The sequence below is a fragment of the Cydia splendana genome, chromosome 24 (assembly GCF_910591565.1).
Source record: "Cydia splendana chromosome 24, ilCydSple1.2, whole genome shotgun sequence".
Taxonomy (NCBI): Eukaryota; Metazoa; Arthropoda; class Insecta; order Lepidoptera; family Tortricidae; genus Cydia; species Cydia splendana.
The window spans coordinates 2,700,992-2,761,939 of record NC_085983.1 but is presented as its reverse complement, the minus strand read 5'-3'; the positions used below and the strand labels follow the sequence as shown (position 1 = coordinate 2,761,939).

The window sequence follows — 60,948 nt, the reverse complement described above, 5'->3', positions numbered from 1 at the left end:
ATGGGAAAATATGCGAATGGAAAAATCATATTAGGAATTAATGCGTCTGGTGTAAATTAAGAATAGGAAAAAATGCGAATAGAAATTATGCTACAGGTAAATTATGATTTTGGGGAAAATTATCTAACCAGTCTTTGACTACTAGTCAAATCAGTTTCTTTATTCGTACTGTCAAAACGATTTTGCGACTATGGAATTTATATCAAAAAGAATAGATAGTATAGAGGGGTCCTGTCATTGTAAATTTTGTAGTCACTGTAAATTTACTGCCATCTATCGACACACGACTAAAACTCAAAATTAAAACGTATAAAGTTATCAAAAAATGTATATATATGGATAATATGGATAAATGATTTTATTATTTTTATATCATTTTGATCCATGTTCATTCACTGATATCTATGTGTTAAAATTGTTAAATATGAAACGGTTTCGTCACGCCATCTAGCCGAGAATAGGCTAAAGGTGTGTGCGGCATCTATTCGAGAATGACTTTTACTTGAATTCCGAGGCACGTTTTTCCTTAAACTTTATTCGTCTTATACGAAGTTAGATATGTCTTTGATTTATATAAAACACTAGCTTGTGACGTCACGATCAAATTACCGATGTATCACCGACCGGAAAGTCTAATGCTCAACAACATAAGACTTTCCGGTCGGTGCTACATCTATTGTCACTTGACAGTACTACTACTACTGCTACTTAGCAGTACTGATATTTCCGCTACTCGATGCTAGATGTCGACTATGAAATTATTAGTCTTTTTGGTAACCAAAACTGATGTATGGAGTGAGCAATCTATGTATTTTTTCTCTATGGCTAGGCCCAGGTAGGTACAATAAAACACATACGTCTGCAAACACTGTATTTTCGCTCCAAGATGGTACAACAAAACATACACCTGCGAAAACTGTATTTTCAAAACAAAATATACGCCTGCAAGCACTGTATTATCGTTTCCTTATCCTCCGTATGTTGAGATGCACGCCCTGCACGTGCTGTTTCAGGTTCGACGTGTCCGTGAACGCCTTCTCGCAGATATGGCATTTGTGCCGACGGACGCCTAGGTGTGTCTGAAAAATAAGTTTTTTTTATTTTTTTTTGATACAAGATTTTATCGCTGACTGTACTTTTCTTTCAACAGGCAACTAATACTCGTCGAGACAATTCTAACAAACCAAAATAGGTTGTAGCAAGACACGTACCAGTTTGTGTCTAAAGTATGCCAGTTACCAGCTTGTGTCTAAAGTAGAGTAGGCCACTTACCAGCTTGTGTCTAAAGTAGAGTAGGCCACTTACCAGCTTGTGTCTAGAGTAGGCCACTTACCAGCTTGTGTTTAAAGTAGAGTAGTCCACTTACCAGCTTGTGTCTAAAGTAGAGTAGGCCACTTACCAGCTTGTGTCTAGAGTAGGCCACTTACCAGCTTGTGTTTAAAGTAGAGTAGTCCACTTACCAGCTTGTGTCTAAAGTAGAGTAGGCCACTTACCAGCTTGTGTCTAAAGTAGAGTAGGCCACTTACCAGCTTGTGTCTAGAGTAGGCCACTTACCAGCTTGTGTTTAAAGTAGAGTAGTCCACTTACCAGCTTGTGTCTAAAGTAGAGTAGGCCACTTACCAGCTTGTGTTTAAAGTAGAGTAAGCCACTTACCAGCTTGTGTTTAAAGTAGAGTAAGCCACTTACCAGATTGTGTTTAAAGTAGAGCAGGCCACTTACCAGCTTGTGTCTAAAGTAGAGTAGGTCACTTACCAGCTTGTGTCTAAAGTAGAGTAGGCCACTTACCAGCTTGTGTTTAAAGTAGAGTAAGCCACTTACCAGATTGTGTTTAAAGTAGAGCAGGCCACTTACCAGCTTGTGTCTAAAGTAGAGTAGGCCACTTACCAGCTTGTGTCTAAAGTAAAGTAGGTCACTTACCAGCTTGTGTCTAAAGTAGAGTAGGCCACTTACCAGCTTGTGTCTAAAGTAAAGTATGACACGTACCAGCTTGTGTCTAAAGAGCCCACTCAGCTTGCTGTACGTCTTCCCGCACAGGCGGCACGAGTTGCGGCCCGGGGGCTTCTTCGCGGCCGGGGGGCGCAGCCCGAGGTGGATGAGGCCGTGTTGCTGGAGCAAGCCCGGCGACTAGAAAATGAACCATTTGAGAGAAAATAAAATAATTTAATAAACATACGTCGCACTCCAGCGAGCATTTTGCGGGCGTGTCATTGGTAAGCTTCACAAATAAATTTTCGAGTTGTCAGAATAAAGTATTAGGTATCTAATTTTTTATATCCATTCAATTTTAAATAAAAATAAGGTTGAATAATATTTGATATAACAACTTAAGCATATTGTGCGAATATATTATTAATATTTTTCCCAAATTTTAGCAGTTATGGTTCTTCGTCATGTCAGCTATTTATTAGATTTTTTAAGTGGCCACTTAAATTGGCCTATCACTTCCAAGAGTATTTACACATTTAAGATTGATACATGATAACGGGTATGTTACTAATACCAAAAAGAATAGATAGTGTAGAGGGGTCCTGTCATTGTAAATTTTGTAGTCACTGTAAATTTACTGCCATCTATCGACACACGACTAAAACTCAAAATGAAAACGTATAAAGTTATCAAAAAATGTATATATATGGATAAATGATTTTATTATTTTTATATCATTTTGATCCATGTTCATTCACTGATATCTATGTGTTAAAATTGTTAAATATGAAACGGTGTCGTCACGCCATCTAGCCGAGGATAGGCTAAAGGTGTGTGCGGCATCTATTCGAGAATGACTTTTACTTGATTTCCGAGGCACGTTTTTTCCTTAGACTTTATTCGTCTTATACGAAGTTACATATGTCTTTGCAAATACTAAGTAGCTACATATACTCGTAAGTTAAGATGTTTTTAGGGTTCCGTACCCAAAGGGTAAAACGGGACCCTATTACTAAGACTTCGCTGTCCGTCCGTCCGTCCGTCCGTCCGTCTGTCACCAGGCTGTATCTCACGAACCGTGATAGCTAGACAGTTGAAATTTTCACAGATGATGTATTTCTGTTGCCGCTATAACAACAAATACTAAAAACAAAATAAAATAAAGATTTAAATGGGGCTCCCATACAACAAACGTGATTTTTGACCAAAGTTAAGCAACGTCGGGAGTGGTCAGTACTTGGATGGGTGACCGTTTTTTTTTTCTTTTATTTCGTTTTTTTTTTGTAAACCTTACCAAATGACATGCCCCCAAAATGCCCGCTGGAATGCGACGTATGTTAATAAATTAACATGGGCATCGGCAGGGGGAGACAGCTGTTGCTGCTGGTACATGACTTGACAAACATACACCTGCGAACACTGTAAACACTCACCTTGAAAGTCTTGCCGCACTGCTCGCACAAATAGTGCCGTCTCACCGCGAACCGGTACGGCGTGTCGGGGTGTTCGCGAAGATAGTGCTGGTATACGCCGTTCGGATGCGAAAACACTTCTGAACACTGAAAACAAAATTAATGTGCAATTAAGGGGTCATCCATTAATTACGTCACACGAATTTCTAGGTTTTTTGACCCCCCCTTGTCACATTTGGTCACATTTGGCAAACCCCTCCCCCCTAGTGTGACGTCACATTTTTTCTACGAAATCGCCAAATCGAATTAAGTAAGTACCTAAGTATTATTAATATTTTATCAAAATATTTTTGACGATATAAATATTAGTAATTTTATAACCCAAAACTGCTTAGGAAAGAAAATTAAAAGAATAAAAACGATTATCGTTTTAAAAACTTGTTATTTAAATGTACAGCGAATAAAATAATTAAAAAAAAATTTTCGGTTACTGATGAAGTTAAAGTGACGTCACAAAGTTTGTGTCTCCCCCCCACCCCATGTCACAATATGTCACATTTTCTTGACCCCCTCCCTCCCCCTAAACGTGTGACGCAATTAATGGATGACCCCTAATAATAGAGTTAGTTAGAACCTAGTTCTATCTAGTTATTAAATTAATATAGTATTTTATACAATCGTGATATAATGGAGAGCTTTTCAGTCGAGTACCGTCGTATACAGCTAAGATACGCCTATAAAATAAAACTAAATTAAAACAAAAAAAAATATTAAATAAAAATACATCTAAGAAATTAGGCCCCTTTGGCATGGTGCCGAGGACGCTGGCAGCATTTCCCCGCTGTATTGCGATGCTAATACTTTGTGCGAGAAAGCTGCCAGCTCTTCGGTCACCGGTGAAGTCGATCCATCATTTTGATATCTCTTTAAAAAGTTGTAGAGCATTAGAATTAGAACCCCACGGGCCAAGGGTCTCAACCCCAAATGGCATAAAAATATACTCGGGGCCGACACCTGAATATTTATAAGATCGAATTTAAGTGAAAAAACGAAATGGCCTATATTACAAGTCCGATGAAGATCTGCCATCCGATATCGGATCGGACAATGTGGAAGCGCTCTCAGACTGACCTCGTCACACTTGATGGTCCGCCTCGGCGCGTCTTTCCGAACATACTTCCTCTCCTTATAGTGCGTGTGTCTTTCCATCGCCTCCGCACTTTCGAACTGCTCGCCGCACTTTCTGCACCCCAATCTACAAAGAAAAACAAAACTAAAATACATATTTAATTACACAAACGGGTCCACCGCGATATAATTTCATTGTTTTTACCCCCAATTCCGACGCTTCAGCTGAGTTGCACCAGCTGTGGTCACGGAAAGACATATATCGTGTTGTGGTTATAACCACGATATATCGCGGTGGACCCGTTTGTGTAATTAAATATGTGTACAAAAAGCGAGAGTTTAAAGTGTTATAACTAAAATACATTTTGTGATCAATAAATTAAACCATAATTAATATCTTTATTTATAATTAGCGACCCGCCCCGGCTTCGCACGGGTTACACAAAACCTTAACAAATTATACACATAAACCTCAAGAATCACTCTGTTGATAGGTGAAAACCGCATGAAAATCCGTTTAGTAGTTTTTGAGTTCACGCAAAACTAAAACAACTTTGTTTCATTTAATAATGATTCAAATTTCATTGGAGGTCATTTGTATTAGGACTTTGCGGAAATGGCGCTGGATAGGACATGTTTTACGAAGGCCAAACAACCACCTATCCAAGCAAGGGCTAACTTATAAATTCCCGGAAAAAGGGGGCAAGGTCGCCCACGCACCACCTGGCTCCAATTTCACCACGGTGACAGGTGCGACAATTGTAAAACATCACTGTTGCTGACGTCACAGGCATCCATGGGCTACGGTTACCGCTTACCATCGGGCGGGCCGTATTCCTGTTTGCCACCATCATTGTTTTATTAAAAAAAACTTTATAATATCGGAAAAAAACAGATATTTCTCTTGCTAAGTTTATGACAATTGTCACAAGAAACACTACAATTGTCACGAAATTCCGACATATAACTCATTACCTGTCAAGAATTACCTACAATTCTTCTAAATCTTGACAATTGTCAGAAACTTCGCAAAAGAAATATCTGTTTTTTTCCGATATAATAAAGTTTTTTTAAATAATACAATGATGGTGGCAAACAGGAATACGGCCCGTCCGATGGTAAGTGGTAACCGTAGCCCATGGATGCCTGTGACGTCGGCAACAGTGATTTTACAATTGTCGCACCTGTCACCGTGGTGAAATTGGGGCCTGGAGGCGCACAGTGGAATGACATCGGTTACACGCTAATTCTGGCGTCAGTTCAGTCCATCAGTCCATTCGAGTTTTGACTGATGCCAGAATGATGGAAAATGGACACGGTTAGACGATCAATCCAGACTGACAACAGACTGATAAAATTACGACACAGTCGCCGTTTGGACACAGAACGCAACACATTTGATTTAGTCTTGTCTAATATGGTGACTGACGCGAGAATGACACAAACAGATTACACGATCAGTCTCCTATCAGTTTTCTGTCATTCAAAATGGACTGACGAATATTATCTAAAAATTTAAATTTTCATCAGTCCATCAGTCCGCGTGTTACACGATAATTCTCCCGTCAGTCTGACCAGACTGATGGACTGAACTGACGCCAGAATTAGCGTGTGACCGATGCCTTTAGGAGGCGACACCAGTTGGCCTCGGCTGGGCGGAGTTGGAGGGGGCCGCGCTGGACCGCGACAAATGGAAATCCCTTCTGAGAGCCCTATGTCCCTGATGAGGGATAACAGGACACCATCGTCATCGTCATTAGGACTTTGAACTCCAAGAGGTTATGAAAGTGTAACACTCTTACGGTAGATGTCGCTAGGCGCCTCCCGCGCATATAGTAGAAATATTCGCTGTCCTCGGGTGTGTCTCGGTAGCTCAGTTGGCAGAGCATGGGCTAGTGATCCAGTGTCGCGAGTTCGCGTCTCGCAAATGGTTAAGCAGTAAAGCGCATTGTATTGTACTTACATATCTTTAGACATTTCCTTGTGTCTGTCAGTGATGAGTAAATGTCTGACATACATCTGTCGCGACACGAACGTCATGTCACACTCCTCACAGCGCGCGCTGTCGTTTTCTAACTTATTTAAAATTCTGTATAATTAGCAGGAAGATCATTACTTACATATCCTTAGACATTTCCTTGTGTCTGTCAGTGATGAGTAAATGTCTGACATACATCTGTCGCGACACGAACGTCACGTCACACTCCTCACAGCGCGCGCTGTCGTTTTCTAACTTATTTAATATTCTGTATAATTAGCAGTAAGATCATTACTTACATATCTTTAGACATTTCCTTGTGTCTGTCAGTGATGAGTAAATGTCTGACATACATCTGTCGCGACACGAACGTCATGTCACACTCCTCACAGCGCGCGCTGTTGTTTTCTAACTTATTTAATATTCTGTATAATTAGCAGGAAGATCATTACTTACATATCCTTAGACATTTCCTTGTGTCTGTCCGTGATGAGTAAATGTCTGACATACATCTGTCGCGACACGAACGTCACGTCACACTCCTCACAGCGCGTGCTGTCGTTTTCTAACTTATTTAATATTCTGTATAATTAGCAGGAAGATCATTACTTACATATCCTTAGACATTTCCTTGTGTCTGTCAGTGATGAGTAAATGTCTGACATACATCTGTCGCGACACGAACGTCACGTCACTCCTCACAGCGCGCGCTGTCGTTTTCTAACTTATTTAATACTCTGTATAATTAGCAGGAAGATCATTACTTACATATCCTTAGACATTTCCTTGTGTCTGTCTGTGATGAGTAAGTGTCTGACATACATCTGTCGCGACACGAACGTCACGTCACACTCCTCACAGCGCGTGCTGTCGTTTTCTAACTTATTTAATATTCTGTATAATTAGCAGTAAGATCATTACTTACATATCTTTAGACATTTCCTTGTGTCTGTCCGTGATGAGTAAATGTCTGACATACATCTGTCGCGACACGAACGTCATGTCACACTCCTCACAGCGCGCGCTGTCGTTTTCTAACTTATTTAATATTCTGTATAATTAGCAGGAAGATCATTACTTACATATCCTTAGACATTTCCTTGTGTCTGTCAGTGATGAGTAAATGTCTGACATACATCTGTCGCGACACGAACGTCACGTCACTCCTCACAGCGCGTGCTGTCGTTTTCTAACTTATGTAATATTCTGTATAATTAGCAGTAAGATTACTTACATATCCTTAGACATTTCCTTGTGTCTGTCAGTGATGGGTAAATGTCTGACATACATCTGTCGCGACACGAACGTCACATCACTCCTCACAGCGCGCGCTGTCGTTTTCTAACTTATTTAATATTCTGTATAATTAGCAGTAAGATCATTACTTACATATCTTTAGACATTTCCTTGTGTCTGTCAGTGATGAGTAAGTGTCTGACATACATCTGTCGCGACACGAACGTCTCGTCACACTCCTCACAGCGCGCGCTGTCGTTTTCTAACTTATTTAATATTCTGTATAATTAGCAGTAAGATCATTACTTACATATCTTTAGACATTTCCTTGTCTCTGTCAGTGATGAGTAAGTGTCTGACATACATCTGTCGCGACACGAACGTCACGTCACACTCCTCACAGCGCGTGCTGTCGTTTTCTAACTTATTTAATATTCTGTATAATTAGCAGTAAGATCATTACTTACATATCTTTAGACATTTCCTTGTGTCTGTCCGTGATGAGTAAATGTCTGACATACATCTGTCGCGACACGAACGTCACGTCACTCCTCACAGCGCGTGCTGTCGTTTTCTAACTTATTTAATATTCTGTATAATTAGCAGTAAGATCATTACTTACATATCTTTAGACATTTCCTTGTGTCTGTCAGTGATGAGCAAGTGTCTGACATACATCTGTCGCGACACGAACGTCACGTCACACTCCTCACAGCGCGTGCTGTCGTTTTCTAACTTATTTATGTCCTGTAACAACAACACTAGTGTAATAATACGGAATAATCTGGGTCATTTTATTAAATGTTGTACGTGTTACTGTTTTTTTATTACACACTTTTATTTAGCTTCACTGCTTATATACCTATCTATCTTTCTATAGTGCTTAAAATCTTGTAACTATTCAATTTTTCAATTGTAATTTGGAGTACTTCTGTAATTCCGGTGACAATGTAATTATATGCTAACATGGAGATGATCTGATGATACAGTTGGAAGATAACCAAAAAAAATTCTCAATGGAAAAATTAAACACATCGACTTTAGAGTCATTAGAAAGGTCTCGAGAAGTATTTGATAGACATGCAAATGAGAAGAAGTACAGTCACCAATAAAACTTAAAAGTGTGTGTCACAAAAAACTTTTTTGATAGTAACTTGTTTCATTTATTTTACTATATAATATATATTCAGTCCGTACGCGTTGACGCTGCGCCGCAGGCCCATAATATGCGTTGTATTATGTCAGTTGAGCGTTTCTTTTTTGACATTTTTGTATATTGTGACCTTTTTTGCCACTTTTGTGTTATTTATTTATTTATTCAATTACAATTATAAGCTTACAGTAATACCAAAGCATACACTCGAAAGCTCTAATCAAAGGATTCAACAGCAGAACTGCTAAGGAGCTTTTAGGACTCAAAAGGCACAAAACCTGCGCGGTGACCAGAATACTGACTGGACACTGTAAGTTGAATAAACATATGTTTCAAATTGGGAAGAAACAAGATGCGACATGCAGGTTCTGTCAGGAGTCAGAGGAGACTGCAATGCACATTCTCTGCTCTTGTGGACCACTAATGTCAAAAAGAAGTACCTACCTAGGGCGACACGTAGTGCAACCCTATGAGGTACAGAACATTACGGCCCAAAGAATCTGGAACTTTCTGGATGCAACGGGCATTAGTAATGAACTTTAAAGGGCCGTCACAATAGATCAATGCTGGTCGATGCGACACTCAAAGGCCCACAACACCACAATAATAAATACCAAAGCGGCTATAATGCTAACAACAGTATTTAACAATACATTTAATGTAACATTAGATCTAATGCATATTTAAATTTTAAATGAATTCATTACATAATGAGTGTATTTTACTAATCAAAGTGTGCCAGCCATCGGCGAACACGTCGGCATCCTGGCTTGGCACGAGTTGGTTGAGCAGCGCCGGCGCACTCGGCGCGTGCGAGCCCCGTCGGCGGCGCCACGGACAGCGGCCGGCGGCGCGCGGCGGCGTCCCGCGACTCCGTATTGCTCGGGCACAAAGAGACGGATACCTTCCAACGCCACAGGGTTGTCTATTTTCCCTCTTATCAGAAGGCTGTAGTGAACGGCAAGATGCAGCTTGCGTCTAAAACTGAGGGTCTCGAGGCCGACCATACCTCCTAAAAAAGTGACGGATATGGGAAAGGATAATATCCGTCCTGCCTTTTGTAGAGATGTCGAGCAAATTTTTTCTGAACCCGTTCAAGTAGGAGCTTATAATTCAGTTCAACAGGGTCCCATATTATAGAACTGAATTCGAGCTTACTACGTACGTAGGCATTGTACAAAAGTATTGGTACGGTCGTGCTAGGAAACTGCGGTGCCGTACGCATTACAAATCCCAGCATTTTATTTGCACTGTTTACCACTGAATTTATATGGCCGTGAAAATCTAGCCTAGTATCCAGCTCAAGGCCTAGGTCACGGATGGTTTGGACGCGGACAATATCCCCTCCACCAAGCTGGTAGTTGTAAGCCAGTGCGGATTTGCTTCTATTAAAAGTGATTGTCTTACACTTCTTACCATTAAAAAGCAAGTGGTTTGCTTGGCTCCACTCCATAACCGCGTCAATGTCACGCTGCAAAGTCTCGCAATCAGAGACGGAGCTAATCACATGGAACAATTTCAGGTTATTTCTACTCAGAATCACGAGCTCTTTCGATCCTAATGGGATAAAAAAATGTCCCAGAGTTTTATCCTATTGTGTTACCATTTCCCCATATACTTTGTATGGAGGTAACAAAAAGGAGTTTTAAAAATGTATGGAAATTTTAGGACACTTTTTTCCTACTATAAGGATGAAAAGGGCTCGCGATCCTGACTAGAAATAACACAAGAGTGACAAAAAAGGTCACAATATAAAAAAATGCCAAAAAATAAAAGAAACGCTCAGTTGTGTGTTACCTTATGGACGGCCTTGATGTGTAAGTTGAGTCCGTACGCGCTGACGAAGCTGCGAGCGCAGACGCCGCATATATGAGCAGATGGATGCGCGCGTCGGAGGTGGCCCATGTACGTCGTGTGCTTACTGAAATATTAAAGAAATCATAATTTTGAAAGAAAGAACTTAGCAAAACATAATTTTTAAAATAATAAATAAAATAAAATAAAAATGATTTATTCAGTAACTTAATAGCTTAACATGTGCAGGTTGGTATCTCTTTTTAAGTATACAAGATACCTGTGTCAAGAGACACCGCTCTTCCTTACTGGTTTGCTAAGTGACAAAACAAAACAATCAGTTAAAAGAAACAAAAATATAACTAAAATTAAAATATTCAAATTAAAATTAACAATACATAAGTTAACCTAACAGGAACCATAAATTTAGTATATTATGAGTAACAGAAAAGTACTAAATATCTAACTATAGACCACTTGTGTGTGTGTGTGTGTGTGTGTGTGTGTGTGTGTGTGTGTGTGTGTGTGTGTGTGTGTGTATGTGTGTGTGTATTACATTATTGTAACTAATAAATCTTCTATTTCTGTGTAGTTTTTAGTTTTTAGCCAGTTTAATATTTTACTTTTACATTCTTTCGAGTCAAAAAAAGTATGTATCAAAAAGGGATAAGATGGGATTGTTTGTACATGTTCGTGCTACCAGCTGACGGTCTTTCCAACGCGATACGACCGCCTGATGATTTTATTATATTCACGATAACATCTAAACTGTTTGTTTTAGGAGACCCTTATTCGTTTTAACGACCTATCCAACGATACCCCACTATATTGGTACAACAAAAAAATAAATAAAAAAAAACTTTTTGTACGGGAGGTACCCTAAAAAAATTTTTTCTTATACTATTTAATTTACCGTTCTGTCGCAATGCATGATTTATGTATCGATGCCAAATTGCAGCTTTCTAGCACTAACGATCACGGAGCAAAGCCTCGGACAGACAGACAGACATGGCGAAACTATAAGGGTTTCTATTAGGTGACTACGAAACCCTAAAAATAATAAAATAGAGATACATACACACATATGAAGATACAATTAAACAAAAAGTATACAAAGGCGCATTTATAAGGGATCTCTTCCAGTCAACCTTAGAGCAAATTTGGTAGTAAATTGGTCAATCTATCATTTCAGTATCTGTGATAAAGAATGTATAATTTTGCCAGCCTCACCGGAAGGTGGCGCCGCAGTGCTGGCAGGTGTGCTCGACGCCCTCGTGCCACCCGTGGTGTTTTAGCGCCTGCGCCCTGGAAACAAACCATAGATATAGGATTTGCTGTAGATGGGCCTCGTCAGGGACAGAAAATACGCAATGCGACGAAATTAAAAACACATTTTAACATCTGAGTGGGTTACTGGTACTTATAGGTACTTGTGAAAAATGTTACAGCTTCGGGATTCGACACCATTACAGATTTCGCATAAGTAGGAGTTGTCGACTCAGGATCCTACAGTCACATGAGCAATGGGGAGACACTTCTGACTTCGGGCAAACTCGGCTCCGTTCGGCTCAGCATTGCTCCGAGCAATTATTAGGGTTGGCACAACTTGACGAATGACGTCCTTTTGCGTGCACGACCACAGATAAGATAATGACTTGAATTTTGACAACTCTAAATAGCCGAAAGGGATAGTGCGATAAATTAGAAAGAGACAGCCTGATTCGTCCCTGAATCGCTGTCAAACTTCGGTGTTGTAGGAAGCGTCCTTTCTTTACGGTAGTGCTATTATTTATTCTGTGACATGAGTTTACTCATTTTGTGTAGACATTGTCAGTCTTCTTCTTTTATTCGTCCATGGTTATACTCATGTGAGTGTCTGACCCGGAGTCGAAAACTCCTATTCGTGCGATATCTGTAACGGTTTTATTCGTTGATTCAATGGGCTTCTAAAGTAACTACTTACTATAAGTGAAGAATTGGCATCGCCTACATAAGTAGCGGGTCGTGTGGTTGGAGTCACACATCTCTAGTGGAAACGCAGCCTTATACTCATGCGAGTGTTTGACCCGGAGTCGAAAACTCCTACTCATGCGATATCTGTAACGGTTTTATTCGTACAATCTCAAAGGGCTGTTATAGGAACTGTACTAACTTGCTATAAGTGAAGAATTGACATCGCCTGCACGAGTAGCGGGTGGTGTGGTTGGAGTCGCGGTGCGTGCGATACAGCTTCGGGGTTCGACACCGGATGTGGCAAATTGTGCATACGTAGGACCCGGCGGACGGCTGACAATAGAAGTTTAGTGATATTTCCAACGTTACGAAATAGTAGTAGTTATCAATAAATAGGGTATGTGACTGTATTTAAAATAAATTATTTTACAACATGCATGAAATAAAGCACCGGAAGATTAATAGCGAAACGTAGACAGCAGTTATTTTTTGTGACACAATTTATATTTTTAACTATAAACATTTGATCGTGACGTCACATGCTAGTGTTTCATTTAAATTCCATAGTAGCAAAATCGTTTTGACAGTTCTAAAAAAGAAACTGATTTGACTAGTAGTCAAATACCCTATCATAAAGATAGTATAATAGTAGCAGCACAGATGTAAGGCATAATTATTTTCCATCGTATTTTCACGGAAACGCACGAACGTGTCTCGCTATTTCAGTCTCGGTACAAAAAGTACTGAGGTTGACTGAAGTAGTGTGACAAATACGAACGTTTCCGAGAAAATACGAAGGAAAACAATTATGCACTATAGTTCGTTTTTTTAGCATTAGAAATAAGGTAAACAATCTTGACGTGTCTTTTAATTGAAAAACACATTTTAAAAATAAGTTACGGCATATATGTAACAATTATGAATTTTTAAAACGCGTTTTTCAATTAAAAGACGTCAAGATCGCTTACCTTCTTTCAAGTTCTTTCTAATGCTAAAAAAAACGAACTATACATATGTAAGTAATCTATTTATATAGACTTATTCAGTAAATAGCTTTTGCCCGCGACTTCGTCTGCGTGGAATCAGTAACAGCAGCTAGTGTAAGCATAGCGCCTGAATAAAGTGTAATAGCAATCATTCAATTTGAGCCTAAAGTCTCAATCAGTGATCAGGCAATTCATTAACTCTCTCAATTCCATCCCCCCTTTTCACTCTCTTTAGGGATGATAGGGATATGTCCTTCCCCGTGACTCAAAATACTTCTATGCCAAATTTCAACTAAATCGGTTCAGCGGTTTAAGCGTGAAGAGGTAACAGACAGACAGACAGACACACCTTCGCATTTATATTAAGTATGGATTTATTATGTAAGGAACTTATCTTGCGATGCAAACTGTGGTCCCCGCACTAGGCAAGCCTGTATCGCGGAGGCCAATACTCGGTGTGGTACAGATAAGGTAAGGTCGACACAACAGTCGTGTGAAATAACTAGTATTTTGGAAAATATGTACAAGAAAAACAAAAATTATAATACAAAATAATATATCACAAGTTACCGGCGTTTAATAATACCATGTTAAGACAAGGATAATAGTGATAGTAAAGGATGAAGGATAGTAGTGTTTCTACTTGATAAAAACAAATTAAAATATTTTCTGAAAAATAATTTAATTTGTTCAAATACTTCATAGTATTGATTGGCAGCCCCATCTCTCTCGCTAGCTCGGTATCATCATGAGAATGATCCAGATAGAAGGTTCGAACCATACTGTTCTACCTTAGAGATGGCTAGGGGGCGCCACAAGCCTTCAGTAGGAAGTGCATATACTTGGAAAATTTGACTAATGTCGCTGTGGCCCGGTGGCCGAGTGGTTCAGGCACCTGCCGCGATAGCAGAGGACGCTGGTTCGATTCCAGCCTGGGGCACTGGAGGCCTTGGTCACTTTTTCTTAGTATATGACATTTATTTCAGTTTATAATTTATATAGTAGTGTTTCTACTTGATAAAAACAAATTAAAATATTTTCTGAAAAATAATTTAATTTGTTCAAATACTTCATAGTATTGATTGGCAGCGCCATCTCTCTCGCTAGCTCGGTATCATCATGAGAATGATCCAGATAGAAGGTTCGAACCATACTGTTCTACCTTAGAGATGGCTAGGGGGCGCCACAAGCCTTCAGTAGGAAGTGCATATACTTGGAAAATTTGACTAATGTCGCTGTGGCCCGGTGGCCGAGTGGTTCAGGCACCTGCCGCGATAGCAGAGGACGCTGGTTCGATTCCAGCCTGGGGCACTGGAGGCCTTGGTCACTTTTTCTTAGTATATGACATTTATTTCAGTTTATAATTTATATAGTAGTGTTTCTACTTGATAAAAACAAATTAAAATATTTTCTGAAAAATAATTTAATTTGTTCAAATACTTCATAGTATTGATTGGCAGCGCCATCTCTCTCGCTAGCTCGGTATCATCATGAGAATGATCCAGATAGAAGGTTCGAACCATACTGTTCTACCTTAGAGATGGCTAGGGGGCGCCACAAGCCTTCAGTAGGAAGTGCATATACTTGGAAAATTTGACTAATGTCGCTGTGGCCCGGTGGCCGAGTGGTTCAGGCACCTGCCGCGATAGCAGAGGACGCTGGTTCGATTCCAGCCTGGGGCACTGGAGGCCTTGGTCACTTTTTCTTAGTATATGACATTTATTTCAGTTTATAATTTATATAGTAGTGTTTCTACTTGATAAAAACAAATTAAAATATTTTCTGAAAAATAATTTAATTTGTTCAAATACTTCATAGTATTGATTGGCAGCGCCATCTCTCTCGCTAGCTCGGTATCATCATGAGAATGATCCAGATAGAAGGTTCGAACCATACTGTTCTACCTTAGAGATGGCTAGGGGGCGCCACAAGCCTTCAGTAGGAAGTGCATATACTTGGAAAATTTGACTAATGTCGCTGTGGCCCGGTGGCCGAGTGGTTCAGGCACCTGCCGCGATAGCAGAGGACGCTGGTTCGATTCCAGCCTGGGGCACTGGAGGCCTTGGTCACTTTTTCTTAGTATATGACATTTATTTCAGTTTATAATTTATATAGTAGTGTTTCTACTTGATAAAAACAAATTAAAATATTTTCTGAAAAATAATTTAATTTGTTCAAATACTTCATAGACAAGGATAATGTTAAAAATAGAAACCTAAAAGCTTTTCTTACCGATAAAGCATACATGTAGTGCATGATTGTTTTCCATCGTATTTTCTCGGAAACGTTCGTATTTGTCATGCTACTTCAGTCAACCTCAGTACTTATTGTAACGAGACTGACTGAAATAGCAAGACACGTTCGTAAGTTTCCGTGGAAATACGATGGAAAATAATTATGCACGACATCTGTACTCTATAACAGAATTATTGACTGAATAGTAAATTAAAATGTATTGACAATGGATCCTGACCTGCTAGAATTGTGTCAATTTTTTTTAATGGAATTTTATGCCCTTGATGCCAGCCCTTTAAGCCAAATCTCATAGAAAAAGGGGCAAGCTATGATGGCGCCATCTATGCAAATCTTTCGACAGTTGCCAACCCCATAGGCACAACATAGTGATACTGAAATATTTATTTAACATCTTGTAACTTACCTAAGTTGAACAAATCGATCTTAATAACAAAAATTATAATCTAATACAAACAAAAATAATTAAATGTTAGCTGCGACAGTAACGATGACATTGCCACACTCTGCCCGATTCGAACTTTAAGATACGTCAATTAATCGATCAAGAAACGATATGGATTAGATGTGTCAGTGTCAAAAGTGACGTTTTTGTTTGAAGAAACGTCACATTTGACATTGACATATCTAATCGATATCGTTTCTAGATCTAACCCGAGGTTTTCATCGATTTGACAAGTTTAGAATCGTATCTCCTTTTTTTGCACTAGAGATAGAATTATAAGACAAACGTTTATCGGTTCTTCTATCTTTTATGTCCGTTTTTGTCTACCGGATTTTGAAAGAAATTAATACTTATTTTTTTATGAATTTTTTAAACATTGTCTATAAAATCACTTTTTTCGTATCTAGTTTGCTGTGAGTGATCTTACATGTACGAAATCTACATATTTGGGTTCATGTTTGACCTCTCGCAAAACGAGTCTAGGGTTTTAATTTTAAACTAAGTAATTAACACAAAAGTTATGGCCAGAAAACCAGTTTTATAGCCTAAAATTGTTCAACTTTGATGCCAAATATCGCGAAGACAATGAACTTTGAATTAAATATATACTATATTGCTTAAAGGCGTTCCTGTTAATATGATAAGCTACAAAAAACATTAGAAAACTAAGGGATTCAGATCGAAGGTCATTGCCGTGGGTTAGCCCCTTAATTGACGTATCTCATTGTTCGAATACGGCTGTATGTCATTACAAAAGCCGTGCAGAGTTATCTTGGTCCGAGTGTAGTCTTCAAACCTCATGTTTCTGCTTGTGCGCCTCCATCCACTTCTGCTCCTTGAAGCTCTTGAGACACAGCTCACACTTGTACTTGCCCTCCAAGTAGCCGTCGCCCGTTTTCCTCTTTAGGAACTCTTGCATCTGGGGAAAAATATAGGGGAAAGTCGTTTATATCGTAGTTTAGTTTACAAATATAGGAACTAACTAAATAAATTATTTAACGAGCAGAATCGTCTGCGAACGATAGAATAAATTTTAAAGTGGAAAAATTACTGCCTTTGGTGAGACTTGAACATACGGACTCTGGATCGATACTCCAGCGCTCTGCCATCTGACTTGAGCCACCAATACCTCATACATAGCCAGCGAATCTTTCCACCATATGGGTTTAGGAGACCCTAGCGACATCTACCGTAAACTTTTTTGGGGGTCAAAAATCGTCAAAAATAGATGACGTAATTTATGAACAGCCCCTTATCTGAGTCAGCCTTAAACTTAAGTAAACTACGAGCGACTACCGTTAGCGCCATCTAAAACACAAGCAGAGACATCTAGTGACAAATTGCACACCTAAATCTCTTAAATTGCCTACCTGTTCCTCCTCGGTGTGGAACTGCGTGACGGTGAAGTGCTCCTCCAACTCCTGGTTGGACTGGTTCCGTCTCGCGCGTTTTTGGAGCTGTTGACTTTTTTTTGACACTCGACAATCCTCTGAAAACGAAGTTTCATGACAATTTTTGTTTTCATTATGGGATAAGATTACAATTCAGATGTCTTTTTATAACACTTTCAAGTTTTATAGACCGTAGTATTCTAATGCCGGCTGTACACACTCGTCGAGAGCCTCTCGCAGAGGCTTGACGTAAAATTGACCAATTCGGAGAAGGGGCGAGCGAGACGAGTAAGAGTGAGTGTAAATAAATAAATATATGTAAATAAAATATTATAGGACAATTTTACACAGGTCGACCTAGTCCCACAGTAAACTCAATAGGCATGTGTTGTGAGTACTAGACCACAGATTAATAAATAGTTACTACGTAACAGATACCTCATTCCCAAACAAAAGCAAAAATACCTACGCTATAATAGCCTACAGAACCTTAATAATAATACCTGCTGCTCAGGACAAGAAGAAATGTACCATAATTACGCGCGCAAAGAGTCGAGACTGTGTTGCCCGCCGTTCGAGTCACGTGCCAACGCGTCATCGTAAGAATGCGCTAGGGTTGTAGCTACCTTACCTATGATGATTATTGTAATAAAACGAATGTTGCGAATCAAATATGTTTTAGTTTTAATATAATTATTTATAATTTTTTCACTTCTCGGAATTCTCTGTTATTAAAATGTTATAAGAAGTTGAAAATATTATCCTAAATCGCGTAAATAATTTTAATAAATATTCTGGAGCAAAGCAACGGACAATCAACGGTTTTTAAAAGTTGTAATACGTTGCTACCAGGCCGATTAATTATTACGTCGTCAAAATTATTTAAAAATACTTTTTCTAACCCTTCAATATAATTATTAAACTTTCAGGTGGGACCTTTAGCCCGCCATAAAAAGATGAATTTTGATTATAGGCTTTTTCCTTTGTTTTTTTTACTTTTTCACCCATCTACTGCACAATAATTACGTGGTTTCGGCATTTCGAAGCATAAGCGCGGGAAACGCGCGGTGCAATGCGGTGCGAGCGCTGAGGCGGGCGTTCGGCGGCCCTCTGTCGGTTGTATCGTCGACGATACGCCGAGCGGTAGGCATATAGCGCGTGGCCTTGAGCGTGTGACGGAGGCCTGACTAGACGACGATATAAATAATATGCAGTTATATATAAAATATTTATGTACATAGAAAACATCCATAACCCAGGAATAAATATTTGTGTTAAAGACACAAAATGCCAGGATTCGAAGCCTGGACCTCCTGCTCCGTAGGCAGGGTCAGTACCCACTAGGCTAAAGCCTACAAAATGAAACTCACACTCACCTTTCTCTTTCCCACGCCTCTTTCTCTTCTCTCCCTTTCCTGAATCATCTCGTTCCATCTCAGCCTTAATCTCCAGCAGCGTCAGGTTGTCCGGATCCAGGTCTGTTTCCAGTTTCATTTCTAGCTTTTCTTCGTTTTCGGCCTCGATGTGGCCTTCAGTGACGTCGTCGATCTGAAATTATACAGATCACAAAGTTTTTAGAATAAGGAGTATTACTGCAATGTTCTGCCGCCAGGGTGCAGCACTAATTTGTTTAGTAAACCATAAAGTAACTTATACATACTAAGGCCTTAAACAGTTTTTAGGGTTCCGTACCCAAAGGGTTTTTACGGGACTTACTAAGACTCCGTTGTCCGTCCGTCCGTCTGTCACCAGGCTGTATCTCATGAACCGTGATAGCTAGGCAGTTGAAATTTTCACAGATGATGTATTTCTGTTGCCGCTATAACAACAAATACTAAAAAGTACGTAACCCTCGGTGGGCGAGTCCGACTCGCACTTGTCCGGTTTTTTGTCAGACTGTACCTACCATATCATCCTCCATTTTGACATCAATCTCCTCTTCCTCAATCAGGCCCGGTTTACACAACATTGCAGCCACATTAGCCTCCTCCGGCAAAGTCACCGGATCTTCAACTGGTTCCATTATCATCGGTGCCTCTAACTCCGGTGCTTCAGGTTCCACTATCATTGGTGGTAGCACTGGTGGTTCTTCATAAGCTACTGGCTTCTCTATAAAAAAAAAACAACGGGCAACAAACTCCGGGAGTGCCGGCAGAAGTGAAAACTCAATGACATTGTAACTCAAATTATTAATAACAGCGCCATCTAGTGCAAAATGTTTGCAGCACTATGTATAATTGAGGTTATCTAGCGTTATTTCGTCGCATTACTTGAAACCCCTAAGCACATCACTTTAGAGTACTAGAGTTATATTATTACCAGTTTGAGGGAAACTCACTAGATGGCATTTAAATCAAAAAAGAATAACTCAATGACATTGTAACAGTGTCCGTCACACGTGACGTCACGTCTTACGTGTTACGCTCTTGCGAGTTTAACATTTTTTCCCCATCACAAAAAGTGCTCAGCTCCGCTAAGTTTTCACTTCAACAAAAATATGACGAACAAAAAATAGAATAGAATCAAAAAAATAGAATCAATAAAAAGTCAGTGTTTTTGTAAAACAGGTAAAACTGTTACAGTGGTGTCAAAAATTATAAATTTGGTATCACTATGTTTTGCCTTTTGGCGTACAAAAATAAGGCTTGTGTGGTGGGCACTAGACGACGATATACAGGGTGGCCAAAAAATAAGTGCATTTCCGTTGCCAGGGAGATTTTGGGATTATACTGAGCAACTTTTACTATGGGACCAACCCCGAAATCGCGAAAATAAAATTAGCTGTTTCATACATTTTGGCTGGTCCATTTTCTATGGGAGGGTAATTTTTTTTTTCGCGATATCGGGGTCCCATGGTAAAAGTTGCTCAGTATAATCACAAAACCTCCCTGGCAACGGGAATACCGCTATAACACCAAATACTAAAAACAGAATAAAATAAATATTTAAGTGGGGCTTCCATAAAACAAACGTGATTTTTTTGCCCGTTTTTTACGTAATGGTACGGAACACTTCGTGCGCGAGTCCGACTTGCTCTTGGCCAGTTTTATTTTATTCAATGGTGGTACAAACCTGGAATGTCCAAATCTTGTGCCTTATTAATGCTTGCAATGTAAGTAGCATTTGTTTTAGTAATGCTTGGAGTGTAAGTAGCATTTGTTTTAGTAATGCTTGGAGTGTAAGTAGCATTTGCTTTAGTAATGCTTGGAGTGTAAGTAGCATTTGCTTTAGTAATGCTTGGAGTGTAAGTAGCATTTGCTTTAGTAATGCTTGGAGTGTAAGTAGACTTTGCTTTAATAATGCTTGGAATGTAAATAGCATTTGCTTTAGGCCATGATTTGAATCCTAGTTCTTCTTCCAGATCGGAGGAGTCGTAGTAACGCTCGTTGAAGTCATATATTGGCTCTGGCACCACTGTTGGTACTTCGGCTGCTGAGTCCTTTGGCACTGTGGAGTTCAAAACAATTAAAAAATAAGTTTTTGGCAAAAAAAATTGGTTAAAGTTTTTATCGCTTACTGTACTTTTCTTACAGGCAACTAATACTCATCGTGACAATTCAAACAATTCCAAACATAATTAGGTTGCGTTGTTTCATCACAGAGTTCCTATGGCCACCTCCTGTCTCCATCAACAGATCAGCTCGATGGTACAGTCGCCATCAGATATATAGGAGCGGCCAAGGTGTTCACAATATCTGAACACGCGCTCTAACGCCCTGACAATAGAGGCGTGTTCCGATATTTGTGAGCACCTTGGCCGCTCCGATATATCTGATGGCGACTGTACCATAATATCTGCATTGTCACCCGACATACATACATATGTATGCAAATTTTCAGCTACATCGGAAATAGATTTGGACTAGCAAACAAATTAACATTACATTGCAATATCTGGGAGACCGAGCTTTGCTCGGAAAGCTTATAAAAACTCAAAAGTGCGCGTTTTCCCAGAGAAAAGACCTAGCTGGATCGAGTTTTAACCCCCTAAAACCCCCATATTGCTTCCATTGAAATTGTTAGTCGTTTCCGAGATCCCCGAAATATATAAATATACAACAATTACTTGTTTAAAGGTATAAGATTAGGCAGGGGTGCGAAACTCCTGACTTCGCGCCAACTCGGCTCCATGCGGCTCAGTATTGCTCTGAGCAATTATTAGGGCTAGCATAACTTGACGTTCCTTTGCGTGCACGACCACAGATAAGATAATGGCTTGAATTTTGACAACCCCAAATAGCCGAAAGGGATAGTGCCATATGTTACAAAGGGACAGCATGATTCGACCCTAAACCGCTGTCAAACTTCGGTTTTGTAGGAAGTTTCCTTTCTGTACGGTAGTACTATTATTTATTCTGTGGATTAGGTACAAACCTGTCAAATGTTTAATATAGAAAACCGGTTCCTCCACACTCTTCTTCTTCGACTTGTAAGCCTTTGGGTTGTGTACGTAGTCTATGGTGGGTATGCGGTAGGAGTGCCATGTGGCAAAGTCCGTTGGCTTGTGGTATAGGCTTGTGCCGCTCTGCTGAATGAATGGTTTGGTGATCTGTGAAGGGTTTTATTATTTTTAATAGAGAATAATAGGTGAGAGTAAATGGACAGCGGTTTGAAAAGAAATCTTTTAGTTAAGTTATTTGTTGCTAGGCAGTCATAGAGTTAGACCAAGAAAAGTCTGCAGCTATTTTGATAGCCCACGCAATGCAAGTGTTATTTTACACGTCAAACTTATATAAAATTATGACGTAAAATATTACACTTGCACTGCGTGGGCTATCAAAATCGCTGCAGACTTTTCTTGGTTTAACTCTAGCAGGTGGAGTAAAATGTTAATGGAATGGTGGCCACTTTCGGATGAAAGAAGCCCGTGGCGTCCGTTGGCTCGGTATCGTCTTGGGTCGTCCCATTCGTTTTTCGTCAAGTTCTTAAATTAGTCCTATTCTGCTTTCGTCACTCATTCTACATTGAAAGCCACCGACGATTGTGACGAATGTAGAGTGAGTGACGAAAGCAGAATAGGACTAATTTCAGAACTTGACGAAAAACGAGTGGGACGACTCAAGACGATACTGTTGGCTCATTGGGTGGACAACATCCGGAAGATTGCAGGTCACTTCTGGATGAGATTAGCTCAGGACCGGGACAAGTGGCATACTAAAAGAGAGGCTCAGCAGTGGGCGATAAAGGGTTGATATTATGATGATGATAAAATACAAAAATTTGATTGCAAAGGAATAAGCACGTAAATAAAAGTAACTTTAAAACAAAAATGTGTCATGATGTCATGAATTTTAACCCATAGCTTCCTCTTCAAAGAACACCAAGAAATAACATCAAAAGACAATCAAAATTCAATTCTAATTTTAATATCTTAGTTATTTTTTTTTATTTATTTAGGTAAACAAACAGCCACTACAAATAATACTTATTAAACTAATTACTATAATGTCTACAATATGTGTGGCCCACACCGCTTACCACTTATTACTATGAATAATGTTCATTCAGAGCCAAACTAAACACCGTTAGTCTTATTAACGTACTATTAAGGTACAACATTGTTGTTCTCACCTTTCTACCTGACTCTAAATGCTGCACCACAAACTTGTAGGACTTTCTGCACTTCCTCCGGAGTTTGTACACCTTCCTGATGAGGCAGGCGCATTCTGGGCAGAACTTTGTCATGTACGGCCACTCTACAAACTAAAAAACAAATAAGGTTTAGGGCAATTGCAACTATGGGACAAATGCAACTACTCTAAAAATTCGCAACTCGAGTCGAAGGGAGTGTTTTAATTTATCACCACTTGTTGCGAATTTTCTACTTTCCGTACTTGTATCGTAAATAACTATTTTATAATGTGCTTAATTTTACTTATATCTGTGGAGCCTTTTTTTTTATTATTATTACAGCTTTATTTATTTCAGCGAATATAATGTTTGTTTATATGTTGTTGTATTATTTGTTAATTCTTTTCACTGATCCCTATTGGGTAAAAGCCTCCTCGAGTCCCTTCCATTTTTCTCTATCTGTAGCTAATTTCATCCAATTTATTCCTGTTTTTCCAACTATTTGAACTATGTCGTCTGACCAGCGCTTCTGTGGCCTTCCTTGATGTCTTTTTCCAGGTGGTCCTGTCCATTCAGTCACAGTCTTAGTCCATCTTTTGTCTGTATATCTTGACACATGACCAGCCCATTGCCATTTTAGACGCAGTGTTTGTTTTAGGGCATCCACAAGTTTAGTTCTTTTCCTGATCTCTTCATTTCTGACTTTATGTATTCGTCTTAACTTCAACATACTCCTTTCCATGGCATGTTGACATGTGGAAATTTTATTTTTTATTGTATTTGTGTATGTCCATGTTTGACAACCATATGTCAGACAAGGTAGTATGCAAGTGTCCATTATTATCTTTTTTAACTTTGGATGGTAGTCGCCTTTAAGTACTTCTTTTTGTGACCAGTATTTTCTCCATGTGGAGCCTTTTATGCGTGAATATTAATCTTTCATATTTATAATATTCGGTATTGTCTTGGGTTGTTCCATTCGTTTTTCGTCAAGTTCTTAAATTAGTCCTATTCTGCTTTCGTCACTCATTCTACATTGAAAGCCACCGACGATTGTGACGAATGTAGAATGAATGACGAAAGCAGAATAGGACTAATTTAAGAACTTGACGAAAAACGAATGGGACGACCCAAGACGATACCTAATATTCTTATTAGAGTAATCATTTACTTAATTACAATTAAAGTAAAAGGAAAATATAGGCATTAAATAAACTAAGGATGCAAAATAAAGTTCGTGATTACAAAGATATTATTATGAAATACAAAAATGTTTTATCCTAATCCAGGTTAGGGTGTAGCAAAGGGGGGGGCTGGGACAAATTTTTTTTGCGAAGTGGTGTCATTATGACACCACTTTTAAATGATTGTAATGTGTAGATCACGTGAAAATAAGCATCTTTTATAAGAACAACTTTTCTATAAAATTAAAAATGGCCGAGTTAGACGCCTCCAAAGATTGGTGTTTTTAAAGGGAGCTGGGATTTGTAAAATTTTCATCGAGAGTGGTGTCATTATAACATATTTTAAATGATTGTAATGTGTAAAATACATCAAAATAAGCATCTTTTATTAGAAAACTTTTCTCTTAAATTAAAAATGGCCGAGTTAGACGCCTCCTAAGATTGATGTTTTAAAGGAAGCTGGGACTTGTAAAATTTTCGTCGAGAGTGGTGTCATTATAAGGCAGGTCGGTGTAGGTACGACGACGAGCGAAGCGAGGAGGAGTGTTAGGTAGAACTGCGACGTTACAGCGCGCGAGCCGAGCGAGCGAAGCGAGCGTGCCGCGGTAGCGGCCGGCGAAGCGCCAGAACCGACTTTGAGTGCTGAAAAATTAAGATCTTTGGAGCGCTCTATCTCCGCCATTTTCAATTTTAGAAAAAAGTTTTCCAAATAAAAGTTGCTTATTTTGACGTGTTATATACGTTACAATCATTTAAAATATATGTCATAATGACACCACTCTCGATGAAAATTTTACAAGTCCCAGCTTCCTTTAAAAACACCAATCTTTGGTCGCGTCTAACCCGGCCATTTTTAATTTTAGAGAAAAGTTTATTAAGAAAAAAGTGATTATTTCATCAAAATCTTGTAAATTATTCTAAGTCTTTTGCAACCCCTGTTTTTTTTATTTTCTCAAAAAAAAAATCTCAGTCCCAGAAACGCCCCCCCTGTCGTACACTCTGACCCTAATCCATTGGCTACCGGTTTTCATTTTATGATCATTTTTTTGTAATTGCTTTGTAGAATAAGTTATTGCTAGTTTGAACCTCATAATAAATGTGTTATCTTTGAAACTTACCGGACATCCACTGAATTCTTCATACGCTCTAATTAAATATATATTGTCCGTATAGTTTTTCAACTTTCCTTCGACGCTCCGGCAAATACGGCAAGCAACAAATGGCGGTGCCATTGTATACTAAATTAGTGTATTATGTTAGAATAATTATCTGAAAGGCTGTATTAAGTTATTTAAGTTTGAATATTAGTCTTAAAATCGGTAAATTCGTCGACCGATGTCGATCAACAACAATGAAAAATTGTTAAGGCGTTGTTTCAATTTATTTAAACAGAAGCATGCATGCGGAGGATATGCAACATGTCGAAATCGAGTTTTGAATTTAAACGTCGGTCGTTCCAAATATGTATGTCAGTCAGCCAGTCAGTCAGTCGGTTTATGTCTGGTCACCACGGAGGTTAAAAGCCACGTCAAGTAATATTGTTAAATTCTGAATAAAATGTTTCATATGTTCATGATAATTGTTCATAATTATAAAAATTGTTAAAAAAAAGGTTGAGCAATTGATGAAAAACGCTTCATAGTATTGACATTAGCCTGCATATTTATGAAGATAGATAAATTTAATTACAGAGACGCGAATGTAAACGTAAAAACTCTTACGTATAATAAATACCGAAATAAAAATTGTAAATGTTGTATCTTAACTTTTTTATTTAAGCTAAAATAATGGAAGAAATGTTTACTTCATCCTTTTAAATGATATTTTCCTTTTTTAATATACTAGTTTAAAATATTGTTACTACGTTCGTAAACATTTCTTTTGTCAGTTCTGACACTTCTGACAGCTGGAAGAAAACAATAATATAACCTTAAAAATTAGCATACATACACAGTCAACAAATCCAACCCAAATTCTTATTTAATTGCCAAGATCCAAGTATATAATCATTATTTAATAAAGCTAAGGTGAGTTCCTAATTTAGTCATTTACGCGGTATCCACCGAATGATGATAGTCACTAACCATATAAAAAGTAAACTTCTGCCCTTTTTTAAAAATGAGTCATATCGATATCGAGATGGTGTTGACAAGTTTTTAAGAACTTATGTTCAAAACCTAACCTAACACAAGCCTTCTTGAGCTTACCGTGCGGTGGGGCTTAGTCAATTTTGTGTAAAAATGTCCTATAATATTTATTTTATTTATTTATTTTAAGCCTTTACGATTTAGTATTCTGAAGTAAGATGTGTGAAGTATTTAATTAATAGTCCCCTAACTTGCTACTTTATTGTTTTAGATTAACAAAATGGCAGAATTAAAAATAAAGCTAGAATTCGGAGGAGGTGCCGAATTACTGTTTGACAAAATAAAGAAGCGGGAAGTAGAATTGCCGGCAGTTAAGAAGTACTTCCCAGACTGTGAGCGTGACACTTGGACAATAAAGGAATTGCTGGTGTGGCTGAAGGATAATTTGCTACGTGAAAGGCCAGAGTTGTTTCTACAGGTTAGTTTTAAATATAAATATCTGGGAGACCGAGCTTTGCTCAGAAAACATATAAAAACTTAGAAATGCGCGTTTTCCCAGAGATAAGACCTAGCTAGATCGATTTTTCGCCCCCGAAAAGAACATATAGCAAATTTCATCAAAATCGTTAGAGCCGTTTCCAAGATTCCCGAAATGTATATATATACATACAAGAATTGCTTGTTTAAAGGTATTAGATAGATAATAAAAATCAATATTACCAGTATATGTCATTAATCATTATTAGATTAATTGACTGAGCTCAGTAAACTCAATATTCAATGAGGCTTGTGTCGTGGATAGGTACTTGTATTTAAATACATACACAGAAAACACAATACATAATAATAACTCCACGGCCGATTCGGCCACGGCTATCAACTCGGTTGCTGTCTCTGGTGTGCTCGCAAGTGGCTAACGTAACCCATCTTGTTCCATCCATCCATCCATCCATTAAGCCCTTTTATTCTGAGTTAGAGTATGTCTCTAAGCTCAGTGTGCCGCTAGGCAAAGGCCTCCTTTAGCTCTTTCCATTGAGGTCTGTTGTGGGCCACTCTTCTCCAGTTCAGGCCTGCTCTGAGTTTGAGTTCATCCTCCCATCTTGTTCGAGGTCTCTGGCTCCGTGTGCAACCTCTTGGGTACAAATCCGTTACGATCTTGCTCCAATTTTCCTGCTTGTCTCACCCATCTTGTTACCAAAAGCTATGTTTTGGTAACATACAGTCGCCATCAGATATATCGGAGCGGCCAAGGTGTTCACAATATCTGAACACGCGCTCTAACGCCCTGACAATAGAGGCGTGTTCCGATATTTGTGAGCACCTTGGCCGCTCCGATATATCTGATGGCGACTGTACAATAATACTTTGTAGTTAGTGCCATATTCTATTAATTTGTTTTTGCCAAATTAAAAGTTTAGAAACTATACATGCTCACAAAAACAGTGTTGTAAAACCACTCGCAGTAAAGAATGCCTATACTAGATGGCGCTAGAGTAGAGTTACATCGCACTATCGTGCCATTAAGAGTAAGTAGGTAATGTATTGTATTCCTTCCAGCTCCTATAAGAAATAGTTCCAACACTGAAACATTAAAAACAAATAGAACTGAAAAGCAGAAGAAATAAGATCAAAAACAAAAGTAGAAGACGTAATTAAAAAAGTAAGAAAGATAAAATGACAATGGACAGGACATATAACACGGGATAGTAAGGAAAATAGAAAGGAATGGAAACAGCTGGGAGAGGCTTATGTGTCACAAGACACGCCAACCACTTATCCGGACAATCCGATGTGTTAGTTTTTAAGTAAACTTGAATATAAATATAATGTAATACCATTTTAGTTTCGGCAATAAAGACTTTTATGATTATGATGAGTGTATTGTATTTATTTACTTACAGGGTGATTCAGTTCGGCCCGGCATTCTGGTTCTCATCAACGACGCAGATTGGGAGCTGTACGGTGAACTCAACTACGAAATACAGCAGAATGATTCCATCATGTTCATATCAACGCTGCATGGGGGCTAGTAAATAAGATTTAAATGTTTATGATGTTTTATTTTTATCCAACTCTTCCCTCATTGACCGAGCGCGTGCGAAGCTTCTTAGTTTCAGCATAGGCAAAATCACCGTTGGAGCCGCACACGCACACATCACGCAAGCGGTGTGCCGTCTCTCATAAGGATCTGTATACTACAACGCGCACGTGCACGTCACGCACACGAAGCCGGTGTGCACAGGCCTTAAATAATTGTACTACCGTACAGAAAGGACACTTCCTACAAAACCGAAGTTTGACAGCGATTCAGGGACGAATCAAGCTGTCCCTCTGTAATGTATGGCACTATCCCTTTCGGCTATTTAGGGTTGTCAAAATTCAAATAATTATCTTATGTGGTCGTGCATGCATCAAAGGGACGTCAAGTTGTGCCAAGCCTAATAATTGCTCGGAGCAATGCTGAGCCGAACGGAGCCGAGAATGCCCGGAAGGAGGAGTGTCGCCCAACTGGCAAAATTAAATAGTTATTTACGATACAAGTGCGGAAAAGAGGAAATTCGAAACGAGTGGCGATAAATCGATTATAAAAACTCCCTTCGGTCGTGTTTTGAATCGACACGAGTTGCGAATTAGGGGCTATTCATAAATTACGTCATTTCAAATTAGGGGGGGGGGGGGGGTCTGGACATCGGATGATGGTAGCATGACGAAGGAGGAAACGGGGTCATTCGAAGCATGATTTTTGGATGATTTTAGGGGGGGGGGGGGGGTCAAAAACCGTCAAAAATCGAGGACGTAATTTATGAACAGCTCCTTACCTATTCGCACGTGTATCGTACAACGTTTTACAGTACATATGGCCCTTCAAACTTTTGACATACGCAAGAAAAGTGCTATTTTACGCACTAGTGCGGGAAAATAGGACCATATGTACTGTAAAATTACTTTCGTATTTCTGTCCAGTGTTTCTCCTCTCTTCTCTCTCGTGCAATATTGTGAGTAGGTATACTAGTAAGCAACAATAATTTGTCGTTTCACTTTGTTTTTATAAAAGGCAGTGTCATGGGTCCACAGAGCCAATTTTAGCGTTTTTTCGTTTGCATCCTAAATGAGTCCAAAAATGTCTATAGTTTGTCAAAGGACTACCTCATTTCAATCATAGACAGAGAGAATCATACCTACTATCTTTCTCTTACACTAGTACTAGCACCCAAAAGAAAAGGATGAGTATAGTTTTCCTGGTTCTTACTGACTGACAAATTGGTTTGACCAACTATAGTATAAAGAAGCAAAAATTTTAGCGTCGGTTGTCAGTATTTAAAACGCTTCTTGACCTTAAGAGGGTCAAAACTTCGCCCTCTCTAAAATATTTCAAATTCTCCTCCCAGCCCACTCAAGTATGATAATAGTCTAGTTATTATTCATAAAAAGCCAGCTGTGCGGATCCTACCAGTTTTTAAAAGGCCTCCTAATTAAATTCGTTGGAAAGCTGCGACCCTCCGTCAATCCCTATCAATATAAAGTAAACGTGGGGCTTAGTCAATTTGTGTAAAAAAAATGTCCTAAAAATGTCCTGTCCTATAAAGTGGGTGAAGCATACCAAAAGATCAACGTACTAGAATATCTACAGGGTGTCCCTAGCCATTGGACAAAGCCGAAATGTAGATATGCATTAGGGTATTTAGAACCAGTATACAAAGTATCATAACAATCGGTGTAGCGGTTACGAAGAAATTAACAAATTACGATTTTTTTTACTTTGGAGAAACCTGTATGTGTTAGTAGCTCCTGAGGTAATAAATAGTATGAAACCTTCTTCGACAGTCATCATTGCTGCACATTTTCAAACAAATTGTCAAAAGCATTGCCAATGATTAATAGTATGTTTCTTTTTGTTGTCGATTACCTATTGGAAATAACTTTTGTTTGATCATTTATTTTTTTATCTTTTGTTCTAATTAAAACCGTAATATTACCGTTAAAGCATTTCTGAGAAGTAACTCTACGTGGGATTTCAGGGATTGTCCAATGGCTAAGGTCACCCTGTATAGTCTCCTAAGGCCCATAGGTCCTACCTATAGTACATCTTCAGTTCGATGAAATTTAAATCCTATTCAATTGGAACAGAGTCGCTTTTGCTTTGTTTCGTTCAATTTTCCAACAACGAAAAGTCAACTCTATTTCCTACACTGTAGGTTCAAATTTCAGTGGAAAATTTTGGATCTTTCATTTGTATGGCTGGGCCTTTAGGAGGATAGAAGTCGGACTAGAGCTCAAAAACCGGACAAGTGCGAGTCGAACTCGCCCACCGAGGGTTCCATACTTTTTAGTATTTGTTGTTATAGCGACAACAAATAAATACATCAGTGAAAATTCACAATTCAATTATCACGGTTCATGAGATACAATGACAGACAGACGGACGGACAGTGGAGTCTTAGTAATAGGGCCCCGTTTTTACGTTTTGACGCCACGGGAATATTGTTCAGCGAGCGATTTAACTGCCTACAGCGTAAAAACGTCAAATATTGTGACGCGCAAGAGATTTGACATTTAGAAAATCAAACCTTGTCCTATCATTTTCTTCCTCGCGTTGTCCCGGCATTTTGCCACGGCTTATGGGAGCCTGGGGTCCGCTTGGCAACTAATCCCAGGAATTGGCGTAGGCACTAGCTTTTACGAAAGCGACTGCCGGACCTTCCAACCCAGAGGGTAAACTAGGCCTTATTGGGATTAGTCCGGTTTCCTCACGATGTTTTCCTTCACCGAAAAGCGACTGGTAAATATCAAATGATATTTCGTACATAAGTTCCGAAAAACTCATTGGTACGAGCCGGGGTTTGAACCCGCGACCTCCGGATTGCAAGTCGCACGCTCTTACCGCTAGCCCACCAGCGCTTACTTGACCTATCAGTACCACTATCGCAACTTTTTAGGGTTCCGTACCCAAAGGGTAAAACGGGACCCTATTACTAATACTCCGCTGTCCGTCCGAGTCGACGAATAGAATTTTCACAGATGATGTATTTCTGTTGCCGCTATAACAACAAATACTAAAAACAGAATAAAATAAAGATTTAAGTGGGGCTCCCATACAACAAACGTGATTTTTGACCGAAGTTAAGCAACGTCGGGCGGGGTCAGTACTTGGATGGGTGACCGTTTTTTTTGCCGTATTTTGCATTATGGTACGGAACCCTTCGTGCGCGAGTCCGACTCGCACTTGCCCGGTTTTTTAATAGTGGGACATTGTTGTAGAATCTCTATTCTACAGCCTATATTGTGCAGATAAATTTCTACTTAAATTCCCAGTGTTAAGGTTCAAATTGCTTCAAAATAAAGGCTTCTGTCCTGTCTAATTATATTATAGACCTTACGCCCAACTGAATAGGGCTTATGTTTGCATGGTTTGTATGAATAGTATGATCTGTATGGATAATATTTGCATGGCTGACAGTGAATGTAATCTAATTGTGGGGGGTGACCTTTTACATAAAGTGGGGTTGTTTTTTTGTTTATTACTCGATTACGGCAAAGCCAAAGGGGTTATGATTTTAGGGTTTGAACGTGGGTGGATGTTTTTTTTAATGATATAGGAGGCAAGGCAAATGAGCAGACCAATCTCGTGATGGCACAGAATAAATAATAGTACTACCGTACAGAAAGGACACTTCCTACAACCGAAGTTTTACAGCGATTCAGGGACTATCCCTTTCTAATGTATGGCACTATCCCTCTCGGCTAGATTTAGGGTTGTCAAAATTCAAGTGATTATCTTATCTATGGTCGTGCACGCAAAAGGATGTCAAGTGGTGCCAGCCCTAATAATTGCTCGGAGCAATGCTGAGCCGAACGGAGCCGAGTTCAACCGAAGGAAGGAGTGTCTCCCCATGAGCAATTACCGTCGCGCAACACCAGAGGGGTTGCAAGTGCTTTGCAGGCATTTAAGATGGGAGTACGAGTAGGTAAGAATTTATTGAAGGTTTTAGTTTAGGACTAGTACCTATCTTTACCACGAGTTTGACATTGACTTATTCGCTAACAAATGCGTAAATTAACTCACAATGCATCTCCCTTTCGACATTAGTGCAAGCGAGAGGCACTGCGTTTGAGTCGCTAAGCGTTTAAGGCCGCGTTAAACTCATGGTGAGGGTATAGATCGATCTGTTATTTGACTGTCCTCAAATAAAAAAAATGTTTTTCCTACCCCCTTTTCCCTAAAAAGTATCACTTAAGAGCCCATCAACGTGCACACTAGCGCCACTGCTAAATAATCGTGATATATTAAATTTAACGACAGATATTTAAAAAAGGGGGCCGTACTGTATTGTGTATTTTAGTACCTTTTGAATACATCAAACTAGTTTTTATATTGCTGGATTCGTCAATCTATGCGTCCAAAGTTAAAACGGCCGTTTTTGTTCCGAGTTCCTAGATTGACGAATCCAGCAACATAAAAACTAGTTTGATGTATTCAAAAGGTACTTAAGGGTAAAACAGATCAGTGTGTTATGTCTTTCCTGTAGACATACACAAGAGTTAAGGGCTATAAAGGTTAATTTTCTTATTTAACCCTTATCCACGTGAAAAGGTCCTCCTTTTATTTCGAGAACTATGATAAAATCATTGCTTACATGCCCACAAGCTGTTAACTATTGCCCACAGGAGAGAAAAATGTACTGTTCGCGATAACACACTAGTTTTCTCTCCTGTGGGCAATAGTTAACAGCTTGTGGGCATGTAAGTAATGATTTTATCATAGTTCTTTAAATAAAAGGAGGACCTTTTCACGTGGATAAGGGTTAAATAAGAAAATTAACCTTTATAGCCCTTAACTCTTGTGTATGTCTACAGGAAAGACATAACACACTGATCTGTTTGACCCTTAAATACAAAAATACACATCGTCGCTCTCACTAGCCAGTGAATCAGTCGCCGAGGCCGAAACCGGCTGGGACTCCTGTCCCAGCCGGTTTCGGCCTCGGCGACTGATGAATCTGATGATGATGATGATGATGAAATACACAACACAGTACGTTAGCGACCCCCTTTTTTTAGATACCTGTCGTTAAATTTAAATAATCACGATTATTTTCCAGTGGCGCTAGTGTGCACGTTGATGGGCTCTTAATTTTTGTATGAACCCTTATCTGAGGTTTAGATCACGTTGTGTTTCTGTGTCATATCATAGGTACTATAAAAGAAGCGACCCTAATTACTGAACCATTTTGTCCCCCCGTTGTTGCTCGCCCTTTTTAAACACCCTGTATTAAAAGCGTTTAATTATTGAGAGTTTAAAAGGGTTTATGACTAAGTTTTAATGCAGCATAATGGAAATATGTACAGTCAAGTGTAAAAATATGGGTGCATACAACTTACTCAAAAAACCTAATTACCTATCCTTTTTTCTCTCTTCTTCGCCCGCGGGTCCGCTTGATAACTAATCCCAAGAATTGACGTAGGCACTTAGTTTTTACGAAAGCGATTGAAATCTGGCGGACAGTCCGGTTTCCTCACGATGTTTTCCTTCACCGAAAAGCTAGTGGTAAATATCAAATGATATTTCGTACATAAGTTCCGAAAAACTCCAAGATACGAGCCGGGGTTTGTAGTCCTGTAGCGCTGGCTATATTTTGAGCCCTAACTTAAAGTAATATTAAAGTCAATTATTTTTTCGCTTACGAATACTGTTTTGAGATGTTAATCTTACATTTTGTTTTGTGTCACAGATATTATTTGCTTCTTAAGTAATTTAAGAATTTGTGGTAATTATTTTTATTTTGAATTATTTTGGAGAAAAGAATATTCGAGAGAAAACATGTAACTGTGTCGCATTTAGGATAGTTTTTTAAATGTGAAAACATAGTTTGTGTCAATTACGTCCATTGCAATCGGATACTATGTCATACTATTCAAAATGACTCAAAAAATAATTAAAGATAAAAAAAAATGCTGACGTGGCATTTAATCGTGTCAATATGTACATTACATGTTTTTGTGTCTTATTAAGGCATAGCTTCATAAGATTTGTGATAATTTTGTTCTAACAGGCTATTACCATAACAAAAGAATATTAAAGTTACTAGAGTTCACATCTCATTAATATAAAAGGCGGGATTAATAAGAAATATGAATTTGTGTCAGTTTCATCCATTGCATTAACAGATAATACAAAAATAATGTTTGCGTTCATACGACGCTAGCGGGCGGCTCTTAATGGGCAACGCGGGCCGTGCAGGGGGGGGCGGGCGCGGCGGGCACGGCGCGACCTTGGCGTGGCGGCGGCGGGTAAGGGCCCCTCGTATGCAACGCATGTTTACTTCGCCTGCGCGCCAAATTAACGCAACTTATGCAAAGTTATACTACTACAAAGAGAACTTATAGATATTGTACAATGTCACCATTTACCAAAAGAACTGTAAGTACATCTTATTGCGATAATTAAGGTCTGTTTATATCTATACACATTGAGAATGTGAAATTCCTCTTTGACGTTCGTTACGTAATGTTGAATGTTGATTAACAAATATGCGACAGATCCATCCTGAGCGCCTACCGCGAACATCGCAATTAGTCTTTCTCTGTCACTTTTATTACGTCTAATTGGAGTAAAAGAGAAAGAGTCCGCAATTTGCAAACTTCAGTGTTCACGGTCACGCATCATATATTTGTGACAGTGACAGGGAAATGGTACCACTTTAGTAAAATTTGGTTATTAAACTTATTAATACCGTGACTTGACTAATAAATTTTAATATAAACATATATTTTTTTTTCATTATAAATAGCATAAACCAGTCTTTCCTTACTTAACATAAATTATGCAAATTATTTTTTTAATGTTTTTTTTTTGCTCTTATATTTTTTTTTATAACAGGTATTATTAATTGTGTAATTAAAAATACATATAAAAAAATGCTACGAATAAAAAACATTAAGGTTATTTAATGCCTGTTTATTCTGACGTTTTGAATATATTTACCTTCATAGTTCAAGCTTCTTGGATAATAATTACCTTTGGGTTCAATTGGCGTAAAGGACATTTTGGCGAAAATTAGTTATATCTACTACCGTAGGCTCAAAGGGCTTAACTGACAAAACGCGATTTTTCAGGAGAGCCAAAAAACAGTTTTGTTTTGAGAAAAAAAATCAGACCTTTTTTGTTTGTTGGAAGTAACTGATGCCTGTATGTGGCTTATTCCTAACTTTTTGAGGTATTTTAAACTGATTTCTTGAACTTATAATACAATGCTTATTTACGAAAATAGCATGTCCGTTACGTCAAAAAATACGACTGTTTTAAGAAGGGCGTCCCTTACGCCTCTTCTTTATTGTTTATCTTATTAGAAAAAGGGCGTAATGTTCTAAAAATTAAACTGTTTTAGTACCATTTGGCGTAAATCCAACAATTTCGTTGCAATATTGGCAACTTGCATTAAGGGAACACTATACTTCTAAGTACTATAATTTACATTTTTTTTCCGAAAAATTATAGAGATGTATTCACTATTCACTGTTAAGTTTTTCCCCATTTTTGTTATTTTGGATACTTAAACGTGGAAAAGGTCGTTTTCTTAGCCACAAAAACAATGTTTTTTTTATTTGTTTATATTACTTCAACAGAATCTTTGCTGTCCTACCATTTATGTATATTGATATACAACAATTTGTAACAAATTAATTTTACTATAGAAAGTATTATGCGTTATTTCTGTTTGTAATGTTAATTGGATTATAAATTTTACTTTTACATTGAAAAGGTCTTGGCTTTCATAGGTGGAGACTAAGTGGACTGTAATAATAAAGATCTTGTAGGAAAATCTAGTTTATTTTAGAAACCACACAAAACATGCATTGTCATAGGAAAGAAATTGAAGAAGTGCCGCTATGGCAACGAAATAACAATATTCTTATTATTTTAAATATGGAACCTTTAGTTCGTTTTTCAATGTTGCTAACATTACTGCGCCACGAGATTAAATAAATTTAAATGCGTATGTTAACATGAGCAACATTTGACAGGATTCATTACAATAAATTATAATTATATTATTTATTTTTAAAGAAACAACTGATGATTAATCAACACAAATCTTAACAGAACAAAATAAAATATATGTAAGCTCTTTGTTTACACTTAAATACATACCTTTGTAATAGGTACTTTAGACACTTATTAAAAGCTAAAAATTAGGCTAAGTTAAATATCTATAGGCAGTACACATATTTTTAATAGACCTATTGTGAATATGACCGCTTTGCCAAGGGTTGCTCAACTGCGCGTAATATTCCGTCCTTCCCCGGAACAAGTTAATTACCCTCGCCATAGGCTACTCGAGAGGAGGTGAATTGTCACTACGTATTATTATAACTACGAATACCGAACTCGCACGAAGCAGTGAACCGTGGTGCAGGCATGAAACACATCAGGTGAGTTGTGGCAACGGCATTCAGTCTGAAACACATTAGACATTTATTTATAATCTTTTTTACAGTGATTAAACTTTCTATTATACAGTGCCTTTGTCATGAATAACATAAGATTACAGGTGAATGTTCTGAAAAGATACAACCTTCATTATGCAGGATTAATTGCCCATGCCCATCATGATATTTTGTGAAAAGAGTTTGATTCTGTGGCACATGCAACCTCTTTTCTAGATTGAGTGCCAAGTGAGAAGATTTTCCTAACTCAGAGTTGATTTGCTCTAAAGGGACCTTATTGGGCAGTGAGACCTCATATTTATTATCTGCTAGCTTTGTAGATTCCCTAAAAGGTTTTTCGCAATAGTCTTGCTCTGGTATTTTATCTAAGAAAATCTCAGGCACCTTTTCAGTTTCCCCAAAAGCACTTGACAGGTCGCTTGGATATACATTGCATTCCCTACAAAGCAAAGATATTACCTGTTTGGATTTTTTTCTTGCAGGTAGCTGCATTCGACCACCGATGATCACGCCAAATGATGTCTGCACTAGTGTAGGACCTTGTGGCGTAGCGGCGCATGCTATTGAAGTACTTGAAGCTGCAGCACTCGAGGTTGTAAAGCTCGGTACCGGAGTACTTGCACTGCCCGCAGTCACGATAGGCTGTTTGGTTGCTTGGTCTCCATTATTCTTCGTCTGCGTCAGAAGAATCTGAAAGAAGACACCAGCATCTAGCAGCAAATCCACATCACCACGCTTATTAAAATTCTCATCGGCTAATTTGCAGTTAGTAGGCAATGTTATGTGCGACTTGTTAATAGGAATCTGTGGCAACTTTGTTGTTATTTTATCAACAACCTTGCAATTGACATTTATTTTGAATGGATAAACAGCAGAATGCACATCAAGGTTTATACATTTGTCAATCGCATGCTTGGCATTATTGATACCAGTTATTTTAGAACTAGTATTTTGCATCGGTAATCCCAATTTGTCCACAATCCTCTGTGTAATGAACGATGCCTGTGAGCAACCATCTAACAATGCCTTGCAATATATTGCTAGCCCTGACTTAGTAATCAGCTTGACTCGAGCAGAAGGCAATATTATATTATGGGCTCTATTCCTAGTTGCAGACAAAGTTACAGAAGGAGTAGGCTTGTCTTGATGCAATAAGCTATTGTGCTGTAGCTTGCACACCTTACACCGAAAATGAAATTTGCATTTGCGCTTGTGTTGCGACAAACAAATCTTACACAAGTTGTTTGTTGAAGCAAACTCCATGCGTTTATGAATGGAAGCTAAATTAAAACTCGGGCAATTATATAATCTGTGTGCACACTTACAGTATAAACATTGCAGCTGAGGCTGATGCGCGGACGGCTTTGGTTGTGCAGCCACAGGATGGTTGACAAAGCTCTGCGAAGGCCCCTTCTGCACGTCAGTGTTTTCAAATGCTAGGGCACGTTTTTCCACGTAACCTAGGAATTCTTTTACCGTGGGCGACACATTGTTATCTCGCTCCAGTTGAAATGCTCTGTAGGTAGGCAGGTCAATCTTCTTAGATAGGATGCAAATTATTATGGCATCCCACTTATCTACCGGCTCACCCAGGTTTTGCAGAGCAGCAAGATGCTGTTTGACAACTGAAATGAAATTTCGTAAATTAGTGACATTAGATCGCGTGATTGTAGGCATATCTAGTAGTGCATTGACATGTTCTTGCGTAATTCGAACTTTATTATCGTATCGTTCCTTCAGTAAGCGCAGTGCTTCTGGGTAGCTGTTGTCTTCTAATGGCAGATTTTTTATTAAATCGAGCGGTTCATCACTTAAAAAACCTTTAAGATAATACAGCTTCTGCACCGCTGAAAAGGAAGTACACTTATCGATCATGGCTGTGAACATGTTTGTAAATTCGTAATATTCTGTGTATTTACCTGTGAATGTTTTTATGACGACTCGAGGCAGTTTGAGGTTCTCCGACTTGACACTTACGCCATTTTCGCTGCTGCTGGTAGCGCTCACTTGAGGAGGATTGTCCCGTAGGCGAATAACATTTATGATGCTATCTAACTGTGCTATCAACAAAATGTAGTTATCTTCCACCTCCTCGTCATCGGTGGCGAGAGTAGCTGGTGGGGAGGAAAAAAGCGAGGCAACCTTGCTAGTGAGGCGCTCATATTCGCGAAAGGCTTCTAGAAGCCTAGTTTTCTTTGCTTGCACTAACTCTATCGGCGAATTTATGAGCGCTTCTCGGTCAAAGCTGTTTTTTAAACGTGTGATTGAGCCTTTGGCGCGACCTCGCGCGGCTATTGCCTCTTTTTGTTCGGTGTCTGACATTTTTACAATTCTGTATAAAATGCTCTAAACAATCACTACACTTTACAATCACTAAACAATATTACACTACTAGAATACACTAATACACGAGTCACAAGTAATTTACTAATGCGGTAAATAAATTGAATTGTTCAAACACGAAACGAATTAATGGCGTCGTCGCGTTATCGCTGTGTGATGAATCGCAGTGTTGCGTTCTCTCGGCGTTGACGTACGGCGCTGCGATTGGTCGAGGAACTCGAGGATTGCGCAATGCTGCCGCCCGCACGAGCACGAAGGGATGCGTTCAGATTGCACGTTGACTACACGAGACGAATGTTTCTTGCACGCGCTGAGAGCGCTAGTTGGTGCATCATAGCGTTTCATTCACATGAATCTTGCGTTTTTCTTCGTATTGCGCCGCTCGGCTTTGCAAGACGGCGAAAGAAAAAACGATGATTTTACTCTTCTTTTATTGCGCCGTTGGCGAGAAGAATGAAATATATTGCATTCTTTATCATTTATAATGCGCCGCTCAGGACTTCAATAAGTCGGCGTGATAAAGAATGATTTCTGACCTTCAATGTAGTTTATTGCGTGATTCCATCTTCGGCACTGATTTTTTCCTTAGAAGGACCATATGTAAAGGTCTTGGCCTTCACAATGCCTTCACATGATGTTGGACTTTAAAATTGGCGAAAATAAAATATTAAAATGTAAAAATAGAAAACACGCTACATTGTCGTAGGAAAGAAATTAAAGAAGTGCCGCTATGGCAACGAAATAACAATATTCTTATTATTTTAAATATGGAACCTTTAGTTCGTTTTTCAATGTTGCTAACATACATACTAAAATACTATTAGGTACAATAGTAGTTTTAAGTATGTCTATTCAGTAAAACTTAATGAATATGATCGCATATTTATGACATTATATTAGAGTAGAAAAAAAAGGCATATGGCCTGGCTTACGTACTTCTATGGATTTAAATGCAAACGTTATACCTAGACAGTAACTTTCATAAGGTTGATCCTGTAAATTAGGGTTTAAACAAAAAAGTATTAATATTAGTTTTCCCAGTCACAAACAAAACTAATAGTTATCAGTCTAACCTTAATTAAACCTAGCCATAATTATCATTTGAATATAGTCATGTTTTATTATTTTCATAAAACTGATGAAAAAGTATCCACTAGTTCAGTTTAAATTGTCAAAATTTAGTAACCCTATAAATAAAGCAATGAGCACATGAGCAGGTAATGCAAATACCTACTTAATAAAAAAATTGACAAGGAAAGTATAACTAGGTCATCCCACTTAAACACAAAAAAGCAACAATTATAAACCCGAAACTATACATAGTATGGGGGCGTATCTCTTACATTGAATTATCTAACACTCTTATAAATATCCATTAGTTGTGGGCGTAACGTACATTTAGCACTCAAAAAGCTACTGCAAAGAGGCGTAACGGACAAAAAATTACCACATATTTAATAAAATTTCCGATGCAAAAGGGCGTATCGTACACAAAGTTGGGAGTTACGCCAAAATGTCTCACAACATTTTTTTGAATTGGCAGATACGGCCAAATGCGTTGGAAAATTTTGTTTAAGCATTGATTTTTCATAGGGCTTAACGGACATTTTTTTCAAGTTATCGAGACGTTAAATATACTATTCGATAGAGAAAAAATACTGAGTATAACTGCATTTTCGCAATTTTGTCCCTTACGCCCTTTGAGCCTACGGTAGTCGTTATATACAGTTTTATTCAGAATTCAAATTTCGATATCTCTTAAAAAGTTGCCTTTACGCCCCAATTTTTGCACTATGAGCTTGCAAAAACAGCTTATTTCAAGGGGCGTAAATGACCAGTTATAAATTAGATATTAATAGATATTATCGTAAAGGTTACCGCTAAATATAAATATTGTTGTAAATGACTTACATGTCTTTTGTCGTCCTTTAAGCCCTTCATTTGTCGTGATGATTTTCTCGTATGGTCAATATGGTCGTAATGGACATATTTTACTATTGATATTATTTTGCTTGCCCTTTATGACCCGCCTTAAAATGATTTTACCATAAGTATATGAAGCGAACAAGGTTGTAAAGGACTTTTCTAATATTTGTATCGTTTACTACCACGAATTAGTTTCTAAACTCTAAATTTAAAACAAATAACATGGACGTAGCGGTGTATAATAACAAATAAATAGTTTTCTGGGACATATATTACTACATTGTAATGTTTGCCCTTAAATTTGAAAGCATTTACGCTAAGAGTTTTTTCGGCAGTTATCTTTGTTCATGGGCGTAAAGGTCTAGAATGCCTAATATGTAAATAGTTGTATGGGTCCTTTATTACTAAAATGTAATGTTTGCTCTTCAAATTAAAAACCTCAGCTCGGTGTTTTTCAGCAACTATCATCGTTTTACTCGCAGTGGAATTTCTTATAGTATATTATTATACATATAATTTCTTATATTCTATAATATCGTTGTTTATCGACTAAGCCAATCTGTGTAAGAATGTCCTATAATATCATTCATTCATTCAATTGTTTCATAATCGTTCTAAGAGAAAATATTTTTAAGCGTTTGAAATTATAAATTATTGTTGCAGCTAAAGGTAACGTGGTCTAAATAACACAGAAATTACTACTTAAATAGGAATGAATAAATCGTATTTTAAAATAAGACCACTTGAAATATTGAACCAATTATTACCTATTATAACATACTGTATATAATTATAGTCTTTTTTTTATTAAGTAAACGTCCAAATGCTTGATATGCTCATTCTAATCATCGTTAGGCAATCTATTACTTCCCTTGTTATGATTAAAAGCTGTTATGTTATGATTGTTATAAGGCAGTGGAACATTTACTTTACCTTCATTCCCGTATATTAGCTACTTTTTGAGCATGTAATTATTTTGTATTATATAATTGGTTAAAAATATTGTGTTTTCTTCTTTATTTAATTTAGGTCTTAAGTTAGGGTTTTACAATGTGAGTATATAAGTACAATATAAAAACACTTACAAATCATTACAAAAAATATATAAACACATTATAAAAACCTAACCTAGGGTGCCGCCGGCAGCGGGGCAGGGCCCAAGCTGCCGGTGGTCAGGGCCGCAGAGTGAGGAACCGACGTACTATTTGTTTATTATTATTATTAATTTACACAACATATTCCACATTATCATACAGAGCTGGTTCCTACACTAGGGCTTGCCTGTGTCGTAGGTAACCAATACAAGAGAAAAAATTACACATAATGCGCGAAAATATAAATTAGCCTAAAAGGTTACATAATCGATAGAACAGAATAAAACTAAAAATTGAAGCTAAAAATAAGAATACAAAAATACAATTAATAAAACACTTATTTAACAATCTAACACTAATTATAATACAAGGAAAGCGAAGTGAATGTCCATGCAGGGTATATGTAAATGTGTGTATGCGTGTGTGTGTTGGTGTAATATATATATATGTGTGTGTGTGCGTGTAAGAGTTATGTGTTTTTATTGAGTTACACTCAGTAAGCTCTCAATATCCTCGTAATAAAGGGTTTTGAGCCAGGCTTGCAATTTAACTTTTGCTTCTCTACCCGAATATTCTTGCAGGGAAATTTTCTTACAGATTTGGTTGTATATGAAGGGGTGTAGAAAGGGGCCGAAACGTTTTGCGTATACTGTTTGAGTAGCGGGCACAGGAATTTTGAAGATACGTTTTTGTGAAAGGCTTACATAGTTAGGTGAGTTCAATACCCCAGAGTGCACCTTCGACACGATATGTAGAACAAAGAGTCCACGAACACTGAGTACGTCCATGTTCTTATATACTAGAACAGTTGGATACCGTGAATGTTCTCTAAGGATGACCTTTAGAACTGCCCGTTGTGCTCTCTCCAGCAGGAGCATATGTGATTTTGCTGCCCCTCCCCACACGGTTATACAATAAGTTATGACTGACTGACAAATAGATATGTAAACCATTCTGAGTAACCGTTTGTCCGCGGAGTTGCGCAGATTCTTAAATATATATATATAAGTTTGCGAACCCGATTTGCCATTACTTGGATATGTTTCTTAAAGTCGAGGTTTTCGTCGACCATAATGCCGAGGTACCTTACTGAGGAAGCTCTGTTAATTTTCGCACATGTACAAGTTGAAAATGTCGATTGCGATTGAGGAGTACAAGTGTGTAAGGCAATGTTCGATAAAGCAGTCGGCCCTGATGCCTTGGTTTTATAGAAACAAAGAAATTTGGTCTTAGTGATATTCAAGGTTAGTAAATTGTGTTTGAGCCATTTCGCCACTGTGCTCATACCGAGTTCTACTGTTTTTTCCAATTCGGCCCAAGAGTTGTCATGGAAAATGATAGCTGTATCGTCAGCGTAAGATATAATATCCGCTTTGGGGGGAACGATGCTCCAAATATCATTAATATACAAAATGAATAAGGTTGGCCCTAACACACTTCCCTGAGGGACACCAAACTCCACAGCCGCACAGTCACTGAAATTTTTCTCGAGTTTTAAACATTGCTTCCTATTAGATAAATAACTCCTGAACCAATCTAAGGCGATTCCTCTGATTCCCACAAGTTCCAACTTCCTGAGCAGAATCGGAATTGATACAGTATCGAAAGCCCTAGCAAGGTCGAGGAACACACCAATGCATGCCTTATTTCTATCGACGTAATTTGAAATTAGGTTAGTCGTGAGTTCTGCTGCGTCTCCAGTGGATTTGTTTTTACGGAAACCGAACTGGCAATCTGAGATGATATTATTGGTTTCTATGAAGCTTATTAAACTATTAACTAACTATACGCGCCGTGTCCAAAATTACTGCCTTCTGCATCTGACCCTTGATCCAACCACCCAGCGAGAGTGTCTCTAGGTGTTGGTCGAGACTCTACGCTATGAGACCATTCGCCGACACGACTATAGGAACAATCATCGTAGAATCAACATCCCACACGGCGGTTATCTCGTGAGCTAAGTCTAGGTACTTACTGGACTTGTCCTTTTCGGCCTTCACGAGATTCTCATCATGGGGGTTGGAGACGTCGACGAGCACGGCCCGGCGCTGCGATCGATCTATCAGCACGATTTCAGGCTTATTGGCTACAATAGTTCTGTCAGTGATGATAGATCGATCCCAATAGAGCGTGGCACGACCATTTTCGAGAACTGGCGCAGCTGAGAACTTCGCGGTCAGAGAAGGCAAGCTGCTGGTGAATAATTCTGGCTACGAGATTATGTCTGTGCAAGTACTCGCCGTTAGCAAGATGAAAACAACCGGAGATAATATGCCTGTGTTTTCTTTATTATTATACTATATTATCAGAAAATTATTAATTATAACTCTAATCGGGATATACCTGGCATAATCAACTACCGTTTGATACATTTTTAAGCTTCGTAACAGTAAATTATGCTGAGAAAAATTAACATGTGTACCGTGACTGGTAACTAATACACCCCGAATTTGGTATAAATTAGTCTGATAACGTCACTTACGACCCCCTAATAAACAAGATTCACTAAATTATCAAAAATTTCATGGGCGTAAAGGACATTCATAGTATTTTTGACCAATTTTAAAGGACATTAACTTCTTTCGTATTTAATTTATAGATATGATTGCTAATTCAGGTTAAAGAGACTAACATTTTGAGTACTTTTCCAATACACATCAAAAACATAGTTCGATAAACAACAAAAATATATTATAAACATTTAAAAAAAATGCAGTTTTTCGCGTCTACTGAAAAGTAGCATTTTGTCCTTTACGCCAATTGAACCAAAAGGTATCGTAATAATATATATTACTAAAATTAATAAAATCAGTCTTTATATTGTGTATCAACTAGGTACATATTATAGTTGCACATGCAAGTGCAAATATTTTCATTGCATTCAATTCATGCTATGTTGTGGGGGGCGTGGCTAACGATAATCGCAAGCCAAAATTTTTTCTCATGATTATACCAACCCGGTGGAGCCCGTAATATCACCAAAATAATTAAAACAATTACTATATTCTGCTCCTCAAACGAACATATTTTTTTTTCAATAACTTTTAAAATTTATGAAGTCTTGTATTCAATGTAATTGACGTTGCTTGCCACGCTTTATACATCACAAAATTAGCAATACATTGCGTCTCAAAATAATTTTAGAAAGTACGAACGTCACGAATGTTGGTCAGTATGAGGAGCCTACATTTTATTTTTAAATATACTTACAACATACCTACTCCCACACTATGAAGACTTAACGTAATTATGCCTCCGAATGAAATAAATACACTGTAATGGCTCCACTGCACGATGGGGCAACGCCGGCTACTCCAAGGCACGCATTTATGCGTTAGAGGGAGCAAGTGATATTGCTATTTCATTGAGTGGCCGGCGTTGGCCCATCGTGTAGAGGAGCCATAATGTTCATCTAACAAGCACCCTACCCGCGTAGGTAGCCTTCCCCGCGTACGCCGTTCATGCAAAGTTTTATTTTGCCAAATAGTAAAAAACCGTTGTTGAAAATGACCCAAATTATGAATGTTGTCTCGATGTGGCATTATAATAATGTACACGTAAACTTAATAACATGATTTTTTTTTTGTGGCAGATACATGATGTTCATAAGAAAAAAAAATATTAAAAATAAAAGCGGTGGATGAATTTGACACACATTTGTTTGAATAACATATTATAATATCCTGTGAAGTACAACACTTCACTTACCGACTATAATTTTATTTTAGGCATTTTAGGTTCACTATTAGGTATTTATTAAATGTCATTATACCCGTGGATGAAAATGACACAAAATGCGTGTGTACGTCGGAAGCCACTTTGCTTTTACAGGGAAACAAAGAATTTCGTCTAGAATATTTTTTTTATCGAATGCTGTTTAATAAAAGAAATACCTAAATTTCTACCTAAGCAAGTACCTAGGATGACACAAATTATTATTATTAGGTTTAGTGTGTGGTCTGGAAACTATATGTAAAAAATAAGCAACATTAATAATCTTATAACTTCAAAAGTTATTGCTACCGGACTATTGAACCCGCGACCTCCAGATTGAAAGTCGCACGCTCTTCCCGCTCGGCCAGCACCTAAAAACCTAATTAAGTACCTACTTGTATAGAAAAACAAACTTATCTGTTTTATCCTATTCATGATCTATAGGCCCCGTGCATGAACTATAGGGGGCAGCATTGTAGCCGTCAGATTTTTAGCGCGAGGCGTACAAGTGTCGTTTATGCTTCCAATGTAGGCCACAAGATGGCAGAACCTACTATGCACAAGGAAACGTACCGACGAGAACGGTAGATGGTAGCACTTGCTTTGGCAATGTACATGTGCACATATGTTTCCGATTCAGGCCACAAGATGGCAGACCCTCCAACGCGACGGTTCCTATTTGTATCACAAATTATGGCTTACCCCTTCTACCCCCACCCCCCTAATAGTATGCATTAGTTGCTCGCAGCGTGACGCCATGTTTCAATTTGCGTCCCAACACGACATAATCTAATCAGCGGGGAGATTAAAATGGAAAGTATTTTATCGGGGTTTGTTTTTTAATGTGAATAAAATATGACGCGCCTTCAGAAGTTTATTTAGGTTCTGCGTTAATGCTCTTATGCTGGTAGAAAATAAAAAAACATTTATTCATGAAATATAATTATGTAGCATAAAATGAACAAATCAACAAAAAAATTACATAAGACATAATTAACACAGGGTTATGTTAGAATATATTTAATTATGTCCTTGAAAGAAACATAACACTTACCTAATTTAATCAAATATTCTGGGCACTACGATATGGGCCAGAAAATTTGCGCGCAAATGGGGCTCCTGCACATTTCATTGGTGCGCATGATCGCTCGTCGTTATACAGGGTGGGACACGACGAGGGACCTTTCCGGAAATGGGAGCATTAGTACTTTATTCTGCCCATAGATACTATGCAAATATGTGTAACCATTTTCAAATTATAGCCGTTTAAACATTCATGCTAAAAGTTCTTTGCGCCAACCCCGAAACAGATGACAGGGTCAATAAACTTACTGCTATGTGCACATGCTAAGGGTTATCACTACAGTTAAATAGTAGACAATTTGGTATTTTTGTTTTTTATCAATTATCGATTCTTACCATTACAATTCTTCTCGGTATCACTCAAACGACCTAATACTTCCGGGAAGGACCTTCGTGTCCTTCCACCCTGTATGAACGGGCGTATCTTTACTTTTGAAATCTTTGTTGCAAGAGCGTTACTGATTTTTAAGATGGAAGTACAGTAGAATCCGCTTATAATTACACCGAAGGGAAGTGACAAATACGTCATACTAAGCGGATGTCATATAAAACATAGTTGTACAACTTCTTATTTTTGTTATGTTTTCCAAATTAATCTCAAATTCCTTTGTGAGAAATGAGTTTTATTAAACTTGTAACAAATATCAACTTTTCACTGAGAATCAAAACTAAAATACCTTACACGCCACGAACGCACCAAACGTCCTCGCAGGGAAAGACGTGGCGACGGCCACGAAAACCAGCGACAGTGTCAGTATAACCGGACATAATTTCATGGAAATAGGATTTTTAGGTCATAGTAAGCGATTTGTCACTATAAGCGAAGTCATCTTATCCGAATTAGTCACATAGCATCTTATATGAAAACCAAACTTCGCACAGTAATTACGTCATAGTAAGCGGTTGGTCAGTATAAGCGGAGTCATAATAAACGGATTCTACTGTACGCGCTTTTGAAGGTTAGAAGTTATGAATTTCATCTGAAATATGAAAACAGAGCTTAGTAAATAGAACAGTCACATATAATAACAGCAAGCAGCATTAACACAGACCATTAACGTATGTACATAGTCTCATTAAATTTAACAAACGCAATTTACTTAGTTTAAGTGGCGCTCGGGGATCGCTTATAAAAGTTAAGTATTCTATGAATAATTACGTACAAATGTATGCATCTAACAGATCACTTGTCTGTCAGATGGAACATATAGATGACTCCCGCTAGACCGGGCCGTGCCCGGGCCGAGGCGTCCGACATGTCATTTTCTATGACGGCTGATCGGTGATCACGTGGTGCTTTCCATAGAAAACGAAGTTCCGGAAGCTCCGGCTCGGTCTAGCGTATCATCCGTAACGGCCTGGCCACGACATTGGTCTAAGGCGACTGGCGGGGCGGCTGGCGGCGCGGCAAACGCGAGCGACCGCCAGGCATGCCACGTACTTTCAGTAGCGGCGGCAGCGACTAGGAGCGGCTGGGACGTTGACGTATTTAAAAACATGTTTTTTTTTTCAAAAGAGGCACTTCAGTATCTAGAATATATGTAATTGTTTGTCAATGGGTGCATGGGCTAAATACAGGACGACAAATTTATTTACATCTAGTTAAGTATTTTATATATTGTATATAGAAAGCACCAGCACAAGAATGAGTGTGGAGACGTCACAACATACTTAAATACGCGAAAGTAGATTTAAAATTTCAATAATAAGCGCTTCCGTGTCCATGTCGCTCGAAAAAAAAACAAAATGTTTTGTTCCGCATCGCACCGCTCGATCGGTCTCGCCGCCTAGGCCGGTCGCGCCGCTCTAAAGTCGTGGCATCGCCCGCGCTGCCCGATACAAATGTTCGAGTCGCGCGCCGCCCCGCTCGCCGCCGCCGCCGGTCGCCCGGTGCACGCCGCGCGCGTTGCCGCACGGCGACAAGGCTCGTGGCATGCAGCAGCGTCGCCGGGTTATTGTTTTTGCGACTTATCGCCAGTCGCCGCCGCCGATCGCCATAGACCAATGTCGTGGCCAGGCCGTAAGACTGCGGTCATCATAGGCGCTACCACTGATATGCCGACAAAAATATTTCCAAAACTGCGAAGTTTCCACATGGAATTTTTTGGATAGGTACTCCTCAAGTTTTGTATGGGAATAGAAATTTTCCATTTCCAAAATGAAAGCTTCCTGTGAAATTTCCCCTGAAATTTCAGAGATATTTTCCATCTTCAGCAAAATTTTCCACAAATTGCACATTCCTGCCTTCGCGCATCTAGGTAAACCGTCGCCCGAGGTTTCTTTCCTTAATAAGCTCATACCTTCAAAAAAAACGTACTCCCATAATGGCCGGCAAAGCATTTGCAACCCTCTGAATCTGATGGGCGGCGGTAATTGTTTACCATCAGGCGATTCGTCTGCATGTTTGTCTCCTATATTAAAAAAACCGGGCAAGTGCGAGTCGGACTCGCGCACGAAGGGTTCCGTACCATAATGAAAAAAAAAAATCGGAAAAAAATGCAAAAAAAAAGGTCACCCATCCAAGTACTGACCACGCCCGACGTTGCTTAACTTTGGTCAAAAATCACGTTTGTTGTATGGGAGCCCCATTTAAATCTTTATTTTATTCTGTTTTTAGTATTTGTTGTTATAGCGGCAACAGAAATACATCATCTGTGAAAATTTCAACTGTCTAGCTATCACGGTTCGTGAGATACAGCCTGGTGACAGACAGACGGACGGACGGACGGACAGCGAAGTCCTAGTAATAGGGTCCCGTTTTACCTTTTGGGTACGGAACCCTAAAAATAACGTATTAGTCCTGCTCGTTGTGTCGCGTTTTTACAAGTAAAAGTTTACTTATGTGGTGACCTCCTCTCCTCCTCCTTCTGCTTAAAGCATCACTCACGTTAGACCCGGCCGGGTCCGGGCCGGAGCTTCCATCATCTAGCATAGAAAAGTAAGCGCCGGAAGCTCTGTCTTACGTGAGTCATCCTTAAATCGCGCTTCATAATGCGGTGTCTCATTAATTTTTGGTTGTAATCCATGACACATCTAATAACATAATTTCACAAGAACGTTCAAAGCATTCTAGGCTATAACCGCCTAGCAATAAGCATTAAAATCTCTTGTATAATAAAGTGGATTTAGGTAATTCTAGTGTTAAGATATGTATGAATTAGGTAGTAAATTGGATTGCAAGACTCTGAGGACAGATTGCAACTTATATGTAGTATGTTAGCTTTAATTTTGTGGTTGCTGTAAGGTAAACGTACTAGTGCTCGACATGTTAAATGCCCAATAGATGACACCTTGCTGTTACCTCTATTGACAATGACTTAGGGGTTGTCCAGAATTCATGGGGGGGGGGGGGGGGTAAGGAAAATATCACGAAAGATCACGATGGGGGAGGGGAGAAGATATCACGTGTAATTTTTTTCAAAACGGGAAAGCCAAAAACAACAATATTACTCAAAAATTTAATCAGATCATACAATCCGCTCTACTTTATATGCGTATTTACCCAATAAAAAACATTTTTATCACACTCGCTCAGTAAATGTGGAATTGCACGCAGGTTTAGCGGGAGTTATAGAAAAAGCGTTCTCCCTAGGGAGTTATGAAGTTTCTAGTGCCATAATTAACATTTTTTTGTCTTTATACTTAATTTTTGTATCGCAAGTGTGATGAAAAACATTGTGTGTAACTCGGGGCGTAATAATATTGCAAACTCGAGTCTATAAATCGCTCCGGCAAGCCGTCGCGATTTAACTTACTCTCGTTTGCAATATTCAACTTACGCCCCATGTTGCACAATGTACTATTATCGCACCAACTTTAAAACATTAATAATATAAGCTCGCATCGGCGCCATGGCCTTGATTGATTAGCGTCATCACGTGATCTTGTGGCAGGGGGAGGGGTTGCGTTAAAATCACCAAATATCACCAAGGGGGAGGGGGGTCAAAAATAGGCCAAATATGATCACATGATTTCTGGACGACCCCTTAAGTTTCAAGATGACATGCTGTACTGGGAAAGCGTCGAGCAACAGTACGTTTACCTTAGTTATTGTATTTTGAGCATGGTTTCACCATAGAGACATACATCTCTGTTATATTCTAGTAGTTTTTAGGGTTCCGTACCCAAAGGGTAAAAACGGGACCCTATTACTAAGACTCCACTGTCCGTCTGTCTGTCACCAGGCTGTATCTCATGAACCGTGATAACAGTGATGTATTTCAGTTGCCGCTATAACAACAAATACTGAAAAGTACGGAACCCTCGGTGGACGAGTCCGACTCGCAAATGTCCGGTTTTATTTTATTTATATTATATTAAGATTATTATAATACCAGCCCCGGCTTCGCACGGGTTACACAAAACCTTAACAAATCATACAAGTACACCTTCCTCAAGAATCACTTTATTGATAGGTGAAAACCGCATGAAAATCCGTTCAGTAGTTTTCGAGTTTATCGCGAACATACATACAGACAGACGCTACGGGGGACTTTGTTACAGTGTGATTACTTGGGCGAAGTTGGGCACCAACGGTGAAGTTAGAGTTCCGTACTGCAGATAGTTTTGCCAATCCTTAAGCATGACTCACGTTAGACCGGGCCATGTCCAGGGTCCAGGTCGGAGCTCCCTTTCCATCGTTTTCAATGGAAAGCATCACGTCATCACCTGTCATGTCATAAAAGTAAGGCCCGGAAGCTCCGCCGGACACGGCCCGGTCTAGCGTGAGTCATCCTTTATTTTCAATGAATAGCAACACTGATAGAGTCAGACCAAGCTAGCTCTGCAGCAATATTGATAGCACAGATAGCGCAAGTGTTATTTTCAACGTCATAATTTCACAGAAGTTTCACGTTTAACATAACACTGGTATCAATGTCGCTGCAGAGTTATCTTGGTCTCTAACGGGGTTTGTTCACGCCTTCTTAGAAAACACATTAAAGTCGCGCCTCAATCCGCAACTTCCGTTAAAACATACGCGGAACGTTTAAAAAGTTAAACGCTCCAAAGTAATTAGTATAGGAAATGCATGAGGCGCCTCGGCAGCGTTCGGGCGCCGTCGGCACACTTCGGGCGGTATCGATTGACGAGGCGCGCGAGGTGTCTTGAGACTTTGAGAAGTGCAATTTATAACTGGTGGAGAAAAAAAAACGAATAATTATTGTCCAATAAAATAAAAACACTTTTTAAAGTTATATACGAACTTTGATAGTGATATTAGAACTTGTAAAAATCGGACAAGAGTATGTCGGGCCATGCTCAGTGTATGGTTTCGTAGTTACCATTCTGTCAGAACAGGCCAAACGGAGGCTATTAGTAAGTATCATGTTTACAATCATAAGGGACTAAAGGAGTACCTTCGCAGCGCTTTGTACCTACGTCTTTTTACTAAGAAGAGAAGATTTTTACAATAACTCAATAACGGTTGGACCGATCATTTTCGCTACCTATATAATAGTTTTCATTGAAAGTATTTATCAAGCCTCTGTTTCACGATTTTTCCATATGTGGACCCATGGTTCAAAAATCAAAAGTTAGAGGGGGAGGGGGGAACATTTTTTCTTTCAGAGCGATTTTTTCCGAAAATATTAACTTTATCAAAATACCTATCTAACGACACCCGACACTATAGGGGCAAAAAAACATTTTGTATGGGAGGTATTATATATTTTTTTGTAGTTTTTATTTTACCGTTCTGTCGTCATGAATGATTAATGTTTCTAGGTGACTACGAAACCCTATGTAACACGATATAGTTTGAAAAACTTTATTTTATAACTTTCTCATTTATCCGTCACTTTCTATCCCACGGTGATAAAAAGTGACAGTTATTTTATCACGTGGATAAAGATGGATAAAGCCATCCATAATACGCCGGCTGGATCAGTCATGAGTCGCGTGAATGAATAAATGATAAGTCAAGTGTCAAGACTGTCTGGCGTCTCGCGTCTGCTCGAGGTAGGTCAGCGTTACGGCGGCCGTCTACCGCTGAGGCGGAGCGAAGCGGGAAAAATCTTTCCACTAAAGGGGCCCACTGATTAACAGTCCGCCGGACGGTATCGGCCTATCAATTGTTCGGAACTGTCAAAATTTTATTTAGGTTAGCGTTGTTCAGTTGTTCATAACCATTCCAAATTTCAAATCGATAGCTTCAGTATATGGAGTGTAGAAGTTCTACACTCCATACTTCAGTAGTTCTCGAGATATTTAGCGATGTGACAGACGGACAGAGTCGCACCATGGGTTCCTTTTGTACCTTTTTGGTACGGAACCCTAAAAATTTAATCAGATCATGTGTAGTGCACCTTAGCTTGGGCGAATATACATGCAATAGGTCTGCATCTTGCCTATCTTCGCCTCGGCTTAAGGGGCCCACTGATTAACAGTCCGCCGGACGGTATCGGCCTGTCAGTTAGAACAAAATTTTGACAGTTCCGAACAACTGACAGGCCGATACCGTCCGGCGGACTGTTAATCAGTGTGCCCCATTAGGAAAGGCGATACCAAAGAGAATAAAATGTATAGAGACAGATTGTCAAAGTAAATTATGTAGCCACTGTAAATTTGTAATTTTTTTGTGGGGACTACAGCCCAAGCCCCCTGTGCCCAGCAGTGGGACGTATATAGGCTGAATGATGATGATGATGATGACTGTAAATTTAATTGCCATCTTTCAAAGATTCGAAGATTTATTTGTTCAACATAGGTAAGCTACAAGATTCAGTATCACTATGTCGTGCCTATTGGCATACAAATTCAATAAAAATACACACTCTAATCATAATATCACAGACAAACAATAGGTAATAGTCAAAACAGGGTTATCGCATGCAGTAAATCTTAATAGGTACTTAATTAGAGTAATAATCTTAATATTATGTGATAATAGTGGTCAGGATCAGCCGGCGTATTATGGATGGCTTTATCCATCTTTATCTATTAAAAGAACCAGGGTCCTGGTCTCCAGCAGAAAAAGTGGAACAGATAGTCAACGCTAGTTTTGGGTAGTATCAATATATTTTCTATTCAAACATTGACAGTACATTAGACAGTAATAGGTTTACACTATATTGTGCCAGTCTGGTACATATGCAACCTCCAATATTATCCACGTGATAAAATAACAGTCACTTATTAACACCGCGGGATAGAAAGTGACGGACACTGTTTTTTCACGCTGTCACGTAGACAAGAACGACCATCATATCCATACAGGATAGGATAGGATAGGGGTCAGGTCTTTCGACAGAAAATTCTCTTTGGCAATACATAAGGATCGCTCTGCCTATCTTCGCTTCGGCGCTGGAAAGGCGCCGTTAGACGATTGAACCCGTAGTTAAGGACTCACACCACCGAACGATTCGAGTCTTTTGCTGAAGTAATTCTTCACATTAACACAAGCAATGATCTTTTTGGGTCAAACAGATCACTGTGTTATGTCTTTCCTGTAGACATACACAAGAGTTAAGGGCTATAAAGGTTAATTTTCTTATTTAACCCTTATCCACGTGAAAAGGTCCTCCTTTTATTTAAAGAACTATGATAAAATCATTACTTGCATGCCCACAAGCTGTTAACTATTGCCCACAGGAGAGAAAACTAGTGTGTTATCGCGAACAGTACATTTTTCTCAAGAAAATTAACCTTTATAGCCCTTAACTCTAGTGTATGTCTACAGGAAAGACATAACACAGTGATCTGTTTGACCCTTTTATTCTAGAACTATTCTTTATTAATAACAAACAAAAAGAAAAAAAAACTAAACGTTAAAATTAAAACTAAAATATACAAATCTTAAACTAAACTTATAAGTAAAAAATACACAAGCTTGCGATTAACGGGTTATGCACAGATTAAAAAAACCGGCCAAGCGGACTCGCGCACGAGTGTTTCCCTACCATTACGCAAAAATTTGAAAAAAAATCACTTTCGTTGTATGGGAACTCCACTTAAATATTTATTTTATTCTGTTTTTAGTATTTGTTGTTATAGCGGCAACAGAAATACATCATCTGTGAAAATTTCAACTGTCTAGCTATCACGGTTCGTGAGATACAGCCTGGTGACAGACGGACAGACAGTGGAGTCTTAGTAATAGGGTCCCGTTTTTACCGTTTGGGTACGGAACCCTCATTTTGAACACCTCGCCCGCTTAGATACTTCTGTTGCTGACTGTACAAACACGCGAAGATAGGTGGATATATTAAATGTGGATTTCCATAAAAATGTACCCTATGCAGTTGACATAAGGTGTCTTTTTATATGGAAAGCCGCATTTGTAAGCTTCGTAGCGCTCACGTAGCGCGTAGCGACGTAGCGGGTCTACGGGTCGTAGCATATGACTCGTGTTTTAGAGGTAAACGTACATTTTAAGACGAAACAGGAGCTGAGTTTTAAATATTTTAGGTAAATATACCCGTCTCGCTAACGGAAGCGGCACCTAAAAGTAGTGCGATAAGGACAAGGCGAAAAGTCCTGCGTAAAAATCTCAAAAATCGAGGTTTCGTACTCCTCTGTTTCCTCCTCCAAAACTTAACCAATCGTAACCAAATTTGAAAATCTAAATGATTATGAAATTATCTGTGTCGGACCGTTTTGCTTTTTTGGCTAATTGATATCAGTTTTGAATGCCACGCCTCTCATTGCGGCATAGTCAATTAGGCTATTTTGGCCATTTTTGAAGGGCTCTAGCGCCTTAAAAAACAAAAATATCAAAAAAAGCAAAACGGTCCGACACAGATATTGACAATATTAATCTGTGTTGAAAAATCATTGCTCTAGCTTCAAAAACCAAGGAGGAAAACGAGGAGTACGTTTGTATGGAGAAATCACCACTCCCGTTGGCTCTTAACCGATTTCTAAAATCGCGGTCTCCGTTTTTAGGGTTCCGTACCCAAAGGGTAAAAACGGGACCCTATTACTAAGACTACGCCGTTCGTCTGTCTGTCTGTAACACGAGAACTGTGATACCTAGCTAGACAGTTGAAATTTTCACAGATGATGTATTTCTGTTGCCGCTATAACAACAAATACTAAAAACCGGGCAAGTGCGAGTCGGACTCGCGCACGAAGGGTTCCGTACCATAATGCAAAAAACGGCAAAAAAATAAAACGGTCACCCATCCAAGTACTGACCACGCCCGACGTTGCTTAACTTTGGTAAAAAATCACGTTTGTTGTATGGGAGCCCCATTTAAATCTTTATTTTATTCTGTTTTTAGTATTTGTTGTTATAGCGGCAACAGAAATACATCATCTGTGAAAATTTCAACTGTCTAGCTATCACGGTTCGTGAGATACAGCCTGGTGACAGACGGACGGACGGACAGCGGAGTCTTAGTAATAGGGTCCCGTTTTACCCTTTGGGTACGGAACCCTAAAAACAGAATAAAAATATAAATTTAAGTGGGGCTCCCATACAGAATCCCATTACGTACGTAACATTATTTTACTTTTACAAGTGGCAATGCGGAAGACAGTGGCAGTGGAAGAGCGGTGGTGGCCGAGTGGATATGACGTCCGACTTTCAATCCGGAGGTCGCGGGTTCAAATCCTGGCTCGTACCAATGAGTTTTTCGGAACTTATGTACGAAATATCATTTGATATTTACCACTAGCTTTTCGGTGAAGGAAAACATCGTGAGGAAACCTGCATACATCTGCGAAGAAATTCAAAAGGTGTATGTGAAGTCCCCAATCCGCATTGGGCTAGCGTGGGGACTATAGCCCAAGCCCTCTCGCGCATGAGAGGAGGCCTGTGCCCAGCAGTGGGACTTATATAGGCTGAAATGATGATGATGATGAAGTGGCAATGTGGTATTTAAATAGATTTGCAAGATATTTAAAATAAAAAATTAAGTAACTTTTATTTCCAACTGGGACAAATGACAAAATTGATGTCAACCATAGATGTAAGTAAATTGAGGTAGATATGGTACCAGGCCAGGGGTGCGAAACTCCTGACTTCGGTCAAACTCGGCTCCGCTCGGCTCAGCATTGCTCCGAGCAATTATTAGGGTTGGCACCACTTGACTTCCTTTTGCGTGCACGACCACAGATAAGATAATCACTTGATTTTTGACAACCCTAAATAGCCGAAAGGGATAGTGCCATATATTAGAAAGAGACATCATGATTCGACCCTGAACCGCTGTCAAACTTCGTTTTTGTAGGAAGTTTCCTTTCTGTACGGTAGTACTATTAATTATTCTGTGACCAGGCGCACGATCGTGAGCCATTAAATATAGGTTCCGGAACCTATATTTAGTTAGTCGTATGGGTGACGGCAACCTGTCAAGTTGTCAAAATCGTTGGCTCAAATTTTAGTTTTGTCAACTATGAACGTCACACGTCTACATAAATAAAAGGTCATTGATGTCAACGACAGTTCCGATTCAAAGAGGCGATTCAATTTACTAATTTAAATATCTTAATTAATAAGCCGTTGTAATATCCTAAATCCACTTATAAAAGTAAAATAAATGATAAAAAATAAACAAAAAAATTAAAAAATCTTGTCTGATTTTAGTAAGAGTAAGGGCATTAAAAATTGCTTGTTGTTTATGAAGTTAGAGAAGAGTCTTCTTCTTCTTCTTCCTGCTAGACCTGTTCCCATTTACTTGGGGTCGGCCTTCCTTGTCCTCAATTTCCATCTAGCGCGGAAAGAAGAGTAGGGGAGACCGAGGTGAGTTGTGACAGAGGAGAGTTGTGACAGAGGAGAGTTGTGACAGAGGAGAGTTGTGACATTGTCGATTTTTTGGAATCTAATAAGTGTTAGTGAGCTCGCAACAGTGTGCGTTTGTTAGCTCGCAACTTGAACTAACAAACGCGCGCTATTGCGACCTAGTTTTTAGTTAATAGATTCCAAAAACCGGGCAAGTGCGAGTCGGACTCGCGCACGAAGGGTTCCGTACCATAATGCAAAAAAAAAAAACAAAAAAAAAAAGCAAAAAAAAAAACGGTCACCCATCCAAATACTGACCACTCCCGACGTTGCTTAACTTTGGTCAAAAATCACGTTTGTTGTATGGGAGCCCCATTTAAATCTTTATTTTATTCTGTTTTTAGTATTTGTTGTTATAGCGGCAACAGAAATACATCATCTGTGAAAATTTCAACTGTCTAGCTATCACGGTTCGTGAGATACAGCCTGGTGACAGACGGACGGACGGACGGACGGACGGACGGACAGCGAAGTCTTAGTAATAGGGTCCCGTTTTACCCTTTGGGTACGGAACTCTAAAAATCGACAATGTCACAACTCTCCTCTGTCACAACTCACCTCGGTCTCCCCTATACAGGGTGTAGCAACGTAAGCAAGTTTACGTTTGAGACGAGGCAGGTGCTGCGCTAATTCAACAACGCTCCGTCATTCCAGGAGCGGCTTTCGAACTTCACAAATTGATTGATTTGATCTCATTTTGACTTGGTAGTGCATGTCACTTGCACTAGTAAGTACGATCAGGCTCCAATTTCACCACGGTGACAGGTGCGACAATTGTAAAACATCACTGTTGCTGACGTCACAGGCATCCATGGGCTACGGTTACCGCTTACCATCGGGCGGGCCGTATTCCTGTTTGCCACCATCATTGTTTTATTAAAAAAAACTTTATTATATCGGAAAAAAACAGATATTTCTCTTGCTAAGTTTATGACAATTGTCACAAGAAACACTACAATTGTCACGAAATTCCGACATATAACTCATTACCTGTCAAGAATTACCTACAATTCTTCTAAATCTTGACAATTGTCAGAAACTTCGCAAAAGAAATATCTGTTTTTTTCCGATATAATAAAGTTTTTTTAAATAATACAATGATGGTGGCAAACAGGAATACGGCCCGTCCGATGGTAAGCGGTAACCGTAGCCCATGGATGCCTGTGACGTCAGCAACAGTGATTTTACAATTGTCGCACCTGTCACCGTGGTGAAATTGGGGCCTGGGACTCTTTATTCTAGCTAGATGTCCCATTTTAACCTGGTAAGACCCAAGCCTATTTTTGCGCCTTGGATTTGGAACTTTCTTTTATTTCTATAAGCGCCACTTGCACCATCCCTCTAACCAGGGGTTAACAGGTTAAATCGTTAACCTAGTGTCATATTGTACTGGTAACCTTGGTAACTTCAGGTTTAACCGGTTAACCCCGGGATAGTGGTATGGTGCAAGTGGCCCTAAGAGTTCATAACTCGAAATTAATTTGTACTTGTACTAGTACGCGGGATTTACGAGGATAAGAGTCAAATGGACCTATACGGTTACCATCAGTTTGTCACTGACATAAACGCCGTCGAGAACGTAATTTACTTTCTATACATCCCGTTCGCACTAATATGCGAGTGCGAGCAAGATGTATAGAAAGTAAATTACGTTCTCGACGGCGTTTATGTGAGTGACAAACTGATGGTAACCGTACTGGCCACGTCAGAACGCCAACGTTCAAATGCCGCTCCATCGTGAGATTGAGATTCAGACGGGGAGACGCACGCCTAGACCGGATTATAAGGATAGATAGATCACTTTAAACTAATACCGGTTTATTTAAAGCTATAGTTAGACCAAGATAACCCTGCAGCGATTTTGATAGCCCACGCAGTGCAAGTGTTATTTTAAATGTCAAACTTGTATGAAATTATGACGTATAAATAACATTTGCACTGCGTGGGCTATCAAAATCGCTGCAGACTTTTCTTGGTCTAACTCTATTTGGGCCATTTTATTTAAAGTTGTCCCCTACACTTTTTTTTTCAAAATTGGGAATTTATGTTATTTCTACTCAGAATCGCTCTTTTGATCCTAATATAGGAGAAAAAAAGTGTCCCAAGATTTTCATACATTTTTCGATCTTTCCATTCCGAAACCGCCATACCAAGTCTATGAAAAATGGTAACGGAATGGAAAAAACCTTAGGACACTTTTTTTCTCCTATTACGATAGAAAGAGCTCGTGATTCTGAGTAGAAATAACATATAAATTCACAAATTAAAAAAAAGGGTAGGGGACAACATCAAATAAAATGGCCCATTTGAAAATTCGTGTATTTGTGTATCAGTCTAAATAAAAACTGTTGCGTTACTTGCGTTACCTATAACAAAGACATATGTATGTAACTTCGTATAAGACGAATAAAGTCTAAGGAAAAAACGTGCCTCGGAATTCAAGTAAAAGTCATTCTCGAATAGATGCCGCACACACCTTTAGCCTATCCTCGGCTAGATGGCGTGACGACACCGTTTCATATTTAACAATTTTAACACATAGATATCAGTGAATGAACATGGATCAAAATGATATAAAAATAATAAAATCATTTATCCATATATTATATACATTTTTTGATAATTTTATACGTTTTCATTTTGAGTTTTAGTCGTGTGTCGATAGATGGCAGTAAATTTACAGTGACTACAAAATTTACTATGACAGAACCCCTCTATACTATCTATTCTTTTTGCCTATAAGTATATACTATTATATGAATGCATGCGTACCCTTATAATATGCCACTTAATAGCTCCTAGTGAGTATTATTGGAAATTAAACGAACTTACCTGTAAGTGAAGTTCTATTTCAATTATATTAGCTGCACAAACTTCGAAATGATAAATAACACTTGTAGTAGGGTTTATCATCCAGCCTTTTCCATGAAATTTTAGAGTTAAAAGTTAAAAATTCTCAACGAGAATTCAAAAAAAATTATCAGCTTTCTGAACGCAACGACTACGCAGCGCGGGCGACGCTGTCAGCTGTCATCCTCATTTAGTTTAGAGTAACAAGCCAAGACATAACACTTTCACTGCCAGTAACCCTCTAGGGTTCTCTATTCTTAGGTACTTATCGC

General features: G+C 38.8%; 4 protein-coding genes across 4 annotated transcripts; 1 reads left to right on the top strand and 3 right to left on the bottom strand.

Annotated features, from left to right (window-relative positions):
* Nucleotides 1-858: 858 nt before the first annotated feature.
* LOC134802453 (zinc finger protein 480-like) lies at nucleotides 859-6,544 on the bottom strand. The gene is made up of 5 exons (XM_063775122.1): nucleotides 6,430-6,544; nucleotides 4,470-4,593; nucleotides 3,360-3,485; nucleotides 1,984-2,124; nucleotides 859-1,079 (listed from the first exon to the last, which is right to left on the bottom strand). Exons 1-5 carry the CDS (start codon nucleotides 6,504-6,506, stop codon nucleotides 957-959), a joined length of 591 nt encoding a protein of 196 aa, XP_063631192.1. The 5' UTR covers nucleotides 6,507-6,544; the 3' UTR covers nucleotides 859-956.
* A 38-nt stretch (nucleotides 6,545-6,582) lies between these two features.
* On the bottom strand, nucleotides 6,583-25,754 carry LOC134802156 (zinc finger protein Xfin-like). Its single transcript, XM_063774749.1, has 17 exons — nucleotides 25,529-25,754; nucleotides 23,227-23,358; nucleotides 22,030-22,204; nucleotides 20,728-21,102; nucleotides 19,562-19,764; nucleotides 19,032-19,203; nucleotides 17,635-17,753; nucleotides 17,061-17,183; nucleotides 12,780-12,913; nucleotides 11,858-11,932; nucleotides 10,631-10,754; nucleotides 8,303-8,427; nucleotides 7,991-8,116; nucleotides 7,834-7,959; nucleotides 7,370-7,495; nucleotides 6,901-7,026; nucleotides 6,583-6,712 (listed from the first exon to the last, which is right to left on the bottom strand). Exons 1-17 carry the CDS (start codon nucleotides 25,640-25,642, stop codon nucleotides 6,583-6,585), a joined length of 2,505 nt encoding a protein of 834 aa, XP_063630819.1. The 5' UTR covers nucleotides 25,643-25,754.
* Nucleotides 25,755-26,327: 573 nt separating this feature from the next.
* On the top strand, nucleotides 26,328-28,546 carry LOC134802212 (ubiquitin-related modifier 1 homolog). The gene is made up of 3 exons (XM_063774803.1): nucleotides 26,328-26,437; nucleotides 26,769-26,975; nucleotides 28,399-28,546. Exons 2-3 carry the CDS (start codon nucleotides 26,778-26,780, stop codon nucleotides 28,525-28,527), a joined length of 327 nt encoding a protein of 108 aa, XP_063630873.1. The 5' UTR covers nucleotides 26,328-26,437; nucleotides 26,769-26,777; the 3' UTR covers nucleotides 28,528-28,546.
* An 8,330-nt stretch (nucleotides 28,547-36,876) lies between these two features.
* On the bottom strand, nucleotides 36,877-39,354 carry LOC134802215 (uncharacterized). The gene is made up of 4 exons (XM_063774805.1): nucleotides 38,863-39,354; nucleotides 38,269-38,568; nucleotides 37,403-37,633; nucleotides 36,877-36,953 (listed from the first exon to the last, which is right to left on the bottom strand). Exons 1-3 carry the CDS (start codon nucleotides 39,263-39,265, stop codon nucleotides 37,608-37,610), a joined length of 729 nt encoding a protein of 242 aa, XP_063630875.1. The 5' UTR covers nucleotides 39,266-39,354; the 3' UTR covers nucleotides 36,877-36,953; nucleotides 37,403-37,607.
* Nucleotides 39,355-60,948: the final 21,594 nt, after the last annotated feature.

What these genes read in the sequence shown, in the direction of transcription:
- LOC134802156 (XM_063774749.1), bottom strand. Translation starts at nt 25,642, where the DNA reads ATGGCACCGCCATTTGTTGCTTGCCGTATTTGCCGGAGCGTCGAAGGA. An exon ending in TCCACACCGAGGAGGAACAG is followed by an intron (nt 17,184 to 17,634) that starts GTAGGCAATTTA and finishes ATTTTTCCCCAG; the next exon opens with ATGCAAGAGTTCCTAAAGAG. An exon ending in AAGGAAATGTCTAAAGATAT is followed by an intron (nt 7,027 to 7,369) that starts GTAAGTAATGAT and finishes CTAATTATACAG; the next exon opens with AATATTAAATAAGTTAGAAA.
- LOC134802453 (XM_063775122.1), bottom strand. Translation starts at nt 6,506, where the DNA reads ATGACGTTCGTGTCGCGACAGATGTATGTCAGACATTTACTCATCACT. An exon ending in AAGGAAATGTCTAAAGATAT is followed by an intron (nt 4,594 to 6,429) that starts GTAAGTACAATA and finishes TTTTCTTTGTAG; the next exon opens with ATTGGGGTGCAGAAAGTGCG. An exon ending in AGTGCGGCAAGACTTTCAAG is followed by an intron (nt 2,125 to 3,359) that starts GTGAGTGTTTAC and finishes TTCATTTTCTAG; the next exon opens with TCGCCGGGCTTGCTCCAGCA.
- LOC134802215 (XM_063774805.1), bottom strand. Translation starts at nt 39,265, where the DNA reads ATGTCAGACACCGAACAAAAAGAGGCAATAGCCGCGCGAGGTCGCGCC. An exon ending in CGTCATAAAAACATTCACAG is followed by an intron (nt 38,569 to 38,862) that starts GTAAATACACAG and finishes ATTTCATTTCAG; the next exon opens with TTGTCAAACAGCATCTTGCT. An exon ending in TCAGCTGCAATGTTTATACT is followed by an intron (nt 37,634 to 38,268) that starts GTAAGTGTGCAC and finishes GTCTTCTTTCAG; the next exon opens with ATTCTTCTGACGCAGACGAA.
- LOC134802212 (XM_063774803.1), top strand. Translation starts at nt 26,778, where the DNA reads ATGGCAGAATTAAAAATAAAGCTAGAATTCGGAGGAGGTGCCGAATTA. An exon ending in GGCCAGAGTTGTTTCTACAG is followed by an intron (nt 26,976 to 28,398) that starts GTTAGTTTTAAA and finishes ATTTACTTACAG; the next exon opens with GGTGATTCAGTTCGGCCCGG.